The sequence below is a fragment of the Patiria miniata genome, unplaced genomic scaffold (assembly GCF_015706575.1).
Source record: "Patiria miniata isolate m_02_andy unplaced genomic scaffold, ASM1570657v1 HiC_scaffold_18, whole genome shotgun sequence".
In the NCBI taxonomy this organism is placed as follows: domain Eukaryota; kingdom Metazoa; phylum Echinodermata; class Asteroidea; order Valvatida; family Asterinidae; genus Patiria; species Patiria miniata.
The window spans coordinates 15,464,677-15,535,731 of NW_024037056.1; the positions used below are offsets into that span (position 1 = coordinate 15,464,677).

Consider the following 71,055-nt stretch of genomic DNA (forward strand, 5'->3'; position numbering starts at 1 on the left):
GAATTCGGAGGATAATTAAAAACAGAAGAGTGAATTTAATTCCAGTATACGTTGTTCTTAAAATGCAATACTTTGCTAGGCAAACAGTTTTACCTTCAGGTACAGGAAAAGGTCGTTGTTAGGCCTTTTTGCCGCCAAACCGCTCTGCCCCTGGGTGATATTCATCCGCTTGGATGCCATCCGCGTCCTCTTGACCCCCGCAACGGTCAGAGAAAATAGGACCGCATTGGAGCAGAGAATCACAACAATCGGAAGGCCGAAGGACAGCAGATTGGCTGTCCCGTTGCCGACCCAGCACGCACGCGCAGTGCCGTAGGAGACGTCGGCGTCCACGCAGTCGCAGAAGCTCAAGACGGCGACGGTGGCGACGATGACGGTTGGCGCGCCCCAGCCGTAGAGGGCGTAGCGAAAGAATGACCTTTTGTTGGGGTCACTTAGGCTGGTGCCGATGCCGAAGGTGCGGTAGATGTCCACGGCAAGGATGTTCATCCAGAAGAACGCGGCGAGCCAGAAGTAATGGGAACTGATCGCGAATGTGACGCAGAGAGTGGGGACGTCAGTGCGATCAAGACCTGGTCATAAAAAAGCCCCGAAATCTTTGTTAGCATTGTTAAGTTGGCAAAGCACATTTCTATTTTCAGTACTGGGCTTATAAAATGGTCTTTTTCATATCTAAAGCGGGCTTGTGCACTGTTGTGACCCTCTGTTGACATGCCTCTAATATGCAAATCCTTGCAATGGATGGCGCTCAAACTTTATTCGTATCTGCTATCTGTTCAGGGATACTTCAGGCACTTCAGTTGAGAGAGTTTTTTTAGAGAGATTGTGCAACATTAACAAAATGCCAGCTTGCAATAAAAACACTGAGGACTGTTATTTCTATATTCATTAAAGATACTGTGTGATGTAATGCTTTTGTCGTAACTTCTGCTTGATGAATAGGAGAATGCATCGCCACGTGTTCTTAGAAAGCTCTACATGTGCATTTACTTACCAATGAGCATTGTTAACTGGGCAATAAAGAGCGCCGCCACCAGACTCATGAGTGCCCGACCCGCCGCGTTGCGACGCAGAGACGGGAACGCGACGTAGGTAGCGATTGTGACAACCAGACCAATCAGGGACAAGCTACTGCCGGTGGCTGTGAGAATGTCCTGGGCGGGGCCAAACTTCATGTAAGGAGGGTCGGCAGAGGGTTGAAGAAAGTTACACACCTCTACATCCCCATCGGACTTTATCTCAAACTCGCCACTACGGAGCAGGCGGTCGTGCGCCGTGAGTCTAATCGAGTCGTTGAGGGCGCCAGTGATGACGTAATCATCTTTTGAAAATGTCAACAGAGGGCAGTCGACAAGCAACTCCGCGCAGGAATCATTCTGCGAGACCACAAAGTGTCCCGAGTCCTTGTCCCGAACGTACGCAACTTTCAAAGTGAAAGCGTTGTTAAAGTTAGACTCCTCTTCAGTATCATTGGACAGATTGTCGCAAGGAGTTAAGACTGCCAGATATTCAGGTCGCATGGTGTGGTTCCCGACTCGACTGACAAAGCACTGGCTGGAAAGTTCATCGTTCTGAGCAATGATATGGTCAACTAAGGGCGACAGACTGTTGAAAGACACGTTGATGCTGCACGCTAAGACACTGCCTGACAGACATCCGGGTGTAGAATCCAGGATGGCGACGTCCATTGTGCATGACCACTGGACGCTAAAGTCGTCACATAATTCATCGTCTCGGTCGACCTGATTGTTCTCTGTCATTTCCTCGTCCAATTCGCAAAGGGAGGTGGTGGACTGATAATCTTTAGCAGCTTGGTGAGCAACTTCTTCCCAAATTTCATTCAGTCTATTCGTGTGTTGAGCTTCAGTATCCATGTCCAGACTAACCATGACGGTGAGGGCGACCTCGACGTTGGACTTTAGGCCAGTTGATTCATTCTCAGTCTCGCGAATTCTCGCGCATCCCACGCCGCCGTCGCGTAGCGCGAAGCCTTCAGGGCAACTCAGGTCTAGGCAGGAGGACGAAAAAGGATTGTAGATTTGACGGTGCGTGCAGGTAGTGTCTCTGTCAGAGAAAACCAGCAGTGTAGCCATGGAGCCACCCCTGCCACCATCAAGAGATTGCGTGCACCATGTCGAAAGAATATCGGTGGGAGGAATAGGTGTGTCGTCGCACCGAGCGCAAGCGAAATTTCGGTAGGTCGTCCCGTTCCAAGTGATTGGCGCGTAGTGTCTTTGGCAGAGCTCTACCGCACGGGGGTCGCTGATTGGACAAGAAATCGCGTCCAAAATACGACATGTTCGAAGCATAAAGGACGATAAGTACTCTGCGTCTTGGAAGTTGGGAGGGCTGAATAATTTCTGGAAGTCGTCGCTTGGAACCTGACCTCTAGCAATTTGTAGGACAATGCGGTTGGGAATGAAGCTATTAAACGACTTCGTCTTGTCTACATAGGAGATGGTCCAAAAGGTGACATTAGTGTGAGGTAGCCCATGGCACATGGCGCAGTAGACATTCCTGTAATGTCGTCTGTCGAATCCTGTCACCGGTACGGCAGCAAGTCCGTCCATCCCGACCGTCTTCTCGCACAGCTCAGTGACCGCGGCAGCCCCAGTCCAGTCCGGCGGACAGACAGCCACAAGCCAGAACCCAGACCGGGGTCTAGATCCCTCAGGGTCAAACTCGTCCGTCTGGATGCACCTCATGTATTCTGCTGTATTCTCGATACCTGAACGTCTATCCCCGTCGATAACACCGACTCCGACCGTTGTCACACTGATTCCGAACGTTCCGACCCCGCAGTACTCCTCGTAGTCCGGGCAACAGTCGCCGTACGTTACGCAGAGATGATCACACTGACAGTAGAACCGCTCCCAGGATCTTTGTAAGCAACCTCTCATTTTGCTGCAGCTGTGCCACGTGTTTCGCTGCGTCGGACAGGCATACGGTATCTCCATTGCAGCCGGCGTGGTCGGCCCATCGGCTGTGTTCGACAGCGTGGTATCAGTATCGAGGTCGGTAGCAGACGGACTTCCTGTCCAAAAAAATATGGGTTGGAAAAAAAGATAGGATTTCGCTCATGACACGAAATTGCATTTTGGACCAAAGCCCACCGCACACGAGAGTTATCTGCTGAGCAAAAAGTCATTCGTGGCCGTTTGCTCACAGACAACACGTAGCTCACCGTGTGCGGTCATTTGTTTTTGCTGCGTTTTCTGCTTCGCGAGGCCGTGAGGCAAATATCTGTCCTGCTTAATTTTGATTTTGCCTCGAGAGGCGAAAAACTCGGCGTGTGGGGGGCAAGTGTACTACTTTAATTGCTGAGTCAAAAAGGAATAAATAGCCAATGAAAGTATGTACGTTATTCCAAGATGGCGGTACCAAACGAAAGTGTTAGCGACTCTGTCAGCGACTATATTTTAGAGGACAAGCTGGTTGATTTGTGGCCAGATTATCCTTGTTTGTCGGTCGCATGATTTCAAAAATAGGGACAAACGCATGCAGGCTTTTGATGAAATTGCAAAACAGCTGTACCAGACAGGTATTTATTCCACTGTCATCGAGCACATACCGATCATTGGTACACCATTTACAAACAAGAATAAATAGGACTGGACAGATATTTGCCTCACGGCCTCGCAGCAAAAAATGACCGAACAAGGTGAGTTGCGTGCAGAGCTAACGGCTTCGAATGGCTTTGTGCTCGGCAGATAGCGCTCGTGTACGGTGGGCTTAAGCGAGTTTGCAATTTGAAGATTCCTATAGGCCATAACAATATTAATAGGGAATTCAATTCAATTCAATTCAATGGGGAAATATATTCCAACTGTACAATATTACACCATGAAAATTCACCCTAGACCGACAAATCTAATAGTACGTTAGTTTTTAGATCATCTTTTCGCGGGTTCAAACTTTTTTTCAGGCCAAAAGGACCGCTTTAGATTGCGATGTCTTCAACTGAACCTGGTTCCAAAAGGGTGTTTCTTCAGTCAACTCGTATACATGTTCAAAATTTATAACATGATTTTAGGGTGGATAGTCGATATTATTAGCTCCCTGCGGTATCGGAGGTTGACGAACAGAATTCGGCTCTCACTCATGAGGTGCAGAAATGACATGGATATTATGACAGAATGTATAAAAAAAAATTGCCATCAAAATCTCTTTGCCCTGACCTGATTTGTACACGGCAAGATCCTTTATATTTTTATTGTGGTACGCGTCCAATTTTTTTTTTTTTTTTTTAGAGTATACCCATCATGCGCAATTCTCAAGTGCAGTCCATTCGCTTACTTCGACATTTTGTTGGTAGTGGTGAGGGTCCATTTAACTTGAGTTGAACAATTGACCCTGAAAATCCCAGCCAAACTCCAGCCCTCTGACAAGAACCATAAAATTATGTTCGTGTAATAAAATCATTATAGTGAGTCCACAGCCGGCCTCGCCGTAGGACAATCACGGATAATCGATCATCCAGTCAACAAAACTAGTCAACAAGCTCAACTGACGGTTGTTTGCAGTCTTCTGTCCATCATAAAAACCTAAATTTGATAGACAACAAATAGTTGACAATTTGGAGCCTAAACGTGTATGGCAAACTGAAGTACGGCTCTGGAACCGTGTTTTAAAATGCCATAGTTGCACATCAGGTTTAAATTGCACAACAAGAACCAAAGTATGAAATTATAAACGTCTCTCCCGGGCCTTTGTATTCTTACCTGTTGTACCTTGTGCGTCTGCGCAACAAAGACACGTGACCAGCAAAAGAGACAGTTGCTGAAGGCCAGCCGCCATGTCTATGGAACTGTGCTACCAACGGAGCGAACCGGTCCGTTGATGCCACGACTTGGAAGAAACTCAGTCAGATTCTTAATATGCAACTTGGCACGGGGAATATCACCGATAGGAGATGTTGTGCCAGTCGATCCGGTGTGATCTTCACACGGAGCACAACCGAGAAATGAACTTGTTTTCCAGAAACCTGTCAATTTATGCTTCCTTGGCGGGCCCTTTCACGCGTGGGCGTTGGGGCACGCTAATCAGTGAAACGTGATTGGTCATGCAGAGATCTGACGATTTTCTTCTTTGAAGATTCAACGCCTAACAAATGCCTGTCCGCAACAATCGGACATAAAACAATTTGACGGGCCTGAACCCTGCCTGGATACGCCCCTGTTGGGCAAAACGAACCTTCGGATGAACGAACCCTCGGTCAGTCGAGCGGTCACCGATAGGCATAACTTGAAAACACTAGATCAGTTCCTGCAGACATTCTGTGAAATTCTTTAAGAAAATAATCCAAATTCCCAACGTTACGACACACCTTTGTCTCACACTTAAAAGGCCTGCTAAAAATAAACGTATCTCGCCAAATCTCGTTTCCAACGATCAAATTTTCTTCGAAAGCATCATCGAGAAACACAAAAAGAGCGGGAATTGACATGAAAGACAATAATGACACCGCCACGGACAATGGAAACCTTGATCATGTAAGTAATTGATAATTCCCGTCTTAACTCGTGATACCCCGCGATCTCTCGAGACTGGTAATAGTTCCTCCATAGCTTAACTTGAAAAGGACTACATGTACATCCGTATTAAACAGACGATAGCGTATAACTCGGATGACAACCAGGCCTCTTGGGTCATTCAAAAGAATAAAACAGAATTCAGTTAAAAGTTCAAGATGAAGCTTGTCCTAAGCCGATGAAGAAGTCGGTGACAAGCTAAGAAGCGTAAACAGGGTTCGTGTACTCTCAATCTCACTGGCATGAACGTGTTGTCAAGTCAAAATGCTTGCACTTTCATGCGCTCGTCACGACATGAAAACTTCATCCAAGGATTTTACACTTCTGTTTCGCACTGCAAAAATAAAAGACATCTGCTTTCACCAACTGCAGGTGGAGAAGTTGAACATAGTTGAACTTGCCTTGTTAGGAGACTACTCAGATAAGTGAGGCGTGGTTACGAGGGGGTGGGGTGGGGTGGGGTGGGGGAATGATTAACACCACGATACGGTTAGTGCACTGTAAAATGTAAGTGGTCAGATTTTGTCTTAAACGATACCACAGGCTGAATATTCAATTGAATAATATATTGTTTCGTTGTTACACGCAAAAGATACCACCAGACTTGAATTGTTTTCCCAATGTCTCCCCAATGTCATAACATTGTGTTGTACGCTGGCTAAATTTCCCGTGATGAACCACAGAGGGTGCTATACAACTGGCATGGGATAGAGCCGTGTCAATAATAGTGAAGTATGCACTCGCTTTTTAACTAAGCCTTAGCCCCTTAGGGTGTGTGAAAAATCATATTCATAAATACCTAAGGCAGTTTAACCATTCCTATTGGTCAAGAGCCCGTCACATGGCCGGTTTTAAACGGTTGATAAAGACATGGCTGGCTGGTCTTAACCACTTTTCCAGGGTCACATGAAAGTTTTACTTCTATGAAAGCCGGTGCCAGCACCGTTTTGGGGTGTTTTGTTGATCGAAATCGTTGAAAATTTATAATGTTTGACTTGTTTTGACATTTGGACCGAAAAGTTTTGATTTGTTTGACCGAAAAGGCATTTATGAATGGGAATAAGCATGTGCTTGGTCGGTATTAAACACTATGCTTAAGCCCGGTTGGAGTGTGGATGCTGATTTACCCTCGCCTTCGGGTCAGGTAATTATCAGCATCCAGACACCAACCGGTCTCATCATAGTGTTTAAAACGTCCGAAGCACACATTTATTCCCCTATTGAAAGTGAAGGATTCAGGACTGTTCAATAGTAATACTCTGTTGCAGTAACTAAAAGTTTTGTGATGTGCAATCAATATTAGGTCTTGTAAGTAAAGTTTTTACAATGTAACCATTTATCTTGTATAGTAAAAACAAAAAAAAATGTTGTCAACTTTAACAACTTTATTGCTATATAAAAATAGCACAAATGAATTCGGTTAAACTGATAACCGATGTCCCCTTTTCGGTTCTGTTTGGGATCGCTCTAAAAAGAGCGCCCTCGTTCGGACAGAACTTTGTTTCTCTCTGATACGCATGCGCAGGCACTTTGTACTTTCATTATCAATGAAATTCTTTTAATACACGTTCTCGTTGATGGCAAGTCGTAGTGAGTAAGATTTGAGGCTTTGCATGGTGGAGATACTAAATAATGAAAGGTTTGCGGAAACACCATGTGCGAATAATTTCTCAACTAAGAGAATGGTTCTGAAAAGAACAAGAGGTATAAACTCGACGTTCCGGTCATTAGGAGGTCATCCGGAGTTGAGGCACTTTCCTGAAGACGGTCAGAGCATACTGACCGGAACGTCGAGTTTATACCTCTGGTTCTTTTCAGAACCATTCTCTTAGTTGAGAAATTATTCGCACATGGTGTTTCCGCAAACCTTTCATTGTTTAAGTCGTAGTGAGTGATGCCATCGCTACATGGTTCATTCAACCTCGTACCCTATCTGATCTGGCTCCGAGTATTCAAACAAATGTAATCTGACCACTGACATTTTAGAGTGCACTGACCCAATCATGGAGTTGATCATTCCCTCCCCCACCCCATCATAACCACACATCACTTTAACGAAATAGTCTCCTAACAAGGCGTGTTAAAATATTTTCAACTTCTCTACCTTCGGTTGGTGAAAACAGATGTCTTTTTTATGCAGTGCGAAACAGAAGTGTAAAATCCTTGGACGATGTTTTCGTGTCACGACGAGCGTACGAAAGCCCATTAGTGCCACCCATTTTTTGTCGAGAGCATTTTTTGTCCAGAGCAGTTACTTTTTTTCAAGAGCACTTATTTTTTTTCGAGAGCAATTGGGTTTTTTTCAGAGCAGTTATGTTTTTTCGAATGTAATCATTTTTTTCTTCGATAGCAATTATTTTTTTCCAGAGCAGTTATTTCTTTTCGAGAGCAGTTATTTTTTTTTCAAGAGCACTTATTTCTTTTCGAGAGCAGTTATTTTTTTTTCAAGAGCACTTATTTCTTTTCGAGAGCAGTTTTTTTTTTTTCAAGAGCACTTATTTCTTTTCGAGAGCAGTTATTTTTTTTTCAAGAGCACTTAATTTTTTTCGAGAGCAATTATTTTCTTTTTCAGAGGAGTTATGTTTTTTCGAATGTAATTATTTTTTTCTTCGAGAGCAATTATGTTTTTTTTCCAGAGCAGTTATTTCTTTTCGAGAGCACTTATTTTTTTTCGAGAGCAATTATATTTTTTCCAAGAGCAGTTATGTTTTTTTCGAGAGCACATTTTTGTTCGAGAGCGCTTCTTTCTTTTTTTCAAGAAGCACATGTTTCGCGCGCGCGGACACCAAGACTGTGCCTGTGCAATGCAGTCACAGATCGGAGACGGCTCAATAAAGTGAAACTGGATGTACTTGCTCCACATGGAAAAAATCTAGTTTTAAATATTTATGATAAAACTAGATTTTCCCCATGCACTCAACGTGAAAACTTAGTGACGCAAAGCCGCTTATCTAATTTGTTTGGGGGTAACATTATGAAAATTTGTAACATTTAAAAAAAAAATCATCAATAAATAAAACTACATTTTCCCCATGCGCATCGCATGAGGAAAATATAGTTTTATTTATTTATATAAAGCCATTTTAGGGCCTAAATTTCATCCACATTTCACAGAAATAAGAACTCGCAGTCCTCTGCATGGCTTCCGACCTTCTTTTTTACAATTCATCCAGTTCACGGCCTTCAAAATGCTCTAATATTGAATAATTTGAGGGCATGCAAATCGTGATTTGGCCGGCGTAGGCAATTTCGGACCGACTTACTGGCGTGCACCCTTTAAAGAAGCAAGGTTTAGAAAAATTCCCCCAAACCACTTGTACGGCTTGAGGCAGGATGGATAACCCATATTTCATCAACGTGATTACTTAGTTATGCAAAGCCGCTTAACTAATTTGTTTCGGGGTCAAATCATGAAAATGTGTAACATTTAAAAATAAAAAAATAAAAAAATAAATAAATAAAACTAGATTTTTCCATGCACTCAACGTGAAAACGTAGTGATGCAAAGCGGCTTAACTAATTTATTTGGGGGTAAAATAATAAAAATTTGTAACATTTAAAAAAAAATCATGAATAAATCAGTTTATTATCTGATTAATAGCATCACACCTGTGCTTTATGAGGAAATGCCTAAAAGTGCATATTTTTTAATGTCTTTTCAGTATTATGCTAATGAGCTTACTTTACAGGAACGTGTGTGTATCGACAAGATTCAGAGTCAAGGGCGGTAATGTGAACAATAATAATAATAATAATTTATTCATTTATAAAGCGCAAATTCCAATATGATTTTGTTCAAATGCGCTGTACAGTAAAAAATATTAATTAAAATACAAGAAAATACACTCTAAAAATGTACCATGACGCGCTATTACACACATTAAAAATAAAAAGTAACAGCAAAAAATTACTCGCAAGGAGCTTAGAACGACCCACCATTTCACATGTTACAATACAAAGAAGTAACAATAAAATCAGTAAAAGGCCAACTTAAAAAGATGAGTTTTTGACAGAGACTTGAAGTTATCAACACTGTTGGCTCTCCTAATGTGAATCGGGAGGGCATTCCAGAGTGTAGGGGCAGCATTAACAAAAGCACGATCCCCACGGGTAACTTTGGTACGGCGAAAAGGGTAGCCCAGGAGAGTGTCATCGTGAGAACTACGAAGATTGTAACGGGATTCTTAATGATAAGTTGGCTAAGGTAAACAATTTACCCCGATTATTTCCATACACTTTGCATCACGATTATTATTGTTTATGGCTTAACAGGATTGTTCAGTAAACAATATATTTCAATTAATTATTCAGTTAATTAATTAAATCAATTAATTGAGATAATGAATTTAGTAAAAAACCTGAAACTAGTCTCCATATTTGAACAACTTCAGGGACGTTGGAGACTTTTTAAGCAATCGCCGCTAGTGTCCTTTTGTATTGCTTGCCAGGTCCCAGACCCCCCCCCCCCCAAAAAATAATGGCTGCTCTTGAAAAATATAACTGCTCTGGAAATAAAGTAATTGCTCTCGAAAAAATATATAACTGTTCTAGAAAAAAAATAACTGCTCTGGAAAAACAAAATGACTGCACTAGAAAAAAAATAATTGCTCTCGGAAAATAACTGCTCTGCGAAAGTTACTAAAGTAGACTACTAAACCACCGACCATGAAACGGGGACGCTCCGCTGTCAGGCCTGTAATCGTTGTTGTACATTATGTACATACAATAAGGCAAGGCCCGCGACCAAAACTTTGTTTCGTCCCGGGGAAGAAAATTACTGCTTTTTAAAAAAACCTGCTCTCGAAAAAAAAAATGGCGGCACTAACGGGCTTTCTTAATACGAGCGTCCGTCCGTGCAACCAATTTTGTGCTAGTGAGATTGAGAGTACACGAACACTGCTTTCGGTTTTTAGTGTGTCAACGACTTAGGACAAGTCTTGATCTTCAACTTCTAACTTGACCCAAGAGGCCTGGTTGTTCTCCGTCAAAATTCCCAGGCTGAGAAGTTTTTTTTCTGATAAAGCTAGTTCTTTCTCAGACTTTCAAGCTAAATAATAATAATTAATAATAATTGTGCTTATGTATAGCGCTTTCCATCGTATCAACGATCTCAAAGCGCTTCACAATTATTATTACCCCGTTCATCAGGCCATGACGCGGCAGCCGATATCAGCGCTCAATCGGTCCTCGACCCTCACAGGTACCCATTTATACTCCTGGATGGAGAGAGGCAATTGTCGTTAAGTGTCTTGCCCAAGGGCACAAACACCATGTCCCTGGCAGGGTTCAAACCCACGCACCTTCGTACATGAGTCAAACACCGTAACCACTGGACCATGGCCAGCTATCGTCTGATTAAGTAGTACATCTAGTCTTTTTCAAGCTAAGCTATAGAGGAACTACTGCCAGTCTCGAGAGATCGCGGCATTTCACGAGTTAAGACGGGAATTATCAATTACATGTAGTCTCATAATCCAGGTTTATGGTGTCATTAATGTCTTTCTTGCCAATTCCCGCTCTTTTTGTGTTTCTCCATGTGGCTTTGGAAGAGAATTCGATTGTTGGAACTAGATTTGGATTAAGTTTTATTTCGTTTATTTATATCAGGCTTGTTACAGAAAGGCGTGACGTAACGTTGGCAATGTGGATTATTGACTTAATTAGAAACTGATCTCGTGTTTTCACACGAGCTTTTAGGACAAAAAGGCGAGTTTTTGAGCAAAGGGATGCTGCATATGCAAAACAAGACCCTTTACCCCATACAGACATAAGATGCTAAGCTATACTCTTTGCTTGCCAATTCCATTTTCTTTTTAACCAGAAAAAAAAGGTGTTTCGTTAATTTCATCGGTTTTAGAGGAGCACACTTGTCAACAAATTAAGTTAAAGCAAAACGTCACTTTATTTTTACCATTCATCCTCGTTTCCTGCATTTGCCGAATGCAATCAGTCTACATGCCGTTGCCCAATTTTTGTGCCATTCGAGCGCGGCATGGCAGTGCGCCATGACGATCTGGTTGCTAGTATGTATAGCAGACGACAGGACTGGCCGTTTTTACACCGAGCTCTCCGATTGGTCAATCGGTCGTTTTGCGCGCGCTGATTAACGGGCAGCAGCTTCGCAAATTTTTACAGGGCAAGTTCGGGCAACAACCATTAGTCAACCAATGGTTGGTTGGTGCCAAACAGTGAGCATGCGCTGTAACATTAAAGTGCGGACGACCATCTAGTCAAACCACTGTCAACATATGACGGTCACGAGTATGTTTGGATTATTGACGTTCTTTGACATGTCGAATGAACCGCAAGATATCTCCGAGGCCCACCAGCGGGTAGTACAACTCGCTGCGTTCAATCTGCTGCCAATGGTCATCTCTGCACTTAAGTAACGAAACGTGGCTATTGATAACCAGCGATGCGACCAGGCCCAGAGTTCGAACAGTGGTTAACAATATTTCTTGCGCGAACTTGCCCACATCATGCACCGGCCCTGCATTTGTCACGCGGTGAATCTTCAAAGAAGGAAATTGTCAGATCTCTGCACGACCAATCACGTTTCACTGATTAGCGTGCCTCCAATAAACGTTGCAACACCTACACGTGTATGGGCCTGCCAAGCAAGCATAAATTGGCAATTTTCTGGAAAACAAGTTCATTTCTTGGTTGTGTTCCGTGTGAAGCGCAAACCGGATCGACCGGCACAACATTTCCTATCGGTGATACTGCCCGTGCCAAGTTGCATATTGAGAATCTGACGGAGTTTCTTTCAAGTCGTGGCATTCAAGTGGGCTAACGGACCGGTTCGCTCCGTTGGCAGCACGGTTCCATAGACATGGAGGCTGGCCTTCAGCAACTGTCTCTTTTGCTCGTCACGTGTCTTTGTTGCGCAGACGCACAAGGTACAACAGGTAAGAAAACAAATGCCCACAGGAAAAGAAGTTTACAATTTCAGATTTTGGTTCTTGTTGTGCAATGTAACCCTTAGGTGCTAGTATGGCAATTACAACACACGGTTCCAGGGATTTTATTTTACGAACGTAATTTTATGGTTCTTGTCAGAGGGCTGGAGTTTGGCTGGGATTTTCAGGGTCAATTGTGCAACTCTGGTTAAAGGGGCTCTCACGACTTAATTTGGCTAAGTTTGAAAGAATAACTTGTGAAATATGAAATTTTGTTTTACCAACAAAATATCGGAGTAATGAAAACATTAAGCAAAACGTGTACGTGCGTATTGCGCATGTGACAGTCATGATGGATACTCAAAAAGCTTTTTCGGCGCGTAGCACACAACAAATCGAAACAGGATCTTGCCGTGTACAAATCAGGTCAGTGCAGAGGGAATTTGATCGCACTTTTTTCCCATTTCTGTCATTTCCATTTCATATCCATATCATAATTTTTTATTTATGTCATATCCATGTCATAATACTATACCCCATGAGCGAAAGCCGAATTAATAATCAATCTCCAATATCTCGGGGCCGCCATCTTGAAGTCACGTGAATAGTGCATGTGCTTTCATGGGCTATTGTGGGGTGTTTTGGGGGGCTCAGCACGTAGCTCATGTTTCCGCATACGTAAACACTTTTGCCTCCCGGCCCCTCGAGGCAGAAAACGCAGGAAAAATTGACCGTACACAATGAGCTACGTGCTGGGCAAACGGCCAAGAATGACTCTTTTTTTAGCCCAGCAGAAAGCTCTCGTGTGCGGCGGGCTTTAGGTCCAAAATGCAATTCCATGTCATGAGCGAAATCTTTTTTTTTCAACCCAGATTTTATGTCAGGTATTCCGTCTACTACCGACCCCAATACCGATATCACGCTACCGAAAACAACCGATGGGCCGACCACACCGGCCGCAAAGGAGATACCGTATGCCTGTCCGTCGCGGCGCAACACGTGGCACACCTGCTTTTTCGGTTGCTTGGAACCGCCCTGGAAGCAGTTCTACTGTCATTGCGATGATCTTTGCCTAACGTACGACGACTGTTGCCCGGACTACGAGGAGTACTGCGGGGTCGGAACGTTCGGAGTCGATGAGATGACAACGGTCGGAGTCGGTGTTATCGACGGGGATAGACGTTCCGGTATCGAGAATACAGCAGAATACATGAGGTGCATCCAGACGGACGAGTTTGACCCTGAGGGATCTAGACCCCGGTCTGGGTTCTGGCTTGTGGCTGTCTGTCCGCAGGACTGGACTGGGGCTGCCGCAGTCACTGAGCTGTGCGAAGAGACGATCGGGATAGACGGACTTGCTGCCGTACCTGTGGAAGGATTCGACAGACGACATTACCGGAATGTCTACTGCGCCATGTGCCACGGGCTACCTCACACTGATGTCACCTTCTGGACCATCTGCTACAAAGACAACAGTGGGGAGACCGCTAGACCTATTCCCAACAGCCTTTTCCTACAAATTGCTAGAGGTCAGGTTCCAAGCGACGGCTACCAGAAATTTTTCAACCCTCCCAACGTCGATGACGCAGAGTACTTGGCGCCCTCTATGCTTCGAACATGTAGTATATTGGACGCAATTTCCTGTCCAATCAGCGACCCCCGCGCGCTGGAGCTCTGCCAAAGACACTACGCGCCAATCACGTGGAACGGGACGACCTACCGGAACTTCGCTTGCGTTCGGTGCGACGACACACCTATTCCTCCCTCCGATATTCTTTCGACATGGTGCACGTTTTCTCGAAGTGGTGAAAAGGGTGGCTCCATGGCTACACTGCTGGTTTTCTCTGACCACACAGACATCGGTGGATCTCTCACTCAAGCTGAGTCTGTGGGCAGCAATACTGCCTGCACGCACCGTCAAATCTACGATCCTTTTTCGTCATCCTGCCTAGACCTGAGTTGCCCGGAAGGCTTCGCGCTACGCGACGGCGGCGTGGGATGCGCTAGAATTCGCGAGACTGAGAATGAATCAACTGGCCTGAAGTCCAACGTCGAGGTCGCCCTCACCGTCACGGTTAGTCTGGACATGGATACTGAAGCTCAACACACAAATGGACTGAGTGAAATTTGGGAAGAAGTTGCTCACCAAGCTGCTAAAGATTATCAGTCCACCACCTCCCTTTGCGAATTCGACGAGGAAATGACAGAGAACAATCAGGTCGACCGAGACGATGAAATATGTGACGACTTTAGCGTCCAGTGGTCATGCACAATGGACGTCGCCATCCTGGATTCTACACCCGCATGTCTGTCAGGCAGTGTATTCAAGTGCAGCATCAACGTGTCATTCGACAGTTTGTCGCCCTCAGTCGACCACTTCATTGCTCAGAGCGATGAACTTTCCAGCAAGTGCTTTGTCAGTCGAGTCTGGAACCACACCATTCGACCTGACTATCTTGCAGTCTCAACTCCGTGCGACAATCTGTCCAATGATACTGGGGAGGATTCCAACTTCAACATTGTCTTTACTTCGAAAGTTGCTTACGTTCGGGACAAGGACTCGGGACACTTTGTGGTCTCGCAGAATGATTCTTGCATGGAGTTGTTTGTCGACTGCCCTCTGTTGACATTTTCAAAAGAGGATTACGTCATCACTGGCGCCCTCAACGACTCGATTAGACTCACGGCGCATGACCGCGTGTTCCGTAGTGGCGAGTTTGAGATAAAGTCCGATGGGGATGTAGAGGTGTGTAACTTTCTTCCACCCTCTGCCGACCCTCCTTACATGACGTTTGGCCCCGCCCAGGACATTCTCACAGCCACTGGCAGTAGCTTGTCCCTGATTGGTCTGGTTGTCACAATCGCTACCTACGTCGCGTTCCCGTCTCTGCGTCGCAACGCGGCGGGTCGGGCACTCATGAGTCTGGTGGCGGCGCTCTTTATTGCCCAGTTAACAATGCTCATTGGTAAGTACATGCACATGTAGAGCTTTCTAAGAACACGTGGCGATGCATCAATCAATTCAACAAAAGTCTTACATCACACAATATTTTAATGAATATAGGGATAGCAATCCTCAGTGTTTATTTCAAGCTCTGGCATTTTGTAAATGATGCACAATCTCTCTAAAAGTGCCTGAAGTATCCCTGAACTGATAGCAGAATATATGAATCAAGCATGAGCGCCCTCCATTGTCATGCTTTGCATATTAGAGGGCATGTCAACAGCAGGCCAGATGCCAGCGTTAGATCTAAAAAAAAAAAGTTTTAGAAGTCTTACACTGAAAATAATAATGTGGCTTGCCAACTAACAGTGCAAACAAAAATGTTTGGCTTTTTTTATTTGACCAGGTCTTGATCGCACTGACGTCCCCACTCTCTGCGTCACATTCGCGATCAGTTCCCATTACTTCTGGCTCGCCGCGTTCTTCTGGATGAACATCCTGGCTGTGGACATCTACCGCACCTTCGGCATCGGCACCAGTCTAAGTGACCCCAACGAAAGGTCATTCCTTCGCTACGCCCTCTACGGCTGGGGCGCACCAACCCTCATCGTCGCCACAGTCGCCATCTTGAGCTTCTGCGACTGCGTGGACGCCGACGTCTCCTACGGCACTGCGCGTGCGTGCTGGGTCGGCAACGGGACGGCCAACTTGCTGTCCTTCGGCCTTCCGATTGTTCTGATTCTCTGCTCCAATGCGGTCCTATTTTCTCTCACTGTGGCGGGGGTCAGGAGGACGCGGATGACATCCAAGCGGATGAATATCTGCCAGGGGCAGAGCGGTTTGGCGGCGGAGAGGTCTAACAATGATCTTTTATTGTACCTGAAGGTAAAACAATTACTGTTTGCATAGCAAAAGTATTTCATTAATACTCATAAGATGGAATTTTTTTAAGTATAACATAGAGGAGTTGAATTCACTCTTCTGTTTTTACTTATCCTCCGAATTCAGCTAACAGCTATCATGGGCTTCACCTGGGTCTTCGGCTTCGTAGCCTCCTTCTCAGGCGTCGAGTTCTTCTGGTACCTCTACATCGTCCTGAACTCCACCCAGGGGGCGCTCGTCTGCCTGGCCTTCGTCTGCAACCGGCGCGTGCTGGCCATGTGGAGGGCGTGGCTTGACTCACGGCGCGGACGCTCAGACGCGTCCGCGTCGGGTCGAGGTCAAAGGTCATTCAAATCGGCCGTGACAGAACAGAGACAAGCGGAGAGTGCTATCAAAGACACATATATTTAAATAAATATACAAGGAACATCTGCTTATGATGCATTTTTTGTTGTTTCAAGCAACAAACTGCTCAAAATCTTTTGAAGGGTGCATATAAACAACCAGCTTGTTGAAGTTTCATCTCAATGGATACTCATTTTGAGAAAAGAGAAAATAACGTATGCGCAATTTTTGGGATCTCGCATTAAACTGATGCTAACGCACGTAAAAAAAAAATGTGCCCGCGGGTATACTTTCTGAAACCACCTTCAATAATTGTTTCCTTCCCAATGATACCATTTCAGGCTGAATAATTTCACAGGGTATTTGGTGCCAGTAGTATCTTCACTTTGAGCAAAGATGTCCTCGTTAAGTCGGTAGGTACGTTTCGATTAGTTGCAAATGTTCCAATGTGCCTTTAATTAATAGACAACATGTTTATGGCCTCTCGTTGCACGTACAGTAAAAAACCTATACATGCACAGGATGAGTCAAAAACAGCGAAACCCAAATGTCGAGTCCATTGTATTAGTGAAGTTCTGCTTGTAGCACTTTCAAAATTTAGGGTATGAAAGCCCAATTCATAAGCTTTCTTTTAGTAGAAGAATCATTCAAACCACACATGTACTTTTCAAGTTACGGAATTTTAAACACAACCAGCGTTTTAAAGTTCAGTCCACAGATCACACGAAGGTAAGTGTTCTTTTAGCAAAACGAAAACAAATCACACAGGGACGTGTGTGATTTGAATCATTCTTGTACATGTGTACTAAAAGAAAGCTTATGAATTGGGCTTTCATATCCTAGATTTTGAAAGTGTTACAAGCAGAACTTCACTACAACAATGGTCCCGAAATTTGGGTTTCGCTTTTTTCGACTCACCCTGTACTTCATTCCGAATGTGCACGATTTCGCCAAATTTCAATCCAATCCAACTAAACGTTGAAAATTATCGTCTTTTATAACACACACACTACGGTTCCTAAATGGGCACAAATTTTTTACGGAAAAGTTTATATTTCATGCCGATCGGCTTTTGAAAATTTGACATTTGACGTCGGATGTGTTGTTTGTTACATTGATAGTTGGCGCAACTTTTGCGAAGTATTGTAATTGTAAAATCATTTGCTGTTATAAAATATATTCAGTGGATAAATAGTAAGACAAAGAAATCTGTCTTATTGTAAAATGATCATTTAAATGAAATATAGTGTTGTTATTGTATAATGATTATATGTGAATTGACCATTATCAATGTTTGTTGTAGCTGGGTTTTGATGAGTATTTAGTCCATTCCAAAGGCTGAAATTTATATGAAATACGTATTCTTGAAATAATCACAAAATAGTTGTAACACTTTAACTTATTTAAGAATCACTTACTTTATGTAATTATGTTGTAAACAATGCATGCTGGGTAATTCTCGCCTGATGACCAAAAGAGGGCGCCATACCTTTCATCTCGACAGAGCCTAAAATGTAAAGTTGTGAATGCAAAAATATTCATTCGTCATTACTTAACAACTTTTAATCAAGGCTGAATGATGTGGTATCAAAATAAACTTACTTGAATTAATGTATAACATCTTCACAAAAATTACTATTATCGAAACTGTAGTCGATTAAGTGTTGCGCGAACAACAGAGGGCGTCCCAATGTCTCTCCCAGGGTGCAACACAGTATATAAATTCTCAGAGGCACCAGTGATAAATCCCCATATTTCAAAATTCTTTTTAAAAAGACACAAAATTCTTGCAGGTGTTGAGGCTGCACAGACAAATGATGACCAACACGTCGTCTTTCAGTTTCCGTTCCAATTTTGCTGGGTTGAATATGACCTTTTGGAGAAAATCTCACCCAAAGAAAACCACTCCTAAAACGAATGATGTTTCCCAAACTGGAAAAGTAGCCATTTTGAAAAAGGATCTCTCCACAACATGGCTATAATAGCGCCACTTTTGGACCCAATTACATCCAAAATGCTCAGAATTGGAAGCCCGAAGTCCAGTCCTGAGGTAAAGTGTCATACGTCTTCAATCCCCCAATACACGGCTCTCACACCTCTGAAAATTAATATAAAATCATTTGACTGTATAACTTTGATTCATGAGCTCGGCGGACGGTTTTTATTTTGCAAGCCTAACCATAACACTAAAGTATGGCACAGGCAGACACCAGACTATTCCTCATCTGCATACATGTCCAAATATTTTGGACATGCAAATGATGCAATACCAGGGTGGGAGAGCAGGTAATGGTGGGCGCGTACTGCTCCACACCCTGGGGACGATATTGCTACGCATGCGTATCAGAGAGAAACAAGGACCTGTCTGGACGAGGGCGCTCTTTGCGCCCCCTTTTTTTAGCGCGATCTTAAACAGAACCGAAAAGGAAACATTGGTTATGAATTTTATCAATTTTATTTGTGCCATTTTCTTTTATAATTTAACGAGTCGTTGATAACAATATTAGATTTTTTACTACACAAGATAAATGGTTACATTGTGAACATTTTACGTACAAGAACTTAATATTGATTGCACATCACAAAACCTTTTAGTAACTATAACAGAGTTATACAATTTATTAACATCCTGAATCCTCCACTTTTCATATGATTTTACACACACTTTAGGGAGTTCAGCCTCAGTTAAAAATCGAGTGCATATAAATCACAAGTGAAATCAAAAACGTTTCCATGTGTGCAGTTTTGCAACTCTGTTCTTGCGGACACGGCTAGCTCTATCCCATGCCAGTAGTATAGCGCCCTCTGTGGTTCATCACAGGAACATTTACTCAGCATACAATTTTTAGAACACAATTATGACATCGAGTCCTTGGGAAAATTTCTTAAGTCTGGTGGTATATCTTGTACGTATAACAATAACACAATAAATTATTTCAATATTCAGCCTTTGGTATTGTTTAATACTCAACATTACACACACATTTACATGCAAACGAAACATACAATTTCAATTGAATATTATATTACATTAATGTGCTCATTTAAAGGGATTTTGCCTCCTGGAATGCGCCCAATTGGGCTAAAAAATGCATTTCTACCGAAATTATGTTAATTGGTAAAAAAAACACTTCAAGGTAGGATATAAACGTCCACACGACCTCCTTTAAAAACTGGGCGTTGTGTGTTATTTCTGTGTCAAAATTTTGACTCTCAAAAATCGAGCTGTTGAGTGCTAGTTGTGAATCCTGCCGCACAGTGCATCGCATTCTGCGGACGTGAGAGAAACGGCATTTGTGTATTGGTGCTGGGTTGTATTATGTGACGCACATACAACATGTATCATACATTGAATGGACACGGCTGGCAATACGCATGTCATGTAAACGACCGGTTGTTTTTTCGTCTTTTCTCGGGAACGCCAAGACATTAGGCTAGTTTCCTTTCAACCACACCTTTAAAATACGTTAAGTACACAATACAAAACATAATTTTACGTTAAGTACACAATCCAAAACATAATTTTTTCGGGGGGTTTCAGGTCGTAATGCCCCTTTAACATTATAACTTATTGGCCCTAAATCAGCCTACTAAAGTATCTTTTGTAAATATTGTGATAATTACATATCTTGTGATAATTACATATTTCACAAATCTTGACGGATTATTTTTTTTTATTTAATAACATTTAGACCGTTTTGGTCTAAATTAATTAGTGTTAATTACATATCTGTGGTTTTAGACCCACTTTCCACGTGGCTCTGTTCGGTCAAGGACGCTTTGAATGACCTCTGACCTCGACACGATCCGGACGTGTCTGATTGGTCGGCCAGGTAGCGTCCGCGCCGTGACTTCAGCCACGACCTCCACATGGCCAGCACGCGCCGGTTGCAGACGAAGGCCAGGCAGACGAGCGCCCCCTGGAGGGAGTTCAGGGCGATGTAGGGATACCAGAAGAACTCGACGCCTGAGAAGGAGGCTACGAAGCCGAAGACCCAGGTGAAACCCATGATGGCTGTTAACTGAAGGATAGTAGGAATGAACGTCTTCGTTAATGTTATTGAAGTTAAACCCAACTTCGTCCCCATGTGGGCAGTACGCAACCATGGGTAGCATTTTGTTGAGAACAAGGTTGAAAAAAGGGTACACCCTGAGGAAAAGGTTGAAATGCCAAAATACTACTTAGTTTCCACCAATCGACTGTTCAATGTTTTAAATATGCTTTTGAGTTGTGACACAAAGAAATGAGGAATAATTAACATTTTTGTCGGTTACGGAACATTTTGCGGCATTTCCTCATTCAGATTCTGTTGGCATGGTGGCACCATGTTTATTTTCTTCGTTACTTTTAGGCCAACACGTTAAATTTTTTCTGAGTAGTAATATTTTGTTTCTTTAAAAAATTCGGAAACTGATAAATAGCTATCCTTTTGTTCACCTTCAGCTACAAAACAAGATCGTTGTGAGGCTTGCTTGTTTATAGAAAAAAGTGATAAAACTTTAGAATAGAAAAGGCAAAAGTGTCTTCAGACATGTCAAAAATGAAGAGAGGGCGCTATTTAAATAGTCACAGTCGTCAGTTGACCTACAAGTAGTTCACATTTTGGAAAAATATAAAACGGCATGGTTGATACAGGTGTTATTAAAAGCAATACTACTGCTACGCATAACAGTTTTACCTTCAGGTACAGGAAAAGGTCGTTGTTAGGCCTTTTTGCCGCAGAACCGCTCTGCCCCTGGGTGATATTCATCCGCTTGGATGCCATCCGCGTCCTCTTGACACCCGCCACGGTGAGAGAAAATAGGACCGCATTGGAGCAGAGAATCACAACAATCGGAAGGCCGAAGGACAGCAAGTTGGCCGTCCCGTTGCCGACCCAGCACGCATGCGCAGTGCCGTAGGAGACGTCGGCGTCCACGCAGTCGCAGAAGCTCAAGATGGCGACGGTGGCGACGATGAGGGTTGGCGCGCCCCAGCCGTAGAGGGCGTAGCGAAGGAATGACCTTACGTTGGGGTCACTTAGACTGGTGCCGATGCCGAAGGTGCGGTAGATGTCCACGGCCAGGATGTTCATCCAGAAGAACGCGGCGAGCCAGAAGAAATGGGAACTGATCGCGAATGTGACGCACAGAGCGGGGACGTCAGTGCGATTAAGACCTGGTTATAACAAAAGTACCAAAAAGCTGGGTTTTGATTGCGTATTATCATTACACATAATTTAACATTATTTAGAAAAAAGATTGGTCTACCGCCGGTCTTTTCATCTCTTGAGGGCGCAATCGTTTTGTTCAATTAGAAGTAGATAGATATGTGGAGAATTAGCGTCAGAGGACATCAATTTTACATAATCCAGTAATCCGGAATCCAATTAGCATGTTTTGTAAAAAAAAAAAAATCCACGAGCGAGCATGGAGGCTCATTTTGTGCATAATCGGGGATGCATCTGCGCTACTTTGGATGGCATCTGGCCCTCTATCGGTGAGAATGAGAAGCAAGTCATATGAGGGCGTCTGATCCATCTAGCTGTTAAGCCAAAGGTCCGGTACTTAAGTGTAGGCTGTGGGTGTGATAGACTTGTGACCCCAAAAAATGGGGCTGAGCAAGGAAATAAATTCCAAACTTGAAGTAAAAAAAAAATAAAAAAAATAAAGGCAATGAAATCCAATATGTTTGCATTTCCTAACGGTCTTTCATACTCTTCATTAGGCCTACTTACCTACGAGCATTGTAAACTGGGCGAGAAAGAGTGCCGCCACCAGACTCATCAGTGCCTTCCCGGCCGCGTTGCGACGCAGAGTCGGGAACGCGACGTAGGTAGCAATCGTGACAACCAGACCAATCAGAGACAAGCTACTGCCGGTGATGGTCAAGATGTGGTGGGCGTAGTCCCACGTAAGGGTGGGCACGGCGGTAGAGGGCGCCCCCGGTGATAGAAAGTTACACACCTCTACGTCCCCGTTGGGCTTCATGTGGAACTCGCCATTAGGGAGCACGCGGTCGTGCGCATTGAGCCTGATCGAGTCGTTGAGGGCGCCCGTGATGACGTAATCTTCTCTGGAAAACGTCAACAGAGGGCAGTCGGCACTCACTTCCATGCAGGTATCATTCTGCGAGATCACGTGATGCCCTGAGTCATTGTCCCGAACGTAAGCAACTTTCGAAGTGGAGACATGTCTCACAATGGACAATGGAGTATCATTTGATAGAGTTTCGCAAGGAGTTGAGATTGCAAGATGGTCTGGTCGAATTGTATGGTTCCCAACCTCTCTAGCAAAGCACTGCCTGGAAACCATTTCATTCTCGGCAAGGAACTGCTCGATTGAGGGCGCCGTAGTTACGAATGTCATGTTAACGCTGCACGTAAATAAGCTACCTGTGAGGCACGCAGCCCCAGAATCCAATATGGCGACGTCCTTTGTACATGACCATTTGACACCCGAGTTGCCACAAAATTCATTTTCCTGGACGATCTGATTGTTCTCCATCCCTTCATCGGCGAATTTGCAGGCAAAGATTCCGGATTGATAATCTTTGCCAGCTTGGTGAGCAATTTCTTCCCAAATTTCAGTTGACATATGCGTACTTCGTGCATCAGGGTCCTGGCGGAGACTACCGGTGACGGTGAGGGCGACCTCAACGTTCGCTATCGAGCCAGTTCTCTCAGTCCCAGTCCCAGTCTCGCGAATTCTCGCGCATCTCACGCCGCCGTCCTGTAAGGCAAAGCCGTCCGGGCAGCTCAGGTCTCGGCAGGATGCCAAGAAAGGATCGTAGATTTGACGACGCGTGCAGGCAGAGGCGCTGCCCACGGACCCCTCATCAGTTAGACTGCCGCCGATGTCGGTACGGTCCGAGAAAACCAGCAGACTTGCCATAGAAAGCGGCGGAGCTCTTTGTTTATTTATAGATATCGGGCACCAACTGCTCAGAGTGTCGGTGGAAAAAGCCTGTGTGTCGACGTCGTCACACAAGCAGGCGAAATTCCGGTAGGTCGTCCCGTTCCAAGCGATTGGCGCGTAGTGCCTTTGGCAGAGCTCCAGCGCACGGGGATCGCTGATTGGACAAGAATCCGCGTCCAAAATGATGCATGTCCGAAGCGAAGAATCCGCTACGCTCTCCGAGGCGAAACCGGGAGGCCTGAAAAACTTCGTGTAGTTGTCACTTTGGATCTGACCCTTTGCGAGTTGCAGGAGCTGGCTGGTGTTAAGTGTTCTCGGTGGAATCGATCTTTGCTTTTCTTGGTAGGAGATGGACCAGAAGGTGACATTAGTGTGAGGTAGCCCGTGACAAAGGGCGCAGTAGACATTCCGGTAATGGCGTCCGTCAGATCCTTCCACCGGTACGGCAGCTAGTCCGGCCATCCCGACCGTCTCTTGGCAGAGCTTGCGGACTGACGCAGCCCCGGTCCAGTCCCGTGGACAGACCGCCACAAGCCGGTACCCAGACCGGGGCTTAGGTCCCTCAGGGTCAAACTGGACCGTCTGGACGCACTTCGTCAGGCCCCCATCCGCAGTCGAACCTGCTGACAAGCCTTGCTCGATGTTCTCGTCACCGGAACTTCTATCCCCGTCGGTAGCGCCGACTCCAGCCAGTGTCACACCATCTTCGTCGGTTCTGACTCCGCAGAGCTCCTCGTAATCCGAGCAGCAGTCGCCGTACGTTACGCAGAGCGGATCGCAGTGACAGTAGTTCTGCCTCCAGGTGGGTTCCCCGCAGCCTCCGCCTCGACAGGTGTGCCACTTGTTGCGCCATGTCGGACAGGCATACGGTATCTCCCTACCGGCCGGTGTGGTCGGCTCTTCGGCTGCGTTGGGCAGGGTGGTATCGGTATCGCGCTCGGCATCGGGGTCGGTAGCAGAAGGAATTCCTGACCAAAAAAAACAAAGTTGGACAAAAGATATGAATTCGCGCGTGGCACGGAATCTCATTTGGAACAAATCAAGTTTGTACTATTGGACAAGTACAACCTAGTATGTAGGTTGCAAAGATATTTACAGAAAGTTGTGTGGAAATCGATCGTATAATCACCATGTCGGAAGAGGTATTGAAACTTTGGTAAACTGGGAAAATCAATTAGAAGTAATAATAAACCACCAAGGGAAACGGGGAGGTCGCAGGTTCAAACCCTGCTCCAATCACTTTCTTTGTTTAATTTGATGATTGATTAACTTGTGGTCAAAAATGCAGGATTTTTTAGCAGTGTAAAAGGTTCTTACTGTCAAGGCTCAAGGCCGTTGAATATTTTAACTGAATCTTGTCCAGCACATGTTTCTAAAAGTCCACTCCTATGACATGCATAGGACAAAATGTCAAACGGCCATTGATTGAAAACAAGGAGCTCTTGCTGTTAAAATCACACACACTCAAATTACTTTTCACTTCCGACCAGTTTTGCACACTGAACTGCACTGATCTTTCACTTTCGTTCTGCCACATCAAAAATTTACTCCCTTTAAAAAAAAAACCTTCGATGACACATACCTAATTTACAAGTAGAAAACTCGAACATCTGTATACATGACACAAAAAGAACCAAGGTACCAAATTACATAACCCCATTACCGGGCATATACATGTACATGTCTATTCTTACCTGTTGTATTTGGTGTGCCTTGTGAGTCTGCACAACAAAGACACGTGACTAGCAAAAGGAACAGTTGAAGACGAGCCGCCATTTTCTTTTCAAACCTTGCTGCCAGCAGAACTGGCCGATTCCAGCCTACTGGATGACACGACTTGAAAAAAAATCCGTCGGAATTTTAGTCATGCAGTTCGCAACAACCATGAAAAAATATCTGTAACGCAACGGACGCCAGTCGTCTGGTGTGTTCTTCACACGGAACTCGACCGACAAATGAACTTGTTTTCGACAAAGTTGCCAATTTTATGCTTCCTCGACGACTGTACCTACATGCGTGGGAGTTGGAGGCACGCTAATCAGTGAAAGAATGAGCGGAAACGTGATTGGTCATGCGGTGACCTGACGATTTCCTCCCTCGGAGATACAACGCGTGAGACATGCAATGGTGCAGCGCCGGCGCTCTGTTTGCGGAGCTGCCGCGTGTTAATCAGCGCGCGCAAAAAAGCGGCCGATCGACCAATCAGCGTGCTCGGTGTAAAAACCCGGTCGTCTGCTCCAGCTCTCACGAGCTGGACGATGGAAAAACCGTTTCAAGTGCAGTCCAGAGTGGCAATCAAATAGGCAATTACTGGTGCAGATTGAATGACAAATTGCAGGGATCGAGTCTTTATAGATAATTCCCTTTTTCTATTTTTCTTGAAATTCTCATTTTGCAAAGACAACAGCGTTTTAATCTATGGGACCTTAGGGAATGAGATTTGATATTTGGTTTTAATTTGGACAGTCCAGTTGTTTCTTAAATTGAGGCCATTCAAAATCCTGAAGAATTCGGCCATTCCATTTTATTGGAGTCTTGTTTGTTTTTCTTTCCTGTATTCGTTTTGTTCTTTGTCTTGTTGTGAAAAGTCTTCTTTTCATACTTTTTAATGCCTTCTTGAGGACTTTATCTACTTTGTTTCCTAAAGTTCTGTAAGTTGTTTCTGAATAAGCATCAACTTCTTGAAAACTTCTGTAGTTCTTAAATCTTGTATGACATGCAAGTATTTTTTTTTGTAAGAGTTTTTTTTATCTGAAAACTTTTCGCCGTCTTCGATTGAAAACGTCCAAGAAATTTCTATTCATTCGCAATCAATTCAGTTGAATTGAATTGAATTAAAATTTGCAATAAAATGTAAAAAATAAAATGACACAATTGTCTCGTGCATTACAATTTTATGTTGTCCGACAATTTTTAATTCTTTTAATAGCAGTTTTTTTACCCATGAGCAAGATATTTTATTTCATGAATTTAATCCATTAATTTTTTTGTTTGTTAGAAGATTTTTTTTTGCACCGCTACAACTGTAGGCACTGAAAAAAGATACAGTGAACATTTTTATTAGTCTAAAGGTCCCTCCTCGGATCGGCGGCAGTCAGCGTAACTTGACATGAGGTATAAATAGCCATCAGATAGCCTTATTACCCAGATTCCTGAATTTCTTAATCCACGGTTTCGTACCAGTTTCGGCTTCATCGCTGGCCCCATAGTCACAACCCTTCAAGATTTCACGAAGTGATTTTTTTCTTAGGAACGGAAATTATTCATGAGTTGGCCATTTTTTGTCGAGTTCCCTGAACGAATTTTATTAATTGTTAACTGTCGAATGGGATGGCGCCAGACTATTTATGCAGGCACAATGCAGCCTTATTTTACTGTCATTCTTTTTTTTTTATTTGGCTTTAAACATTAGGGAATGTTTAATTACAAATATTAAATTATTCATTGAGGCTGACTGGAATTTATTATAAATTAACTTGCTTTCATTTCTCTTCGCAAGTTCCAAAATTAAAAATTTTAGCTAACTTTCAATTCAATATGGCCGACTCGTGAATAAGGCCCATTGTGTGCAACTTTCTACTCCTCTTAAATGCAAGAAAAAAAATATGACAACCCATTTTGGAATTTACTTTTTGGAAAGGGCACTTCTTTAAACACGGAAAATATGTTCCATGCCTTTCTGGACAATGAGGGCGTTGTTGCTGTGATGTCTGTTCAGTTTAGGGATTTTCTGTTCAAATTGTGAACCCAAACAAATTTGCTTATTGAAAATATTTGTGAGAAAACTTTGCTCATTGGCATACTGCCATGTATTGACACAACAACGAATCACCTTAGAAAAGAAAATTTACAGCAAAAATAATATCCAAAATTCTGGCAACATTTGGTGTTGAAATATCTGTAACATTGAGGTTTCTGTCTAAAAATATGACACCACACTTTTGCTCATGAATATGGAAATCTTGCATTTGCATAAAAAAGGCACCAAAATACCTTTGCAAAATGGCAAAATGAACATTAAAAATATAGGGTTAAATAGAATTTAGAATAGTATTTCCAAGGGTTGCTTTAAATAAATTACATTGAATGGACCTTTTAATATGTCTAAGCAAAAACGGCCATATACTGTTAAAGGGAATATACATCATTTGCTTTTGCTGTAATTTTCAGAAATGGATGGAATTGGGGGGGTTGGAAATATATAGCAAATATAGTTACACTGACTTTTTTGAGGTTTTGGGTTCGAAAATGCTATAAAAACCAAGAAAAACAATCATTTTCCTGTAGTCTGGTTCCCTGACTCCATATAAGAAGAAACAGAGCAGTTTACATACATTGGGGAATTGTAAGGTCAGGGAACCAGTCTAGCTGGCTCGTACCCGTTCATAGGTTTGTAATCGATTGCAAACAAGTGCGATGGTCAATTGGGGCCAGTATTTGAAAAAAAGCCAGTTTTTTCCAACGCTCATCGGCCGATCAGCGTTGGAAATTGATACAAAAATACCACTTTTCTTGAAAATGACAGTATACCAGGTGCCATGATTTTACAGGATGCTTTACACTGTCATTCACTAACAGTCCAGCAAGGTATTTCAAAATGATTTGGTAGTTTTATGTTTGCAAATGTTGTATTTTCCCTTTAACGTTGGCCACATTATTATGGGATTATGATATAATCCTGCAGCTAAACATGGACTATATAATTATTCAATTGTGCAAGAGCTATATTCAATTGTGCAGTCAGGGAGCGTAACATGCCTTGAAGCCGCAGCTGAAAGCGTGACTAGGTTTTGGAAAAGCCCTTCGCAAGATATTGAACTGGCAATAAATATGGCGAGTCGATTGTATGGCGCACTCGAATGGCGCGAAAAATGGGCAGTGGCATGAAGACTGATTGCAATCAGCTGCTGCAGTATATGATGAATGGTCATCGTTAGAAACCTGATGTCTTAATAACACTTAAAGGGCGCATGTAATGAACTGTTCATTCCAAATCATTTTTCTGTCGGTGAGAAAACGAACTGGTAAACTACGAGTACTTGATATTAAATTCCTCTTTGTGACCCATTTGACTTTATTTGCTATCTTTATAACATTTTCGGGGAGTTTGGTGCCTTTTTGGTTTTCATGCCAATATTGCAACTGTCCATATTCATCGGGGAAAATTGTTACGCCATTCAGGGAAAGAAAAGCGAGGGCTGAAATGAAAGAAAATAACGGCACTGCCGTGGGCTTTGCAAAACGGGATTACTGGACTAATTGCTAAATCCCGTCTTAACTCGTCAAAGCTCGCAATCCCTCGAGACTAGAAAAGGAAATAGTTCCCCGTAGCTAAGCTTGAAAAGGTTTACTTCCGTAGCAGAAGATGGCTTAAAAAGTCTGAAAAGGTCTAGTTTTATCTAAAATTAAAGGAAAAACCTCTTTGCCTGTTTTTTTTTTTTTTTTTGGCTAATGGAAAAGACAACAAAATCCCGGGGGCCATTTAAACACTTAAACAGAATTCATTTGTGTTGTAAGCATATGAAGTAGTCAATGACACGCAAAGATTTTATTTAAACAGTGTCCATACATTTTTTTCTATTGGTATCGCTCAAATACAAGGCCAAGGCCACTCAAAAAGCTGTTGGCTGCAGAGAACGACTGAACGTACAGAATGAAAGCGAGAATTACGGGTTGATAGTAGTTGAGAGTTTAAAGGATTATAATCACACAGAGCTTGTTATATTATCTTACTGCAGGCAGAACCAGATATGTATGGGGCTGACTATGATGAAACACCGTTATAACAGTAGCAGATTTAGGGGGTAGCACCTCCCCCCCCCCCCCGTTCAGCCGCTGACTGTGCGTTATGAAAATAGTAAAATGGAACCAATAATAATAAATTGAATACTGCAATTAGCAAGCTGCCTAATAAGAATACAGGAAAAAGCATATATTTGATTTTAACATTTTCCCGGGGGGGGACCAATCGAGCAGCAGGTCTTCACTCACCCCCTCCCGGCCCGCCCCCCCCCCCCCCCTCTTCATTTCAACCCCCTTTCTGTTTCCTAAAAGATAGATCGGCTATCGTGTGGTGTAGGATCCCGTTTTGTTTGGATCAAATTAGAATCAAGAATGTTTCTTTATTTCTTAAACATGACATTGTCAACCTAAAGCAGACTTCTCTCAATATAATGACACCTTTTGGGTATTTTTTGAACAGTTTATAGGGGTAGAAATTACGATTTTCCTAATCGGTTTACGGGCCGGTTGGTGCATGCCGTGCAGCGCGACTTGCTTGCTCACGGTACACATGGTACATCACGCGGTGATCGCCATCTTTGTTTTCGTGTTGCGTTTTGTCGTTGTCGTCATTTTACCCCCAAATTTCCCTCACCAATTCAAACCCTGCCCAACATCTATGACATACCTGTAGGCCTATGTTCTTGATGTTGCCAACTAGTTTGGAAGGTCAAATAATTTAAAAGTGGATTTTGTTCCCTTATAGGAACCGGGCCCGTAGATACACGATCGCCTATAGATCGGCCCCTAGTAATACTATCAAAGCCTGCCGCAAAAATGTGTGTGAAATTAATGACAGCGTTAGAATAGGCCTATGTGATATATACAAATATACAAGGAGGCAACATTTAATGTACTCACAATATGTACAATGTACCACCTCGAGGACAGGTGATGGGTGTGGTGGAGCAACTTAATACAGAATATAACACTGAAAGTAAAAGAACAGGGCTCCCGGGCGCGAATTTTCTTTTCCCAAACTACATACACATACATGTACATAGTTGTTTAGCGCCCTCTACGATACTTTTATGATACGTACGCAGATATATTCGTATAGGTTTTCCTAAAAAATATAAGCAGTGCGATAGCTCAGTCGATAAAACTGAGATTTGCACCGCATGGTTGTGGGTTCGAGTCCCCGCTTTCCTCTCCATTTTTTTTCTTTTCTAATCTGCTGCTTCAGGGGATTTTTCTAAAGGGAAATAAAGTCCGAATTTCATTACGTTGGAATTCGTTTCTTTTTTTTTCGAATTTTTTATTTTCCTTCTCATGTTTTTAGAGAAGTAAAGTCCGAAACGCCATAGCGTACACCCATTTATGTGGACATCGTTTGGGAGAAAAAATCCCGGCCCAGCGCTACTCCTGCCGCATGAAAACCAGAGAGGTGAAATACATAAGCACCAACCACCATCACGCCATGCGATCCACAGCTCCGTCTACTGGCCAGTTGGCTTGAGGGTAATCTCAGCACACAAAAAAGGAATTTTCCCCAAAAATGCACTATGTCACTTTGAATGGGTTAAAGGGAAAATACAACATTTGCAATCATCAAAAAATTAAACTACCAAATCATTTTGAAATACCTTGCTGGACTGTTAGTGAATGACAGTGTAAAGCATCCTGTACAATCATGGCACCTGGTATACTGTCATTTTCAAGAAAAGTGGTATTTTTGTATCAATTTCCAACGCTGGTCGGCCGACCAGCGTTGGAAAAAAAATGGCTTTTTTTCAAATACTGGCCCCAATTGACCATCGCACTTGTTTGCAATCGATTACACACCTATGAACGGGTACAAGCCAGCTAGACTGGTTTCCTGACCTTACAATTCCCCAATGTATGTAAACTGCTATGTTTCTTCTTATGTGGAGTCAGGGAACCAGACTACAGGAAAATGATTGGTTTTCTTGGTTTTTATAGCATTTTCGAACCCAAAACCTCAAAAAAGTCAGTGTAACTATATTTGCTATATATTTCCAACCCCCCAATTCCATCCATTTCTGAAAATTACAGCAAAAGCAAATGATGTATATTCCCTTAAACATATTTGCATAATACGGTAGCTATTCCAGCGTTATGAAAGGAAGCGCAATGTCAGTGACAGATCCAATTAACCACGATATCTAATTAATTGTTCAGAGAAAATGTTCCAAACCTCCTAGTCTGTGATCTCCTTGACCATCACTAGATGATGGATGAATAAGATTTGAAAAAGACATTTTCAGGTTTATTCACTGAGCTCTTAAAAGCTCCGTCACGGACATTACATAACATTGGAATTGCCCTAAAGCAATGCACAGAGCAACAAACGTTCTCCGGAACACCGGTGAACCGATAACAAAAGTTTTGTTTGGTAAGAAGAGTTGCATAATCAGCAGAGAACAATCTACTTTTTGGATGAACTATGATTTGAATGACTGTTGGACTTAGCATTATTCAACCAGTGAACAAAAACCTAAAACGTTGTATGCTAAACAAAAAAACTTAACGATGATAAGTAACAATTTCACAGGTCACTTTACTGTCGGCTTTGCTCTCATTTTGCTCCACACAAAATAAAAACAGCTTGCTGGGAGACAATCATTAGACTTGGCAATTATCCAAACCCGGTGGCGTTATAAAATGCTCAATCCAAAAGACACGTGGTCTAAAAAGAGCATTAAGATTTAAGACACATCCAGCTTTTTCTATTACAGGTTTTTTGGGCCGCAGCCTACAAATTTTGTCCAAGGGCGCAGAATGATGTTGAGTAGCAACCCACGCGATTATTCTGCCAAGACAACCGTCTAAAAAGACCCCTCAACTAAAACCCATGAGAGCCATAAAAACGTCGGCCCAAAAAGGTTTTCGGGTGATTTAAGATTCCGCTTTCAACGAACTACATGAGCACTTCCTAAGTGTGATATAATGCACTAATGTCCTATAATACAACACGTATGTTTCTAATTCCGTTGGTTTACATTTTAATGTTCCAAGTTACGGAGGTATGGCTTCGAAAACGCACGTAGGCCATGATGTTTTCCTGGAAGTTCTGCTTTCGAGATCAAGGTTTACACTGAAGTTGAGTCTATGGTTACTGGAGGAGAAATGAATGATTTCACAAGTGGTGCGTCTTGCGGCCAACCACGACCCATTAAGAAATTGACAAGCGTATAGAGCAGGTCACATAGTAGCTAGTGTAAACACAAGCGTTTTCAACAACAGATGAAGCTGAAATTCGGAATATACTTTAGAGTATATTAGTGTTCAACTGCTCGTAAAATCAAACTTGTAACGTTGTCTATAGGTAGTTGAACGAAAGTACAAAATGGTGGCGCAAATGCAAAATAAGCAAAATGAAATTTACAGTAGGCTATACAATATCTTTAAATGTAAGTTAAATAAAAACAGGAAACCCACATTTCAGGACCATTTTTTTTTAATAAAGTTCTGCATGTAGCACTTTCTTAATCTATAATATGAAAGCCCAAATTAATTAGCTTTCTTTTATTACAACAATCATTCAAATCACTCGTGTACTTTTTAAGTTACGGAATTTTAAACACAACCACCGTTTTAAAGTTCTGTCCACGGATCACGAAAAATGGTGTATTTTCTTTCAGCAAAACGAAAACAATTCGCACAAATCCCTATGTGAATTGTTTTCGTTTTGCTGAAAATAACACTTACTTTTTTGTGATCCTTTTTTGAAACGTTGATTGTGTTTACAGTTCCGTAACTTGAAAAGTACATGAGTGATTTGAATGCTACTTATACTAAAAGAAAGCTTATGAATTGGGCATTCAGATCCTAGATTTTGGAAGCGCTACATGCAGAACTTCATTAAAATATTGACCCTACCATTTGGTTTCCTTTTTTTTTTACTCACCCTGAAGAGGGGATCCGTTCGTAATTCCGTTACTGATTCAGTGTATAGTGAAGAGTTGACCCTATTATTTCCTTCTGTATATCCTCTCAGTTTCCTATGAGATAATGGTATCCAACCTTACGACCTTTTCATGATAATGCTTTTTATTACTTCCGCTAACTATAGAGTTTGCCTGTTGCAGGAAGAGATGCAGCTTAAGCCAATTCACCTGTGGTTTTTTTTTTTTTTTTCAAGTAACCTGGCGAAAAGAGCAGATAATTTTGTAAATCTGGTTGCCTTTTTAAGCTCTGGCGGCTTCTACACGTCACTTCGTGGTCGGTTGGTCGTTAGGTCTGTCCCCGGAAAATTGACCAAAAAACGGGCCCTCTATAAGTTTGCCATAAAATATAACTATTCCAACTGGCCGAACATGGACCAAATGCAATGCCGTCGTTAGTAAATTCACTCTTGGCGAAAGATTTCGGAACGCGCCCTTTGGCCTCGATCGATTTGCATGCGCGTCTATTCAAATGAGGGCCATAGTTTATTAGGCACTAGCGCTTGTTTAATACTTAGTCTCTTTTTAAATGACTTTTACTATTTTTCTGAATAAAACACAGCTTTTATACTTCTTCTTCAAATCAGTGTACCCTTGACCTAAATCTTTTAACAGCTTTCTTGAGTGATTCGTCTGCAGCTGCAGGAAAACGGTATAGAAATTCAAAGGACCTTCGGCTGCAGTCAATTAATTAATACTCAATCAAATCCACAAAGGTATTACCTCTCTCTCGTAAATTATAACAAAGAGCTCTGTTCCCCGAGACAATCCCCAGAGAAAATTAATTTTGCAGAATGAAAAAAGGGTCCATGATTGAAGACAGTCTTAATAGGATTTCTCATAAACCTTTAGAAGATTAAAGAAAAACACGGGGGCGCGTCAGGTATTTATCAAATGCCAAGGCCTTCTGTCGTAAAAATTGGTCAGTTATTTTTCAATAACAATTCGGCCGATTCTCACATAGGATTGTAAGAATTCCCTCACAAAAGGAGTGTTGTTTTCTAAAAAGGTGGATATCACTGTTGCTTGCTTGGCTGGTATATCTCCTTGACCGCTGGGGAAATTACCAATGAGATCCTGTTGATAACGAAACTGGTAGGAAATAGACTGGTCCTGCACGGTGTCCCATTTGCACATGAGCGTAACATTGAGGTTTCTGCCCCGAATGACATCACAGTTTTGCTCATGAATATTGAAATTCACATCAGCATAAAAACAAAAAAGGCACCAAAACACCCTTGCAAATGGAAAATAAAAATTGAAAATAAGGTTGAATGGGACACAATGGTGCATTTTGAAGAACTGCATTAATAAAATTACATTGCATGCCCTTTAAAACTTTTGAAAATTTGATTTACAGGAAAAGATCAGCACATTTCAGTCTAAAGACTAAAGAGGAAGCAATTGACGCATTTTTACTTTTTGTATCGTATGACCGCAAACAGATATAAATACCCGACCACGTAAAGCCGCAAAGCATTTCCAACTAATCCGAAATTTCCAAATGTCTAATTCTAAAAATATCAAATTACCGTATGATTTCTCTCAGTCATCACGCTCGACTGCCAAACCACAATTATATCGTTCAGAGAGCTGTACCGGTCTGTACCCCAACCGCCTTCTTAAAAAAAATAACAGGAAATCAAACGTGTGAGGGAATGACTAACGTGGTACCAGTACAGGAAACGTGTGATATTTTGACAAGGTAAAACAAATTCGGACACAGAAAAAAAACTGCGATAACAGATCACGAATTCAAATTAACTTGACCACACTATTAAGCAAGCAGCTTTCAATATTAACATTTTGTTTATTTACAACCAAACATCACCAAAGTTAAGAGCTCCATCTGTCGACTCAAAGCTTAAGAAACACGAAAGAGCACAAATAAATTCTAGCGCATGTAGGCCTACAACTCTGCACTATGCTATTCTGATATTAGTAGCAGTACTGATTAGTAGTCGCATTGTTTCTGAACACACCCAACATGACGTCACCAGGTCAAAGGGCGTCGTTTCCTCGGCGCACGTGACTTGGTGACGTAAGAGCGTTTGGCCGATTATGAAAGAGCCACTACACTTTAGTGTCCCTTACCGAGAAAAAAATCTGACTAACATTTCAATTCTTTTTCAAATATGAACATGTACGCCTACTTATTGTTAGAGACTTAAAGTACTATCTTGAAAATGATGCTCTTTGTTTAATTCTAATTATATTTTAGAGTCAGTACAAAAGTTTACAAAAGAGACTAAAAAAGGATTACTTGAAAAGAATATCAAAAATATCTACATATTTACACACGTCTTTTGGCAAAGACACCATTATTTCATATCTGTTTGGCAGTTGGTCCTTGAAAACGTCGGTGAAATTTGTAATATTACACTAGATTCGCAAACTGAACATTAAAATTTGACCTGTTCCTCAAGAATTCTTTAATTTTCCTAGTCAGAAGTGAAATACATGAAATGAAGGGTGATTTCATGAAAATTACGAGACAATAACGTCCAATCAAAGGTTATAATGTGTTCACACTATAGTTCAACCATTTTACGCTCAAGTCTATGCGATTGGTGCCGTCCCACTGGTATTCCGCGTGAGCTTGACTTAATTGCGTGGCTAACGTGCCACGGGGTGTCGGGAACCAGCTCAAACCATCAGTTCAAGATAAGCGTCTGGTTCCCAGTGTGTGCAATGCGTCAAGGTATAAAACAAATGGGAACTGCACATCAGCTCCAGCCTGTTGCAGCATTAGGCTCGTCCTATTAACCATCAAAGGACTGTTTGTTGTACAATACAAATAAATGCTACACAAAGCTTTAAGTTATAAGTTGAAGTGTGATGTTGCTGCTTTGAATTAAAACCAATAGTGAAAGCTCCATCTAAAATGGCTGCCGTAAACATGCTCAAAACAAGCTGTGCTTTTTCCTTCCCACAGTGCCGTTCTCCGAGCTGTAAATGCTGAACGGCCGAATGACATTTGTCCCGTTGCTAACCTGTGACATCTGTGACGTGTAAGAGATGTATTTACTCTCCTCCCAACGGCTGCTACCGTCCCCGGACCAGCTCGTGTACATGTAGATGTCCAAGCCCGGACCGTCTTCCTCCGAGAGCTTGGCCGGGCAATTCCACTTATCGACGGCGAAGACGCTCTTGCGCGCCCGCTCCTGGATTTTGTAGGTCTGACCGCGGAGGTTGCACTCAATGGGGAGGGCCTTACGCCAGGCCTTGCGGACATCAGTCGAACGGACGCAGAACAGGACAAACACCAAGAAGCCCTGGACCGAGTTGGCAAGGCAGAAGATGAGCTGGTAGACAAAGGTACCCAGAGTTATGGACAGGAACCCGAACGCCCAGGACAACCCGAGTAGGACGGACATGCACACGGCGTTTTGCAACCGAGAGGAGAGCTTTTGGAGTTGGGTCCGCTGCTTGTTGACCGCGTCTCCCATGTCGTTCTTAACGAGGCTGCGCACCACGAGGACAAAGGTCACCAGGTTGTGGAGGAGAACCAGCGCGATTGGTACCAGGAGGCCGTAGTACTGGGCGGGGCCAACATACAGGAAGCAACTGCACAAAGAAATATTTTTTTAAAAAAACACAAACACAAATCAGAAAAAAAAACAGGACAATATTCATTCCCTATAAAAATAAACGTTTCCGAAACATGTTGGGCAATGTTGTTCTTCGGCTCCCAAGGGCGGATCCAGAACACATTTGGGGGGGGGGGACCAACATTGTTTTTGTTCCCCGAAAGAGTCGGTACAAAAATGTTCCGCCCCGAATTTAATATGAAAAGCAATGGGGGGCAGGATTCTTCGTCGCATTGGTGCATTGTGGCGCAATTTTAATGATCTACGCAGTTGCTGCCTTCTTGCGCCTTTTAAAGTGATTTTAAAAAAATGGGTTTCTTTTTTTTAGGTGGGTGGGTAGGGGGGCATGGCCCCCGTTGCCGCACCCCCCCCCCCATCCGTCGCTGACCGCTCCTTTTGTATGGAATTACCACAACTTTAATTCGAGTAAAATTTTACCAACTCTTGAGAAAATAATTGCAAAAAAACCAGAAACTATTGATTATTACAATAACCGCAGAAGAATAAACCACAAAATAGAAAAAAAATAGTTAGCGAAAGAATTTTGGATATACTGCGATTGTACTCCTCAATTGTAATGAAAGTAACTGTTGTTATTAAATTCAAGTAAAGGTTTTCCAAAGTTGGGAAGATATTGGCCAAAAATAATCGACATGTTCATATCTTGACCAACGTTTGGCTTGAAGTTCAGCAGTACTGCTCAATTCTGTAGGGTGCCAATTTGAATCGGTTCTTTTTCTTTATTTACATGATGAAGAGTAATTATTTATCCATAATCTAAATATTTAGGGCCTATCCATATATTCACCCATGACTTACGAGTTTTTACAACCAACAAATACAGCTCTCTGACATCGGTTCTTTTTTTTTTTAGCCTGTCCGGTTTTGGACACTGTATGCGCTCATCACCCAACGCCCGTTTAGTTCACACTTCCCAATTACGAATCACCATTTTTTGCCGTTTCTATTGTCGCTTGCAAATTTGTGCAGAATAAACAACGTGACTGCTACAATAGAGAGCCCAGCAGCTGAACAATATTCACAACAAGAGATAGAACTTCAATTTTCAATTTTCTTCACAGCGCGGGATATGGGAAATTAAAATTAAAGTTGGCCTGCACTTTGTTGAGAAGAACGAGACATCGGGTTTGTATGATACTGGCCGTGGTATGCGGAGATACTCTGCTGTAAACTGTCGAGTGACAAACGACCGTTGCATGTTGACATAAAAGGCGGGCTTTAAATTAGCTCCTGGGGCTGTGACATTTGGCGGAATGTCAAAGTGTTTATTATTCCCAGAAATCTAAACTCCATCATTCTTAAAATGATGTCTTCATTTCATTTGGGGGGGGGGGAAATTAAATCCAACATGCCCAATTGTGTCATTGAACTTTAAGGAAACGTACACGCGGTCCCGGTGTCATATAAAATTTGGACTCCTATGAAATCTCTTTCCATTTACTGTGGCTCTAACCCTCACCTCGTGAACTGTGCGTTCACTGGGGCATGCGCAATACAACCATAAGACTGTATATCGTGGAGTCCAAATTTCATGCTACACCGGTAGGCATGCCCGAGCAGATGGGAGTTGTATACGCGTGGTGAAGATTTAATACAATCACAAGTCATAAATCAGGGTTGGTTAATGACCCAATTTGTCAGCAGCTCCCGATTGTCTACGGCTGTTTGATCCGATTTGTCTACGGCTGTTTCGTGTACGGTTCTTTATACTTACAAATCGTCGTGACGGTATGTTCCCATCGGGAAAGTAACACCGAACGTGACGGCGACGATAATCAGCGGTGTACCTGAACGAGGGGGAAAAGATTTTTTTCTTTTTAGCGACAATTTATTCTTTCAGTTTGTAAAAGTAGAAATATCCTCAAATTTCGGGATTGATGCAAAATCTCTGGGGTTCTTTCTTCCAAGATTCAAGACTGTAGTAAAATGTTCTCTTTTCTTTCTTTTATCTAAGCTCTGAAATGGCATGCCATTGGATAACCCGTAAAAGACTCACCCCAGGCGAAGGTGCAAGCCTTGAGCATGAACCTGGACTCCCTCCCCTTGAAGACCCGGACGAGGAGGAGGTACATATTGCGTGCCTCGACCCCCATCCAGCACATGGAGGCGAGCGTGAAGTAGTGGATGACGGCCGCGACGGCAGTGCAGATGGCCCCGTTGTTCGTGGCGTCGATGCCCGCTAGGAAAGCCACGTAGAGACACAGCAGGGCCATACACAGATGCATCAGGATTTGGCGGGAACGGGTGGCGCGCAAATTTCTGCCAAAATAATCGGACAGATTAATCTGATTAAAACAAGTAGTAATTTCCCGTTTTATCATCTGTGTAAAAAAAATAGTGTTTTGTAGCTGCTCACACGTTTTTTGTTTTAATTTTAACCGAAAAAATAGAATTTGTTTTTTTATTTATTATTTTTCTGGCTAAACAAAAAATAGTCACTTTTGGACGCGACGTCGAACAAAAAAGTAAAACATCTGCCCACGTACGTGGCACGTTCAGTTATGGAACAAGTAATATCGAACTATTTGGGGGAAAATGGAAAAATGGAAAAAAAATGGGAAAAAAATACATGATAAAAAAGAAATCTATTTTTTGTTGAAATGCAAGGAGGAGCTTTCAGTCTTTTACTTGCACTGATAATGTCCCTTACCCAAACACAACAAACGTAAACAGAGTCAGAGAGACGCCCCCTATCGACAGAGCGCAGCCAACTGCGCTGATGAAATCCAGAAGGAACTGCGCGACTGGTGGTAGAGATTCATCCTTCATGCCCTATAAGGGAAAAAAAGGGGAAAAAATCTGATAAAGTTCCATCATATTTATATTTTTATTTGAATAATTTGTGACGACGATTGGGTTGGTAGTTGTACAAGCTGTGCTCACGTGATTTTGAGCATGCGCAATAGACACATATAGAGAACAATAGCTAAAACTGAGATTGGTATTTTTAAAGCTCTGACAGGATATTCTACATGTCACTTGGTTGTCAGTCGGTCGGTCGGTCTGTCTGTCCCGAGAATTGACCAAAAATATGGTGTTCCATATGTGCCATGCTTCGCATTTTTCGGCGTCGCATTTTTTTCAGCTCTGGCAGGGATCATTTTGATCGATTTCATGCAAGACTTCTTACAACACGACCACAGCTTATTGTGCACTCGCACTTATTTACTGAAACTTCACTTTCGGCTTCGTGTAAAAGTGAAGTTTTCTACACCAAGACTGACCCCCAAGTTAACTTTGTTATCAATCACTAATAAAAGATGCAGGGTTTATGTTTTTTTAGTTTTAAATGACTTTTATGGAATTTTCATGGGGCTTATTTAATCTCAGACCTGAATCAAGACTAGGCGGTTAAAGCATCACCTACCATAAGCACAGCGAAGTTTGTGAGATGGTAACAATGGCATATGATACGGCCATCCTTGAACCCAGCGTACGTGCATCCGTCTGACGACCAATCACCAGTGCCGTTGTCCAGACTAAAATCCCAGAACACGCACTGCGCAACTCCAATAGACTCATTCCAGTCCTTCAATTAAACCAAAAATATGCAAAAGAAGAAAACGTCATTAGAATAATTAAATAGTTGCAAGTTGAAATATTACTATCATAATTTAATTCAAATTGAATAAATGATTGAGGTAGAAATTAAAATCACAAGTCTCTAAATTCCACAAACCTGGTGAGGAGTAAATTCCACGACCACCGGCTGAGACAGGTTCCGCAGCTGAACGCCCTCAACGGTGGCAGAGATGACACGACCGGAAGTGAAATAGTCACCGGAAGTATTCCGGGAAGCGAGCACGCGGCTGGCGTTCTTCGCGGGAAACAGGCCGTCGCTCTGGTACATGACGAAGCTTATACGTAGCGGCACTGGACTCCCTGACAAGAAAAAGGCGTGCGAACAAATTGACAAACTTGCAGCGCCCTCAATCAACAGCGTCCTCAATCGACAGCGATCGATCGGCATTTTTTGTTGTGACAGGTGACATGTAATTATAGTTTCAAGTAAACATGTAAGCTCCATCCATGAAGGATGTCTAGTTGAGTGGATAATTATTGGGAAATGATGGCATGTGTTTACGTTCTGATAGGGCTTTGAATTATGTATCTCCAAGGTGATATCAGGTGGCACGCGTGATGACGTTATCATGACCTCATTTAAATTCGGGCTATGACTGTCCCTCATAATGACGTCAACATTTGTCATAGCTCAGTACGTACCAACTATAGTTACAACCAAATAAAACCTAATGCTGTTCATATTAAAACAAATAAGCATCCGCAGAACAAGGAAGGCGGTAGCAATAAAATAGGTGTATAAACTGGATTTGAGGAAACGGTGACCCAATCTAGACCAGCGGAAATGTTTTTGGTTTTTTTCAGATGAGACTTCCGAACTGTTTGTGACGTAGCCCCTATGAATCCGTTGAGACAACATCATTAAGTTGTTTTTGTGGTTAGCCTCGAACCCACGTCTGTGCGGTTGCGGTTGGCGTGTGTGTACTGCACTGACTCACTAACCTTGATATTTAAAAGTAAACACCGAGCCTACGGGAAAATTGCTTTTTCCGGATTCAGTGTTTGTTCAAAAAAAGTACAAAACACACTAAAAGCTTTAAATGGTACAAAGCATTCGTGGCAGACTGACCCGATGAACAATAACTTTTTGTCACGAATGTCTAATTAGTGAACTCATTTGAAAATTACATATTTTTTTTACCAAATCCGAGACTATTTGCCACTGCAGTTCCAATATCAGCCGGCATGGTTATTGCTGTGTCGATCGGCCACGACATACCACGGGAGTCCCCCCTCTCTCTTTTTGGTACGATCCGCACACCCCCGTCCTGCAGAATGGAGGTGTCTGGGTCATCCGCGTCCAATACGGACAAGAACTGGGTTTCCTCGTCTTGTTGGTAGGGCTGCAGCGTGACGACGTTGACAGCCAGACTGCGTTCCGTGACCTCCAGAAAGTTGAGGTCACGTGTAACCAATGAGATTTGAGCTTCAAGAGACTGGACAATGCTGGAGGAGGCCCTACTGCTTGAGGGCGCTTCCTCGCCCGTCGATGCACTGTAGGTGACGTCATGCTCGCTGACTGACGTAATAACGCTGTTGACTGTTTCAATAACAGCTTTTGTAACCTATAATTGGTGACAGGAAATTTAAAAAATGTCAATAAATAATTGTCAATTTTTTAATACAATATTGAGCTATATCCGTTTGCAGCCCGAAGGCGACTTTTTTTATCATGATCGTTACCTCAAGTAACGGCGACCCTGCCTCGACTATATTCTGCAAGATGCTGGCGACGGGTTCGAGGTTGTCTGCGAGCTCTGACGTCATGTTTGAGACAGTCTTGGCTACGGCCTGGGAAACCTCCATGACGTTCCCTTCACCAATGGAAACCTGTTGGTGTCAAAGGTCAAAAGTATTCGTTATTAAATTTGACATCCTCGCTATCTTGATAAAGTGCGTTATCGACGCGCATGCGCGTTGATATCAGGTAGGCCCACAGCACTCAAAATGACTGATAAATTGAGTAATTACGAGTATTTACTAGAAAAATCATTGCTTCTCTTTTAATCATTAATCACTCTTAATTGTTCATTAAGCTTAAAAATATAGCTTAATTTGAGTGGAGGTTAATTGATATGTAGCTGCTGCCACCAAGTGTCACAAAATCGCCAACGAACGCAGACTGCGCATGCTCTGCAGACTTGTTTACGTACCTTCCGGAGATCGTCTAGATCGACTGAGTCTCTGACCGCACCACAGTCGTTAAGTCTCGGCTCACGCCACACCGCACCCCGATTCTCGTCCGGTACGCACTCACGCAATGCACGTATGCTGCCAGCTACAACGGAACGATTTGAAATGAGACTCATTTGGGCGAGGAAGGAAGAAGGAAGTCAACGCCAGTTCGCATGCACAAGATGTTGCCACGATGTGAGCTGTTCGAATGTGTAAATCATGCACACAAGAATGTCCAGTTTGTGAATGTTGAACGTGTTTTGGAGCTTGTTCAGTTAACCAGAAATGTTGTGAAAAAGCTTAAGAACGAAAGAAAGGTAAAATCGCCATTCACATTTATTTTGTTTCACATCTTCATGTTTTCATGTTAAATATATATATACAGCCTCTTAAGATTGGTTAACATAACCAATCATTGGTTCAAATAACCAACAATTGGTTAAAATGTGTCTAACCAATCGATTGGGTGGACACATATTACCCACTTGTTGGTTATTTCAACCAATTTATTTAACCAATCTGTTTTAGAGTATATTTACCGTTTTCAGTATAGACGGAGCATCGCTCGCGTGAAGGCACCAGATCGTGCGGAAGGGCGGATGTCCAAGTCAAAATCCCCTCAGAATATGGAGTGATCTCTGCCTGACATTGGGCTGTGTTGAGAAAACAAAACTACGACATAAGTAATACCACGACATTATCCAAAACAAGCGACTGGTTTTGTGAAGCAAGCGAGGTGTTTGTGTTTCTAATTAGGCACTTTAATTTGGCCAATTGTAGGTACCTGCTCAGCTATGCACTGAAATCTGCCAAGCAAATTAAGATATCTTTCTGAGAAGAAAACGGTCGTATGTTAAATGCCATTCTATTGCTGTTATTTATTTCTGGTAATGAAACCAAGGATTCCTCAAAAGCGCCCAATAGGTACTGTAGCTCGCAAGCCTAAAGAAACCTGTGGAGAGAAGACAATGAGAAGAAATTACAGTTTTTAAAGTGGGAGGAAAACCCCAGAATGATATTTTAGGAAAATTCCCACGGAATCGGGTAGGGACTGAAAACCCAATGCACATGTTGGTCCAGGCGGGATTCGAGCCCGGGTCACAGCGATGGACTAAGGCGAGGAAAGAACCGCTACGCCAACCTGACTGCCCAAAAAATGCCATGAGAGTATGTTGCGTGAGTGAAGCACAGCTTAATATTAAACTATTGCTCAGCAAAATATGTAAACCAGCGAAACTCAGCAGAGAACCAGTGAATAGTGATGTACTTTGCATGGCGTGTGTTGCCGATGACCAGCTTCGTCTATTTTACGTTCATCGTTAGGCCCCTAATTTACATGTGCTTTGCAGCCCCAACAAGTTTGACCGTAGGGTACCAGCCAATACCAGCGTGTGATGTACACTGTCTTTGACTGGTACTCTGTTGAATCGCTAAGCATTTTATTTCCTGCTTACTGGGTGCGTTCGAGTAGCTCAACCGGATCGACTCTGGTAAAGGCACACGGGGGGAGCACGGACATCCGGGCTAATCGAACACTCAACCGAGGGCCATCACGATCCTCACGTGTTGTCCGTAGATAGCCGCGGTCGTAGCCACTGACAAAATGCCAGTTTTGGACTGGGTTTTAGTTTCAGATACTGATTCCACCACTGACTCTGCTCCACGAGCAGGGTCTGTGCGGGTGGCTGACCCGGGTGAGCCCGAGAATGACGTGAGATCTCATCGAACGGCACGGGGCTGACCCGTGTCGACCCGGGTGAGCTAAACGAACGCACCCACAGCAAGTCCACCCACCTATCTTGACCGTCACGTTGAAGCTGCACGTGCCGTTATTCCCAGCCGGGTCCGAGGCGGTGTATGTCACCGTGTGGGTCCCGAGACCGAACCGCTGGCCGGGCGTGTGCGACGGTACGGTCGGGCCGACGATATCGATGTTGTCCCCGGGGAGCGGTTGGTTCCAGTACACCGGTACCTCGGACTCGTTGCGGCCTAGGTACCGGGTCTGACTGGCTGGGCAGTCCGAAAACGTAGGCGAGACTTCATCTGTTACAAACAAACATCAGTTTAAAAATATATATATCCAAGGAAAGTGTTATTTTGCACACATTCTTGACGTAACAATCAGAAAGGAACCTTGAAATTTATAAGAAATAAGTTCCTTAAAAAAGGAACTATGGCTGGTTAATATGGCTGCACACAGACGCATGCGCTCTACTACGTAAAACCCGGAGGTCCCATTTGAAATGGCTTCGAACTGAGACATTTTTTTGATATTTTTGATAGTTCTCTATGATTGATTACCATTGGTATTGAACCTGACGTGTTTCAACTGCAAATTGGGGGACCAAAGAGTTGCAAGTGTGGTACCAAGCACCCGCAAAATCTCACGAGGTTTCAATGGTTCGTATCGGCCATGTTTGGAAGACTGGGGGCGAACTGGTCAAAAAGCGACAATGTACGCTGTCCAGTCCGTATAATAGAAATCAGTGGCGCGTACCCTTACCAAGAACGATAACCTGAAATACACAAAAGTTCTCGTTTCCGAACGTGTCCCGCGCGATGTAAGAGACATCAGTGATGCCGAAGTTGAACAAGTCTCCCGGCGCGTGCGAGTTGACCAGACTATACCTCCCCGTGTTGTCCGTGACGTTGGGTTCGGTCCAGTTGACTCGTATTGAGTCCATGGACTGGGCAGTCAGGCTGGCCGTGACGGGCTGGGGGCAGTTGTGGACGACCGGCGGCTCAAGGTCTGGAGGGAGTTGCGAGATGATAATAAAGAGAAGATTCAAATCAATTCATGAGGGGTGAACAACTGTTTCACGATCAGTTCCACGATCACTCGTTATTTTGAAAGATGATCACCACATTTTGGTAATGTGTGCCGGCAAGTTGTTTGTGTTCAATGAAAACAACCATTCCTCTGGGTTTTTTAAGAATTTTTTTAGTAGTGCCCAGCAGTTCTAGGAGAGCCTAGTCTAGGAGAGCCCCTAGACCATAGATATAGAATAAAAAGTTGCCCTAGACACAAGAAATGTTTCTTTTTGGGCAATCCTTCGGAGTACGTGCGACGCGCACACCAATCTCCTTATAAGGTAAGGAGTTGTAGAGGGACATTTCATATTATTCAGAGGGGTGTTTCATAAAACATGAAGTAAAATTGTTGAACAAAATGGTTGGCAACGTCTAGTTATTGACTTTTTTATTTTTGGAACGAAAGTATTTGTTACGACAGCTTTTTATCCAACCTTTAACGGAGACTGTGAAGTTGCAGAATTCCACGTTGCCCGATTTGTCCCGAGCCACGAACGAGACCAGCGTGTCCCCTACGGGAAAAGCCACGCCGGACTGGTAGTTCCCCGCAGGCGCCGAAACGACGCGGGAGTTGTCAAGGGCAACGATGGGTTCCCACGTGACCACGGCCGTAGCAACGCCCGTGTCCGTGCGCACCTCGATGTCGTCATCAGGACACGAAATAAAAGTTGGGTTTTCCTCATCTGAATATTGAAAAAAACCAATGTGAGTATAAATTAAAACTTCTTCTGAAATCAAGGCATTACTGAGGATGACGAACTTTCTCAATACATTTACAGGAGTTGCCCCTAGAGGGCGCCCTTACCAATTACGGTGACCGTGAATCTGCAAATGTCAACCTCGTTCCCATCAGTGTCAGAAGTGTACACGACCGTTGTTTCTCCGATGGGAAATTCGTCCCCTGGTGAGTGCGTCTTGTTGTACTCGGTTATCCCAATGGCCGTCTGCAAGGTTGAAAGAAAGGTCAATGTGAAAGGAGGCCCTCTGTTGGTGCGAGTTTGTTAGTTGCGTATGCCTTGATTTCTTTTGCAATTCGTTGTGTGTAATGAGGTAATTTCTTTTAAGAATTCATTAGTGCTCCTGTATTGTCCAGTTTCTCATCGCCCTATTTTGCTCTCAAGGCTTTTGTACAGTTAGGAAAATGCATGTTCCATCGTTTACGTACAATAAGTAAATAGCGCCCTGTACCACCATGCTACAAACACAAACGCCCTCTACAGGTGAGTAACTAAATGATGAACTTGTGCCGCCACCTTGCTAACTCCTTATGACTCGTACAGAGTGTCGGAATACTTTTGGTTGATTCGAAGGCGATTATAATTACAAAAATGCAGCACAACGCCTTGAGGGAAGACTAAGGTGCACATTGAAAAACTGTTAATCATGATTACACCGGTTAAGCACGTACGTGCAGTGTAGGCTCCAGCCAAGTCACTCTTGCCACCGCCTCACCCGGCTCCGTGGCTTGCACGATGTCACTCGGGCAGTCCATGCTCGCCAAACTGACCTCTGTTAAATTTAAAGAAGACAGCTGAAATGGGCCGTATTCACGAGTGAGTCGGTCATATGGAATTGAAAGTGCGGTAAATTAATCTTCATTTTTGGAACTTGCGAAGAAAATTGCACGCAAGTAAATTACTCATTAATTCAAGTCTGCTCGATCCAATGAATAATTTAATATTGGTAATTAAGCATTCACTAATATTTTAAGCAAGATTAACAAAAATGAGAGTAAAATAAGGCTGCATAGATAGTAAGGCACCTTTTCATTGAACAGTTAACAATTTATGAAATGCATGCAGGGAACTCGACAAAAATGGCCAACTCGTGCATAAGGCCCATTAATGATGCCAGTTAACAACACAGTGATGAAATACGAGTTTTTTCTTTAACCAAATACAAAAAAAAAACAAGGATATGAAGATAGCGCCCTCTTGTCAACGATGGTGGCGCCCTTCACAAAACCCGTTAACAATATTTTGTCACAGGCGAGGTCAAGGAAACCAGGTCGTGCACATTAATAGTACTACAGTCTACAATCCTTTAGCAGGGAAACGAGTATTTATTACCAACACGAAAATAATTGTGAAAAATACGTGCAGGAGTGCACATTGCTTTGATCTAGTATTTTGTGGTACGGTGGCCCTGTTATACAATCGTTGATACTAAAAATAAAATTCATTATTGCAATAAGGAGTTGATTCTTTATGAGAAGCCAGGCAGGAGTACGATGTCCGGAGTATGACATTAAACTACTGTGCCGCCCATAACATGGAAAAATTGGGGGACTGTTAAGACGTTGGTGGCAGCAAACAAATCGGTCCTTTTTCCATTGTTTGCATCATATTGAGCATCCGTGCTTTAGATTTAAAGTGACGTAACAATTAAAAGGGACCGGTATGTTTGCCGCCACCAATGTCTCAAAAGTCTCTCATTGTGACCTTTGACTGCTTCCTATGGACGAGAGAGGGCGCTACATCGTGACACCTTACCGTAGAAATCGATCCGTAGATGGGTGGGCGGATTGTTGGCCACGGCCTTCCGGCAGCCGAACTGGCCGGAGTCAGTTGCTAGGACGGGGTTGAGTGTCATGATCGCCACGCGGTTAGCATCGCCTCGAATGTCACGAACCCGTACTCGGGAATTGTCCACCTAAAATACCCAAATATCGCAAAAACCTTTTTTTTGTGTGTTAATGCTGATGAGGGACTTGAGTCGAGTCATATCTGCTCTCACTGATCGAAGGGCGGATCAAAAACACAATTTTTTCGGTGGGGGGGTCCCCGAAAAAGTTGGTCAACAATTTTACGGCGTGGGGTTCAGGGCCCGCCGGGGCCTCGAAAATTGTTTGGATTTTAAATGTTCTTAGCAGCTGCGTGAAATTGGGCCCTGATATTGTGACTCGGACTCGAGTCGGACTCAACAATTTTACGGCGTGGGGTTCAGGGCCCGCCGGGGCTTCGAAAATTGTTTCTTACCTGAATGTGTGGGGCCTCCAGCTCCGGTGTCTTCTGGGCGATCGTGCAGTGGATCTCTACCGAGTCTGTGGTTGGTGTGACGTAGATGGACAGAGAACCTGCTGATGTGACGCGCTGGACAGCGCCCCCACTGACGCTGATCTGTTGATTGACTTCCCCTATAGCGAATGGAGATTTTATCTGCAATTGTCGTTTTTCACTTCTTTTAAAGGGTGATCCTATCTCGAGCAGAGTAATGCAAATCGCCAACATTTTCGAAAAACCCAACCAACATTACCTCCACCAAACGATCGTCAATCGTCGACCCTATTGTCCTCTATTGTTTAATGCCCCCTATTGAATACAAAAACCAACTCAACCCAACCCATCCCAACCAAAACCCAACTCAACCCAACCCAACCCAACCCAACCCAACTCAAACCCAGCTCAACTCAACCCAACCAACCCAACCCAAACCAACCCAACCCAACCCAACCCAACCCAACCCAACCCAACTCAAACCCAGCTCAACTCAACCCAACCCAACCCAACCCAACCCAACACAACACAACCCAACCCAACCCAACCCAACCCAACCTAACCCAACCCAACCCAACCCAACCCAACCCAACCCAACCCCAACCCAACCCAACCCAACCCATCCCAACCTAACCCAACCCAACCCAACCCAACCCAACCCAACACAACCCAACCCAACCCAACCCAACCCAACCTAACCCAACCCAACCCAACCCAACCCAACCCCAACCCAACCCAACCCAACCCATCCCAACCCAACCCAACCCAACCCAACTCAAACCCAGCTCAACTCAACCCAACCCAACCCAACCCAACACAACACAACCCAACCCAACCCAACACAACCCATCCCAACCCAACCCAACCCAACCCAACCCAACTCAAACCCAGCTCAACTCAACCAACCAACCAAACCCAACCCAACCCAACCAAACCCAACCAAACCAAATCCAACCAAACCAAATCTAACCCAACCCAACCCAACCCAAAATCAACCCAATTCAACCCATCCCAGCAACCCAACCGAACCGAACCCAACCCAACCCAACCCAACCCTAACCAAACCAAACCCAAATCTTAACCCAACCAAACCCCAACTTAACCCAACCCAACCCAACCCCAATCTTAACCCAACCCAACCCGACCCAACCCAGTCTAGCCCAACCCAACCCCAATCTTAAAACCCAACCCAACCCAAACCACACCCCAACAAACTATACACCAAATTATACCAGATTTAATCAAACTAATTTTCACGTTAATAAAGAATTAGATAAAATACAAATGAGGAAATAAAAACAAAAGTAGTAAAGCCCTTTACAAAACTTAAAACAAAAACCGTTGGAAACAATAAGGGATCGGGAAAATAAGCCAACAAATCAAAACTTACGACAAGTTGGCGACTGGCCACCCCACTTTCCATCAGCCCTACACACCCGGCCATTCAAGTTCCCTGTAAGACGCATACCCCCGGGGTCGCTACACTGAGCCGTGATACGGGAGTCCACGGGATAGGCAATCACACTGTGCGTGCTGATGTCGACTCCGTTGATAAACTGCACGAGTCCGTCCTGTGGCGGCGGGGGCGGGCACCCCGTAACCGGGTCGCTTTGGCTGTAAACTGTTTAAAAGAAATATGGTAATTTTATCTTTTCCGAAATTAGGTTGGTCAAATTTGTTTGGGTAAGGTACCTCTTGCACCAACAATAACCAAAGTTACAATCATTTTGGCCATCTAAGTATGCTATTTCTATGGTTGACCACATAACAACATTTGCTTTATACCATTTTGTGACTATCGGACAAAGTAGTGAACGCATACATGATTATTATGACATTTTTTCCTGATTTACACTTTTTAAATGAAAGAAAATGGGTTTTGTCTCTTGTCTTTATAATTAGACTCGTTTTGCCATGCATCAGTTTACAAAAGAAAACTACCAAACAAGACACATTTTTCCGCGGATCATCTAAAAATAGCACCCATTGACGTCAAACACAGGACAAGCTCTCTCTTTTGGCGCGTAAACAGGACGAGACATTTTTCCGCCATATTTTTTTCTCGATTAGGCACTTTTGGCAAAGTGCAGGTGGCGGTAGCTCACGCAATGTGGTCATAACGGAAGGAAGGCTGGAAACAATAAGTGTCATTCGAAGTCTGGAAAGCTTCCCAAAATAACAACCTCATCAAACTCGTTTTGTCAGTCAATTATTGTTCGTAAATATCTAAGACAGTTAATCGATTCATATTGGTCGAGAGTGAGTATTTCACAGTTTTAAGTTCGCAGTACACCAGCACAGCTGCGTTCTGCGGCACTCGCGCAGTACGCGCGCGCGACGCGCTCGCCAATCTCCATATAAAGTAGTTGTTTACGACTTTTTCGCGAGATGGATGTACCATAATATAGCCAGAAGGGTGTTTCATAAAACATGAAATAGGCCTAAACTTTTGGAACAAAATCGTTGCAACGTTATAATTTTTCACTTGTTTTTGATTTTTGGACCGAAAAGTTTTGATTTTTTGACCGAAAAGGTATTTATGATTCGGAATAAATGCTTGGCCGGTATTAAACACCATGTTTAAGACTGAGTGGAGTCTGGACTCTGGTAATTACCCTCGCCTTCGGGTCGGATAATTAGCAGCATCGAGACTTCAACCGGTCTTAAATAAAGTGTTTAAAACTGGCCAAGCACACATATATACCCTTAAAAAAGTTTTCAATAATTGACATTTAACAAAAACAAGTCAACTTGATTCTGTTTTCAAGCATTTACAAAAAGAAAAAACCAAACCAACATGTTAACTATTTAACAGAATCATGTTTCTAAACCACAGATTTATAAGCAATAAAATTCACAATATTATGGTATTGCTTTACATGGAAATGCTCGCTTAAATGCTATTCTTATGAAACTTTTATTGTCGACAGAGCAATAAACTGAGAAATTATTTCCCTAAAATACATTGCAGATCTTTTTTTTATCTAATTTAGACAAAGCTCTGACGTCACTCCAGCCTTGACAACAGGAAGGCTGCGTCGTTTCCTAAGAGTGGTGAGTCGTAGCCTTTTTTCCAGTCTATAATTTCTCTATACCTGCGCGTAGACGCGACCTCGTGGTTTCCGCAATGGGCTATATGCGTGCAACCTTTCGAGGTCAATCAACTTGTGGTTTTAATTGACTAATGGGCTTGTTGTTTGTTTTAGGTGTTTTTTCTGGTTTGTGGTATTAACTTGGGAGTTGTTGCGGCCTTTTGTTTGTAATGTTGATCAAAACAAAACTGATTAAAAAAAAAAAGTTTCAAGGATTTTAGGTATTTTAGGGAAGTAATTTAGGGGAGTCAGGTTGGCGCATTGGTTGTTTCCTCGCCTTCCACCGCTGTGACTAGGTTTCGATTCCTGCCCTGGTCCACATGTGGATTGGGTTTTCAGTCACTACCTGATTCCATGGGTTTTCCCCCGAATATTCCTCTGGGGTTTTCCTCCAACCTCTAAAACTGTAATTTCTTCTCATTGTCTTCTCTCTATATGTTTCTTCAGGATTGCGCGATACGGTGCCTTGGGCGCTTTTGAGGAATCCTTGGTTTCAGTACCGGGGGGGGGAGAAATAATAATAATAATAATAACTATTACCCTGAATTGGACATTTGGGAGACATCCCCATAGACTTGTGCACAAAATTTTTCAAACTTAAATGTGCCCTAACCCAATAAGGGGAAATGGGTGATTAGGGAGACTAAAATTGTTTCAACTTAAAATGTGCCCTAACTCAATTTTCCCTTGTCCTTTTCCACGAATTTCGGTATTTTTACTAATTAGGCCACGAGCAACAAATATAACCTAATTGCGACGGTAAGATTTTGCCTCTAAAGGGGGTCTGTGCCATAGGGAGATAGTTATGCGTCTCTCTAAAAGCCGGTGTCTCCCTATTATCGAAAAAAATAACCATAAGGTGCCTCCCCAATGATACATTTAGTAATATAATTGTAATAATAATAAATAATTAACAATAATAAAAATACTATATGTTAATTGTACCTTTAAGAGACATTTTGTGGTCATCAATTATACCTTAGGGAGACACCGGACATTAGGGAGACATTTCGATGTCTCCCTAATGTCGCAAGCAGGCCAGATCGATTGCTCGTGGTCCAACACATAAATATAACGAACTTCGTGGGGGTATCGGACCAGGAAATATTGGGGTTAGGTGACATTAAAGATGGAAATATGTTGTGCACAAGTCTACAAAAATGTCCCCCAAATGACCCATTTCCCGTAAAGAGAATAATCATTATTATTATAATAAAGAGAAATTCCTAGTTGAAAAACAAAAAAAAGAGCTAAATTATAATGGTTTCTCTGCTAAAGGATCCTCTCGAGAAAAAAAAATTGGATTTGAAAGATGCTAAACAGGTGGATTTGAGGTAAAATTTGGATTTGATACAAACGAAAAGCGGGAAAGTGGCTAAGTTCAGTAGATTCAACAGGTCGGAGGTTCAACTCCCGTTCAAGTCAATTACTTTGATTTAACCTATATTTATGTCTCAGTTGTATTACTATCCCCAAAAGCAAGGATATAGCAAGTAAAAACGGAAGCATGCCTCAGATATCAAAATGGAGGTCGCAGTACAAATTGAACTTGAACTAAAAACATATGCTTGTCCAGGCTGGTATTCGTCTGTTTGTTAATATTAGTCATGAACATTCCCGTGGAAACTGCGCATGACCTTGAGGGCGCGATAAGAGGTCAAAGAACTTTCTCAGATGGCGGTGATGACTGATTCCAAATGGTGCTTGACATAGTCGTTGGAAAATGGATGGGTTGTTTTTAATGGATTGGCTTTCTGATGTGGAACATTGCTTAAAGGGCGCTGTAGGCCTAGCAATCGACAAGAATTGGATGTTGCGGCTGCACTTATGCTTTTATACACTACATATGAAGAGGTCTTTCACTTAAAAATAGTTTTAAATAGAAAACTTGTTAAGACCGAAACGTCAAGCCAGCTTATTCTGTTGATTTCAATACTTTTTAAATAGGTATTAACATTATTTTCAAGTGGAAAACCGGTTGGCCAGCGCTATTTTCTGGTTACTTGGTTTCTGGTGTTTTCTGAGCAAACGGCAATGTGTGGTTTTCGTTTTTTTCAACTTCCATTCACATGATGCCAGTACAGCTGTAACAGTAGAGTGGTAAAGTATTACAGCAAGATAAAATTGATAACATGAATGTTCTTGACCTAAACTTAATTTAAATGCTCTGAAATTAAGTGGACAATTGTTATCAAGCACACGTCAGGCTCGTCTAGTATGCGCTCTAATATTCATACCTGGCTTCTTACTCGAAATCGCGTATCGAGTTCTGAGCAGCGCAACAGCGATAAAGTAGTCCAATTTCAATCAATCAATGTAGCGTGAAATTAACAGGTGTTTGCTTAAAGGGTTAAAAAGAAATATTGCAATTCTGTGGTGGCCAACGATTAATAAGTCACTGAATTCCTACAGAGATAATACATCATTCAAAAACTTGATTATTTTTTTGTCAGGTGCTTTAGTTTTCGATCCATCATAGTGTCTCGTTTAGAGATCAGCAAAGAGCAAGCTCGATTTCTAAAACAAGACAAGCATAGTAAAAGCTAGTACCAGAACGCACAAAGTTCTATTCAGTTGATTCAGAATGGTTATTCACTGGAAGTATTTTATGTATGTTGTCAACACAATGGGCCAGATTTAGCCCTTTCGTTGGCGTTACGGGTGGTCCTATACGATAGCACTGCCCAGGTCACATGTGACAATCATTGAGTGAATCTGTCAGTCAGTGAGTAAGTCATTCTGCAATGGGGGAGTCAACCACTCAGTCAGTTAGACAAGTACAAAGGGGACTACATGCTGTCCCTCTAGATACATGAAAAGTGGTTTTTGATTTACAGGTAAAATAACAATAATTATAGGAACTTGTCTATGAGAACAGCATCTATTTGCTGATTAAAATTCACATGCAGGCAACAAAAGCAATTTACTATAATAAAAAAACCGATCCTTGACCACATCATAGCTTGGATCAAAGCCGCATTTTCATTTAGAAATCTTCAAATTATTCGGGAGGTTCATTAAAAGGGACTCGCTTTGTCGCGCAATGAATCAAATTGATGCGATCCGAAATGAGAGGAGTTCCTTAAATGGCGGCACTTACCAACGATGAGTAGAGAGGAGATAGCTATCATATGAAGAGTCAGTTTTCCCGGCGAGCAAATTCCAACTCTGGGGCTCATCTTGGAAAGCAATTTTTAGTCCTCGTTTTAGCAGAACTCGAAAGTTGTTCCCAAAAGCCCCACCGTTCGAGCAGCACGCACAACGAGCTTTTCAAGTCACCAAAAGGTGTCGGAATTAGACGTCCTTACAATTAACTGTGTGCTGTTCTGCCAAGTGGTAATCCACAAGACTGGCAATGACTTTTTATTTGCATGCGCTGTTTCGACACTAAGTTTGACACAAACTTCTCGCACGTACACTGAAGTGTCTGGTTAACAAGTGTCCGTTTCCTCAGTAAAGTAGTGGCACTCTCAGATAGGACAAAGTCAGTGGTTCTTCTTCCGTTTGCAACAATGATCATCTGGTATTCATACGGTAAGACGAGCAGTTTTTAGTCGCAGGAAACGGCAAGCGGACGTCCTCTGTAGACCGCTAGAGTGTCTAGGCCAACATGTTTATGTCATCATTTGATAGTCATTGGTTTGCTCTAGTAACACTCGTGTTTCGCGGACAACTCGGGTCAGGTGTCAACACGTGCCATGCCGTGCTGGCCTTTCTTTCCGGATTTTGGGGTTTTCTGGGCTCATGTTCCGTTTAGTTCCTAAAACTTCTGTAACATAACAACCGCAACCCGGAGCGCAGAAAAACATTCACTTGATTCCGAGTGGTAATTCACTGGGAGTCTTGTCATGCATTTGGCCAGATTTAGCCCATTCATTTGCGTTACGGAGTAAATCCTATACAATAGCACTGCCCGACTCAGGAGTGACAGTTAGTAACCCAGTCATTGAAAAAAAGGCACACAGATCACACAAGATCGGCCGCTTATACACATAAAGCAACCATATTATAGCCTATACGAAATAAAGGTTTTCGTATCTTGGTTGGAAAATGACTACATGCGTTTTATTTTGATTGTGGATTCATTAAATGACGTCACTTATGTACGGTGCGTCAACCAATGAAGTTGTTCCTTAACCCCATTACCGGACACTATAAATACCTTTTTCAGAAAACATTGCTAAAGTATAAATCTGAACTATGGCGAACAGGAATATATCAAACAAAATCAGTACAAAGTATGGGTACACAATGTCTGAGCACACGACAAACGGATGTAATAGTTTATAATGATATTTTTGTTGAGTCGCTTTCTGTAAGTGGTTTGAATTGGAAAAATGTTCGATATGCGATGTTCATGTCTAGAATCAAAACAACGATCTGCAGCTGTCACACTGTATATGTAAGACAGGAATTTCAAGAACAAATATGGAAGAAAATCGTGGCAAAATGTTCATGGACTCGAGTTAACTTCAGCGCAAGAGAGCTGTTTAAATAAGGGCACTCTATTGGCGGCAGTTTGAAAGGAGCTTCAAAATTATTCGTCGTTATGAAAAAGCGCTGTAGGAAATCACCTTTATTAAAATAGATCAGTGATTAATGTGCCCGCAAATAGGTAGACATTTCAAATAAAGCACTTTCAGAATTGTCTCTCGTCGATATGCTATGGGTGAGAATGATAAATGATGACGTAATCTCTCTGAACTAAACAATATAATTCTCATCCAGAGATCGAGTGAAACTGGCTATAGGGCCTTTCGACCAAACGTTTTAATATTAAGCCGTGCGCGTTAAAAACAAAAAGCTGTTTTTATGCAATGGTTTGAATTGGTGACGTAAATACTGTGTCAATAATGGTTGGCACGCAGAAGCATCAGCCATTATTGCGACGACTCACTAATGACGTCATCGCTCTGGATAGACTCATAACAAGCCGTCAAAGCAAGACTATACGTCTTTGCAATATCGGCCCAAGCCGATAACCACTAAGACAGATAAAGGTATTTTTTTCGAGTGGGTTTTCTTAAAGCTGAGTCAATTTTACTCAACTTTGACGGACGCATTTAAAACTTAATGTTCTTTTCAAAAATATATACAGTTTTACTTAATAAAAACAATGGCTTGAGTTTCACAATATATTCAAGACAATACTTTAGATAACAGGTTGAATTGTTTTTTTTTAATACCCTTTTAGTCTTGTCAAAATGAAACACATTTCCTGCAAATTTAAACAAAGCAAACACGGGAAAAACCAGAAGTGGTGGTCTTAATGCCTTTCCAAGAAAATACGTCCAAAATGCTTCCGTAAATCGAGTGCGTAAACATTGTTAGGCAAATACAAATACTGGAGGAACAACAACATCATGTTGGAAAGCCAGAATCGAGGATAATCATTTAAATTATTGTTCGTGTTTCTATTTCTTTCTTTTGACTCATCAATGATTCCAAAAAAACGTGATTGCACGTCCTATTCAACTCAAAATATTTGACGGAGTCCCCTAATGGACACACCGCTCAGGAATGCTCAGGCGCTAGAGGGCTCCATATTATGCCATTATATAATGTAACTTGTAGTCGAAGAAACAACTTAAAACTCAAGTGCGTGCCATGGTCTAGGATCACCTTATATATAGCCTGGTGCATTATTATTCACGGTATCCCGACGTCGAGTTTTTTTAATTAAAAATTGAAAAATTTGTTTCCACATATTAAAAAATACTTGAAATAATTTTTATCCAAAGGAACACAACAAAAATATCTCATTCTTCTATGAAACATTCATATTAACTATGTTTAGTTCCATGCGTGGAGATACGAAGCAAAACACTGTCAATATTAACAGACTTTAATCATGCATTTGATAAATTCTTAATTGGGCTTTTAACCTTTGCTACCGAAGATAACACCATCTGCACGTTCCCACGAATTCAAGTGACCACAAACCTTTCAAGAGATTCCGGTGTACTTTGCACGAACCCTCAAAACGATATCAATAATAGGTCTCGTCCAGAGTTACCGATTAACACTATAACCTTATACACAGAAGCGTTAGAATACTCGCCCCTTTTAAAAATTATCATTTTTGATACTGCAGGCATATTCTTTGCAAGTGACTTGTCTTTGTTTCTTTGCAACACTTTGATATGACTTGTCCGGAAACTGGACTTTAAAAAGTAATACTTTGGAACAACATAGGAACTTGCTTGTCCGGAATCTGGGCAGTATTTACCAAAAGCACCGGTTCCGTTCTCCACGACAAAACCTGTTGGAATAGCAACTAATGATAAATAACACTTTGATAAATACTAACATTTAATTATACTTATGTTAGAATCTTCAACTTTTCTTTGTGTCTGTCATATTCCAAATAGGCTAACACTGACAAAGTGATTTATTTTGGAATTGTGATAACTAAACGAAAGGGGAAATTATTTCTTAGTTTTTCTTTAAAATGTATGTCAGAATAAAATACAGGTCTTTTTATAGGTTATATAGGTTACTTTACAAATAAAATAGGCTTCCAAGTTGAAATATAGTCTATGTAATAGACCCTGGCCCTGGCGAAGCGCCGACCATTAAACGTAAACAGATTCTGCGATTAATTATGCAACCAGACTGGAAGGGACCTCGAGAAACTGACCAATCAGCAGGCGCCTTCTTTACGCGCGTAATTCGAGCTCCCCGCGTGCGTAAACATCACGCCCACGATGAGTAGCATTTTTGTACAGGCTGTTGTACTACAAAAACGCAGCATCGAAATTGACCAATCACAATCTTAGCCCTGATTTCGGAATGAAATGACGTCACGCATGCTTAGATATATCAGACGTTAGACAGGAGACTGGGCTCCGTGGATATCGGGTGCTACTCAGACTAGTTGAGATATAGGTTTGTATAGGTTTGTAGGGTTTCGCTGTGCATGTGATGCCTGGGGATTACAGCAGCTGCTAAGAGTTTGACCCATTTGCGGTGGATCGTGTCAGGGATTTTGTTGCAGACGAAAGGAGGGCCTGCGACTGCAAGCTGGCTCGAATAAGGAGTTAATTCTTGGGCGAGGGACGTCCAAGGAGACGGTGGAGACTAGCGGAGACGGCCCGACAGTCCCTGGCGGGACTCGAGAAAACTTCCGCCGCACCGTCTTGACCAGATACGCTCGCAGCGTCCGATGGTGAAACATGTACAGGAACGGGTTGAAAGCCGCGTTGGTGTAGAAGATGATCTTGTACACGATGGTGAGTTGGAACTCGTACTCCGGCATGTGCCTCATCACCGCCAGGATGACAATGGTAGACGTCCACGACAGGAGAAAGTAGGTCGTGATGACGGAGAGTACGGCGGCGATGCGGACGTTCTGCTTGATCAGGCTGGGCTGGGGCAGGGCGGGGTCCACGCAGCTGACGCGCCGCACGTCGTGGATGGCGCGCGCGTGGCGACGCGCGATGACGAAGATGTGGGCGTACATGACGAACATTGCCGGGATGGGGATGAAGAAGTTGCACATCAGGAAATAGCCGTAGGGCAGACCGATCAAGGTGTCGATGTTGCACGTGACGGAGCTGTTGCTGATTCCCATAGGAGGCTCCACGGTCATTTCATCCGGGATCAATATGAGCAAGCTCACGCCAATGGAGTACAGCCACAGGAACGCGATGGCCCCGAGCGCGCGATGCGTCGTGACCAGCGTGACATAACGCAGCGGCTTGCTGATCACCAGGTAGCGGTCAAAGGTCACGCAGACCAGACTCAGCACGGAGGCCATGGCCGCCATGACGGCCAGGACGTTGATGCAGACGCAGAGGGCGCCCTCTGTCGACACCTCCACCGCGCTGTGGTAGCTCTGCAGTGGCATAATCAACAAGGCCGTCAGCAGATCCACACTCGCCAAGCTCAGCACGAAATAGTTCAGATTTTCTCGCAGTTCTTGTTTTGCGATTACCAGGTAGACGAGGAGCACATTACCGATGATGGCGATCACTCCTATCAGTACCAGAAACCCCACGGCCACCCAGCTCCCTGCGGAATCGTTAACATCCATTTCTTCGCGCCAAAAAGCTCTCACTGCATAAAGTGCAGCCACTACTTTTCAACGAGCAGATCGTGATTTATCCATCACAGTTCTAAATCGTTCTGCGATTTCAGCGAGGCTGCATATATATCATTCGAGAGTCTGCTTTTGCCCTGAGAAAATGATCAATTAAGTTTGACGTTGAGCCAGTCAGCCTTGCTTACAGTTTGATTCTATGTAAACGGCGTTCCATATTGAGAGATACGAACTTTTCTTCAAACCCTTCAAATTCTGCACACGAGGCGTTCCATAGTTGGACGACGAATAACGTATTTTAACTGAGTACGTAGAAGTTTGTACAGACTCAAGATCAACGTGTTCATAAATTCCACAATAATGCTGATTTAAACGGGCTATCCAAATACATAGTATTCATTTACATGATTGTATTGATTCTTATCTCTCTGATTCTGACCAAGTTAGAAATTTCAACAGCAAGAGCCGAAATTCTACACGTGTGCTACGCTATGTGCAATCAACGATAGCCAGGCGCTCTCAATATCATCACTGCAAATGCTTCAAGACGATAGTCAAAAATTAACCAAGCCAATATCAACAAAGTCAAATTGTCCTAAGCGAAGGGGCGAGTTTCCAATCTTCGTCCTCTGCTTTTACCGTGGCTTTGTAAATGTCCTGGGCATTAAACAAGAGAGCCCCAATATATCAAAAATAATCCTGACAAGTTTTGGCTCTTGAAGTGTCCCACTCTAAAAAGACACGAAGACTTGTGACCGATTTTCCGCGAGCGTTGGAGCACTGGGAAAGTTACGCTCCGCGCAACCGGCTAGAGCGTCGTCACAGCCCCGTGCAAACCTGCTCCGTGCTCGGTGGTGATTAAATTCGCCGTAACTTGGTGCCGGCAGAAAAAAATCATTTGCCCAGGTTGTTTTGAATGTAGTCTTCGCACCAGGTCTTTATAACTGTCTCGAAACGCGGTCGGCTTTGTTTAATTATTTTTTTCTGTTGAGGGCAGCAGTTTTTGGTATGGAGGAGTGATGTTTCGCCTGGAGAGGAGACTAGGTGACAAGGGTTTCATCAAACAAAAGTGAGAACCAATCCCGTCCACAGAAGACTCCAGCTGGTGTCCAATGGTTTTCAAATCACACTTTCTCTCGTTACATAATTTCCTATTCAAAAGTTAGATTCGCATCGCGTCTTGATTGCCAGAGGTCACAGCGCATGCCCTGTCCAAGCCATGCCAAAGGTCACAGCGCATGCCCTGTTCAAGCCATGAACCTCCACATCCAATACAACCAATGACGACTCGAAGAGATCTGCCCACATCTGCAGAATGAATTTGCGCTTCGAGGCGGGGAAGGAAAGAATTATCCTGAAGATATTTCTTGAATGACAAGTGTGTAGGCGAGGTTGAAAGAGCGTGGGTGAGCTTTTGCTGACCTAAAGTAAAAAAAAAAAAAAAACACAGAAGGAATAATTAATAGAGTTAGAAGCTACAGTCCATCATTTGCAGCTATCCAAAAAGTAACTGACGTTATTATTGTTGAAAAACATATTTGAATGAAAGATGGTAAGGGGACTAAACTCCCTGTGAAATTATTCTTTCTGGCAAGCTGTCATTTTGAAGAAATCAACAAAAGAAGGCCTTTCCAACGATGCGTCTAAAGACGAAGCGGTGGAAGTGTCCGTCAGTAGTTCAGGCCCAATTCAAAACATAAACTCAGCAACTTCTGATTTGAAATCCAGATCCTAGAATGTTGTTTTTCTCATTATATACAGCTATAGCTGAGCTTCATTAGTTGTTCAGCACCCTTCTTTAGATTTTGAGCAATTTTGTTGCGTTAAACGAAAAAAATGCACAAATTACAAATGATGGACTGTACCTTTAATTCAAATGAGAGTTTAGATCTTTTTGCCCGATATTTCCCATTTTATCAGCTTCCGAAACCAGCTGAGTAAACAAACACAAACAATTGATATGGCGTCAAGTAGAAAAACGAATGGAACACCATTCTCAATTGATTTAATTATTAATGACGCAAGGTTTTTAAGCTCTGGTATTCTACATGTCACTTCGTGGGTGGGTGGGCGGTCGGTCGGTCGGTCGGTCGGTCGGTCGGTCGGTCCCCGAAAAATTGACCAAAAATATTTTACCAAAATTGAGCAAATGCCATGCCGTCAATAGATAATGTCAACGGTTGTTACTAACTAAATAACGGACTAACGGGGAGACATGGTGATTTGCTGAGCTACTATCCTGCCGCAAAAAAAACTAATTCGCTGTAATTTAGAATTTATCGTGGCACATCAAACAGAAGCTAGCATTGAAACCTTTGAAATGAATTCTACAGCTGCGTGGCTTTTAAACCCATTAGCGTTTTAATGTTGTGTGTTTTAGACCAGGATGACAGAAAACTGTCTCGTCCCTGAATGGAGCACGTCAATATATCTCGCAAATGGGGCCATTTAATGCTGTTTTGACGCACATTTCTCTGAATGACTGAATACCTTTTTTTATTTAAGTACTGCTACGTGGGACCATTTCGGCAATTTGTAGTGTAAATTTCTATGGCACTTTTATTTCATATTTACAGTAGCTGTTCTGTTCAAACTTAACCAAAAATAGCTCTATCACTGTAAAAAAAAAAAAAAAAAAAGGTGTCAATCGAGGATTTTCTTTTGTTTCTCTTCCCTTTTCCTTTGTTTGTACTCTAACCTTTTCGCAACAGCTCTCATTGGTTTTGTATACGTTTTTTCATCGAGGTCGTCCCCGATTTGGTGCCTGTCCTCGATTCACCGATGATGTTCCACGTGGGTGTCCTCGATTTACACCATAAACAAACGCACCTACACCCCTATTTGCCTGCATTCGGAGACCCCCTCTTGTCCCTCTTTTGTTTGTACTAACTTTTTAGGAATCAAAGTTTTTACACGAATCCAAATTGGGGACCTCTCTGGAATCGGGAACCCTATTGTTCTCTATTGTTCAACGTCCCCTATTGAGTGCAGAAACAAACTCACCCACACATCTCATTTTTACTATACCCATGAAGACCTGATCCTTTCCTTCTTTTGTTTCCTTTTGATTGTACCTTAACTTTTTCTCGACAGCTCCATTAAGGTTTGTACACGAATTCTCCCGAGGACCTGGGCCCAGGTCCTCGGACCCATTGAAATCGCACACACCCCATTGTCCCAAGTCCTCAGTCTGAATGGATAACCAACCCACACTAACGTAATACCGTATTTTTAGCTGCGGGATAGCAGCTCAACAAATCGTCATATCTCTCAGTCAGTCAGTCAGTCAGTCAGTCAGTCAGTCAGTCAGTCAGTCAGTCAGTCAGTCAGTCAGTCAGTCAGTCAGTCAGTCAGTCAGTCAGTCAGTCAGTCAGTCAGTCAGTCAGTCAGTCAGTCAGTCAGTCAGTCAGTCAGTCAGTCAGTCAGTCAGTCAGTCAGTCAGTCAGTCAGTCAGTCAGTCAGTCAGTCAGTCAGTCAGTCAGTCAGTCAGTCAGTCAGTCAGTCAGTCAGTCAGTCAGTCAGTCAGTCAGTCAGTCAGTCAGTCAGTCAGTCAGTCAGTCAGTCAGTCAGTCAGTCAGTCAGTCAGTCAGTCAGTCAGTCAGTCAGTCAGTCAGTCAGTCAGTCAGTCAGTCAGTCAGTCAGTCAGTCAGTCAGTCAGTCAGTCAGTCAGTCAGTCAGTCAGTCAGTCAGTCAGTCAGTCAGTCAGTCAGTCAGTCAGTCAGTCAGTCAGTCAGTCAGTCAGTCAGTCACAAACGTTGACATTGTCGATTGCTCCTACATATTTTGACCGATTTCAACCAAACTTTGACAAAAGTATCAGTAGCCCAGCCCAACATGTCACATGACCAAACTGGGGTCAAATTTTATCATAAGGTCACTGGGGTCAAAAACCTTGGGGTTTTTTTTCTTCAAAACACTACTCCTTCCAGAAATTACATGGCACAATCACGCGACTCATGCATGAACACGAATTCGTTGGCCCGCAGCTTCCGAGCTCCCATCGAGCTTGGGTTTTTTTCCATTTTGAAAATTGGACATTGAGTTCTCTCAGTGTCGGCAGCAAACTGCAGTCCATATAAATCACCCCAGTACGGCATGTTCTATTTTCACATTTTCGCATCTCCAGAAAAAAACTACATTTATTTGCCAATTGCCAGGAAAATATTCACGAGAGTGGGTGGCCTTCAGAGGAGAGCGCCCGAGAAGTAAATAATTCCAAATTCCCCAAAAAAGATGTTACCAAAAACAGATGTTCATATTTTTTTTTTGGCCTATCCGAAAACGACAGGTGTTGCATAAAATTATCTTTTATAAAGCCGCTACTGCGCGACATTTTTGCGTAGATTAGTAGAACCTTCCTTATCTCGACCCGTTTGTTCAAACGATTCAGGCTATTTGGATTTTAATTTGTTCGTATTTTGCAATAACTCTCGTCGTTTTTTTTTTCCTATTTCGTATTTAATCCAAGGCGTGTAGGAGAAAAAAATACTATGGCTTACACTCTTTGTTAATCACAATAAAATAAATTCAGAATGTGCTTTTGCAAATTTTGGGTTAAAAAAAATGGTAATGCATTGGTGATTACAAAAATAACTGAACTTAATCTGTTACAAAAATTCAAGGCACGATAAAAGTAACATTATATCCCCTTAACATAGTTCAACGTATTTCCAAATTGAATGACGGTTTTAGACTTAATGAATTATATTACGTCAAATTCGTAAAATTTCAATTTAATTTTTTAGTGTTTCTTTTAATCTTCAATTCATTACAAAAACTCGATGTGAAATGTCGATTGTCTTGATATTAAAACATATCGAGCATCGATATTATCATTTTTTTTTAAACTAAGTATCATATGTCTTGAGGCGTAAGTGCTTGTTCTAAGATTCGACGAAATGGATGCCACTCTATAAGCACACGCGCCTCACGTGTTCCATCCTATCAATATATCATAGAAATTAACGTTTGCTCAGCTTCACTGAATGGTTAAAATGATGAGATATTCTGTCCCATGCGCGCCGGCCGACGTCACGCAGCAGGCACGACTATCTCCTTTTGACTCGACAGAACCGACCAAAAAAATCAACAGAATTTCGAGAAACAAACATGGTCCCGCTTGCAAACGAGCAATCTATCATTTAAAATGCGATGTCCGTGACGTTGTAATGAGAAAAATACGTGGGTTTTTGGACGCTTTGTTGTTCATTCTCGGGAGTTTTATATATAGAAAGCAATTGGCTTTTCGCCAACGGAGAAACAGAGATATATAAGATGGCGATTTCAAACTACTGAGTGTCATGGCCAAGCGGTTGAGAACACCGGACTCATGCTCTGGTGTTTCAGAGGCAACAGTGGCGTGGGTTCGAGCCCGGGCCCGGACACTTGTGCCCTTGAGCAAGGCACTTAACCATTATTGCTTCGTCCATGGGACTTAAAGCCGGAGGTCCCGTGTGTTGTGTAATGCAATGCACGTAAAAGAACCCAGCAAATATGGCTAAGAGAAGGGGTTTGCCCCGGTGTTTCTGGCAGTGGCTGCAATATGCGCCGCAGCACCTTGTAACCCTTAAAGGTGCTACATAATGGGTCTCATATTTCTCATATTGAGGGCCTCCATGGAAAGCAGTGCCCTGCACTGATCGGAGCTACCCTCACTAAAGATGACGTAAACAAAATAAAAAATAAAATAAAAATAAATAAAATACTGGGCAAGTTTACAATGATGTAATTTTTTGAACCGTGAGAGTGCCGAACTACAGGGTGAGTAAAAAAAACACCGAAACCCAAATGTCGGGACTACTGTTTTAGTGAAGTTCTGCATGTAGCATTTTCAAAATCTAGGATATGAAAGCCCAATTCATAAGTTTTCTTTTAGTACAAGAATCATTCACATCACTTATGTACTTTTCAAGTTACGGAATTTTAAACACAACCACCGTTCTAAAGTTCTGTCCACGGATCACGAAAAGGGTGTGCAAAAACAATCCCTATGTGATTTATTTCGTTTTGCTGAAAGAACAGTAACCTTTTTATGATCCGTGGACAGAACTTTGAAACGGTGGTTGTGTTTACAATTCCGTAACTTGAAGAGTACATAAGTGGTTTGAATGATTCTTGTACTAAAAGAAAGCTTACGAATTTGGCTTTAATATCCTAGATTTGAAAGTGCTAAATGCAGAAGTTTACTTAAACACTGGTCCCGACATTTGGGTTTCGTTGTTTTTTTACTCACCCTGTACAGTATGCCCCCCCCCCCCAAAAAAAAAAAAACTGTCCGTCTGACTATTTTTAAAATAACTACAAAACCATGAGGTCAATTTTGAAAATTTTTGGTTCTGCAGATACTCCTAAGCCTTGGCCTCAACCCCTATGAGTTTCATTTGATTTTAAGTCACGCATCACTTTATTGTCACACTACACAATTGTAAGTAAAAAATGACCCCCACCTTGCTTCAGAAAATAGGCTCTAGAATAAAACTACTGGACCGAATCGGGCGAATCTTGGATTCATTTTTCTTCTAAAAGATTTTCCATGCATTGGTATATGTGGTTTGAGTCTCAGGGTAGTGGAAGTATGCCATTCCGGATTGTTTAGACCACCCTGTGTAAGCACAATACCTTTTATTACATTAATAGTGTTCCAACACTGTACTCAAATCGTGATCAACCTTAATTGAAATCGGAAGTAACTGTAACGAGAAAACCTTCAGGTAAATACACTCTACGATCAAAGCGCTCAGATTTTTTTTTTACCAAAACTAGGATTGTTTCTTAACTAATTTCAGAATTAAACAAAAGTTAATACTCACCATTAAAACTGTTCCTCGCAAATCCAAAACCAGTAACCGTCTTGGCCTCGGGGTGCTACGCCGAAAAAATAAACCCCTCACAATATATCCTGTTTTTTTTGCTAACACAGAATCGAAAAATTTACAAATAAACTGCAGTTGTTTCAACGTGTGTGGTCCGTACCGTGCTCGAGACTTCTCAACTCTGGGGCCCGTGCAGCAAAACGACCGGTAATATTTTCATCGCTCGACCGCTATCGCCCGTACAAAGTCCACAAGTGCGGTATATTTTGGGTCTTGTAAAAGATAACGAAAAATATTGAGCGATTAATCAGTTTCTAGTGCTTCTTTTTATGAAATAATTTGAAATTGTATGCGTAATTTCCGTCAATTTATATATTCTTAGAAGACAACGCGGAGTTTTCTTCTAAGAATAAGCTAACCACGAATGAAATGCAAAAGACATTTGTTGACAAGAGACAGTTATTTTTTCATTTAATTTCTATTTTGTCCTGTGAGTAAAATGCAGTTGTAAATGGTGAGTTTTTGCTGCCGTTGCTGTCGCTGTTGCTGCTGCTGCTGATACTGTTGCTGTTGCTGCTATTGTTGCTGTTGCTGTTGTTGCTGTTATTGCTGATGTTGCTTTTGCTACTGTGGCTACTGTTGTTGCTGTTGCTTTAGCTGTACCGTTGCTACTGCTGCTGCTACTGTTGTTGTTGTTGTTGTTGTTGTTGTTGCTGCTGCTGCTGCTACTGTTACTGTTGCTTCTATACTGTTGTTGCTGTTGCTGCTGCAGCTATTGTTGCTGGTGTTGTTGCTGCTGCTGCTGTTGCTGCTGTTGTTGCTCAGGCTGCTGCTACTACTTTTAATGCTGTTGCTGCTGTTTCTGCTGTTGTTTCATTAATACAGCTCATTCTCCCGGTCGAAAATCTTCCAAGGTTTGAGGTAAGAATTAACAAAGGGTAAATATAGTACAACAAACTCATGGGGTTCTGTAGAGGCAAGAAATCAACGATTGGGACTGGATTGATCGTAGAGGGCGCCATTGCCAAAGACTGGTGTGAACAAACTTTGCGGACACTTCTCCTCTGGCTGTAGCTGTGTAAATAATGCTGCTCACTATTAATTGGACGGCGGGTAAAGGGCATTCTATCGCACTGTCAACATAGGTGTGTGTTGACAACCACCAAAAAAAAAGGACCTTTGATCGCAAATTGTGTTCAGATTTACGTTCTTGTACTGTTCGATACAGGCAAGAAAATAGTTGCCAAGATGGCGTCAGGGTGACAGAATGTTGATCTTCTGCCAAATTTCGATGCACGCAAAGGCTTGCTTTTCCATCTTAATTCAGGAACGTACTTACTTAAAGACAGTGGAGATTTTATACGGCGTACTGTGAGTTTTCAGCAGTGTTGTTCTGATGTTTGGTGTTTGATAATTGAACTTAACGTTACTAATTAGGGCATATAATTTTATATGTACTCTTGGAGTTACGATCCCAACTACGTCACAATCACCATGGGAACCAATCAGCAGGAAACGAAGAAACAAAAGGTGAGATAGTAGTGTTTAAATTGTGTCGATAATTGTTGAGAGAAATGTGTAGATATCTAGACGGCTAGACAAATATTCTTTATTTGCCTAAGAATTTCTGACACTTGCGCTTGTCGTTTCTATAGTTTGACATTTGACCTGACCTGACGTTTGACATTTGAACTGACCTGACCTGACCTGACCTGGCCCTACCTGACCTGACCCTTTACCAATGCTTAACTGTCAGACATTAGGGCAAGTGGCATTCTCACAATCTCTGAGATTGCAGATTGTGTGTTTGTTAATATTATAATAATGTTTCCTCCAATTTGAAATGCAAATGCGAACTCACAAGTAAAACAATGGCCCAATTTCATGGCTCTGCTAAACACAGAATTCCGTACTTACGATCAACATTTTTGCTAACAGCACTAGCAGAAAAATTCTGTGCTAACCCTGTAAGCACAAAATCCTAATTATGGATGCACGCATGCCCAGAAGCCAAAATTCCTCGCTTAGGCGTGTTTATACGCTTACCGTAAGCACGAACGATTTATTATGCAACACAGTTTCAGCATAAACTTCCGACTCAATTAGCGAAAATTGGCTGCCGAAGTTTGGAATACATTAACTTGAAACATCTTGGGCTGCTCTTCTTTTTCGTTTTTTTATTGGACCAAATTTGTTCGACAGGTCAAGCTTCCGTCCAAGTACGAGCCAGTGGTCTTCACGCCGTCAGACGAGGAGGACCGTGAGGCCATGGAGCTGGCGTACGCGCTCAGTCTGCCGCGCAGCCGGGTCGAGTCGAATGACAGCGTGGATCTGCGCAACACCACGCACTCCCTCAAGCGGCAGCTACGAATCATGTGGTGCAAGAAGGCCCTGGTCGGCCTGGTGGTGGCGCTGTTGATGGCGGCCGGTGTCACCGTCGCTCTGATTTTAGGTAACTTAAACCCCTAATCCCTAGAGAATGTGAAAATACTAGTTTGAGGATTTGGGACTGTCAAGGACTTTTTTTTTTTACAGTTTGTGAAGTCTATCCTCAGATAATGGTTTACATTTTTTTTCCTCAAGAGTAGTTTTACAAACCTCCTTTTTATTTTGAATTGTGAATGAAGCAAGCGTCACTGCTTTCAAAATAAATTGAAACAAACTGTATACTGTATGAGATTGACACTGGTCTGCATTTTACGAAACTGTTTTTTCCCTCTTAGTCCTAGGAAAAGAATCGTCGCATGCACGCGGTGTAAACTCGACAGTCTCCACGACGAAAATATACAGAGGTTTGTTAAATTGATTTCCATCTCTCTATTTGAACAATTTTTCGATTTCTCTGTCATACATCTTTATAGGTGTCTTGACTTTTATTATTGTTAAATTGTGATAGAGACACCAATAGATTATGAATGTCGTGAGCATTTCATTCAATAACAAAATTGAGCAGAAACTAGCTATGAAACGGGGTTCTTTAGGAGCAGAAACCTTCACATATTTTGTCGACAATCTTGGATGATTTTTTTTCCCGCGCTTTTTGCTCTCTCCCCTACGTGCGTCCACAGAGTGCACGTCGACAGAGTTCACGTGTTGGCCTGGCGAGTGCATCCCCGATAGATGGCGCTGTGACGACCGAGTGGACTGCTCGAACGAGGCAGACGAGAGAAATTGCGGTGAGTGCAGCGTCGCAAGAGGGCGCTATTCCATTTTACTGGTCACTGCCGCCCAATGATTTTTCGAATCAAAATGCTTCATAGTCTGGACACAACATGGCTTACACAGTAAATGACGCTTGTTGGGTGCTTGTATTAGATCTGGAACTAATTGGATCCATTCTGTGTCTGAGTTCGCAATTACCGACAGTTTCTGATAAAATTGTCAACAGACCACAAAGTTGTTAGGGCGCCCTCGTACTCATTGCGCTCAATAATGGCAAATAATTTCGGCTGAATGGTAAAATGAACTGACTTTTACTCTAACCAAGAGAAAGACTTTGTTGAAGATAATAAACATCTAACAGATTTTCTTAAGAAGGCAATGAAAATAACCAACCATGTACATAACATTTTACTAAATAAAAGAGATACATGGTGCTGTAACAGAAATCTCAAAATTCGTTCAACCATGAATGTATAACACTATTAACTGTCGAGATTTAAATTCTCCAAACTTACCCCCTCTGCAGATAACATCACGGTCACTCCGCCCCGCTCCTGCCAAGCTTGGAAGGACGAATTTCAGATCAAATGCCCGCCGTCCGGTTGCCCTTTCTACCCCATCTGCACGCCGACGGGCCACTGGAACCCCGTGCAGTGTACCGTGGACAACGCCAGTTGCTGGTGTGTGGACTGGGCAACGGGCACTACCGTCCCCGGTAGTTTTGTCAAGGATGCGGAAAAAGATGGCCGGCCGTTCTGCGAGATGAAACCCGCTTAGGAGAAAATAACGGTAGAGTTACTGCAGTGTGCTGAATGCTATGGAGGCTGCCACGGATATGGGAAGCCGTTAATCTTGAATACCGCCCTCTTTTGTCTTGATTGCAAAGCTTAGTTAGCTGACGTGTGGAAAAAAGAATTTGAGCCATTAAAAATAGAGCCGTACCGTCCTAGTCTCTGTTGCATGTTTTGCTCGATGACTTGAAGCTGAAATCCAATCACTTCCGATCGAGAGGGCACACACTAGATCAGTGGCACAGCACAGGATGTAGTGCCATGAATCATGCATACCGCCCTCTGTTGTCCGGATTGCGTAGCGAATTTGATGTTTGTATATGAAAAGATGAAAGCAGAGAACAATGTGATGGTCCTGAAGAAATCTGCATCTTCAAATTAGGTTTGTCTGTAGAAGGATAATCGAAGCAGCGATGAATGAAAAGCCGTTAATCCTGTGTACTGCCCTCTTTTGTCTCGATGGTTTGGGGTGAAACCGCTTACAATTTGTTGCAGTGGTGTTTTAAAAGAAGTACAATGTACATGTATCAAGACCAGAGCCGACAAGCAAGAAGAATGTGATGCTGTTAATTTTTTATACCGCCCTCTGTAGTCTACACACAGACGGGTACAAAGTTTGGTACGTAAAACGTGACATGAAACATTCTTATGAAATGTTGTGTGTTGTAGATTAGCGAAGTGTGCTTGTCAAAATTAGATAAATGTTTTTGCTAAAACGGTACATAATTTGCAATGCTTGCTGGAAAGCACAAAAGCTTAAGCTGTACAGCATTATTTAAGGCATTACTGAGGCCA

The 71,055-nt window shown here is 42.7% G+C and overlaps 6 protein-coding genes across 6 annotated transcripts in view; 2 read left to right on the top strand and 4 right to left on the bottom strand.

Annotated features, from left to right (window-relative positions):
- The window catches only part of LOC119724846, a 7,287-nt gene extending 2,273 nt beyond the window's left edge, over positions 1 to 5,014 (bottom strand). Inside the window, exons 1-3 of the mRNA XM_038196116.1 lie at positions 4,722 to 5,014; positions 995 to 3,034; positions 94 to 572 (exon numbers count right to left, since the gene is read on the bottom strand). Of these exons, the coding sequence (XP_038052044.1) occupies positions 94 to 572; positions 995 to 3,034; positions 4,722 to 4,797 (2,595 nt within the window). The 5' untranslated portion in view covers positions 4,798 to 5,014. The remainder of the gene's footprint in view (positions 1 to 93; positions 573 to 994; positions 3,035 to 4,721) is intronic.
- Positions 5,015 to 12,363: 7,349 nt separating this feature from the next.
- LOC119725175 lies at positions 12,364 to 16,667 on the top strand. Its single transcript, XM_038196536.1, has 4 exons — positions 12,364 to 12,439; positions 13,303 to 15,396; positions 15,781 to 16,259; positions 16,383 to 16,667. Exons 1-4 carry the CDS (start codon positions 12,364 to 12,366, stop codon positions 16,665 to 16,667), a joined length of 2,934 nt encoding a protein of 977 aa, XP_038052464.1.
- A 3,603-nt stretch (positions 16,668 to 20,270) lies between these two features.
- LOC119724847 lies at positions 20,271 to 25,598 on the bottom strand. The gene is made up of 4 exons (XM_038196118.1): positions 25,193 to 25,598; positions 22,319 to 24,466; positions 21,281 to 21,759; positions 20,271 to 20,623 (listed from the first exon to the last, which is right to left on the bottom strand). The coding sequence occupies exons 1-4, from the start codon at positions 25,272 to 25,274 to the stop codon at positions 20,324 to 20,326; spliced, it is 3,009 nt and encodes a 1,002-aa protein (XP_038052046.1). The 5' UTR covers positions 25,275 to 25,598; the 3' UTR covers positions 20,271 to 20,323.
- A 9,379-nt stretch (positions 25,599 to 34,977) lies between these two features.
- On the bottom strand, positions 34,978 to 55,054 carry LOC119724848. Its single transcript, XM_038196119.1, has 19 exons — positions 54,555 to 55,054; positions 49,753 to 49,983; positions 48,345 to 48,502; positions 47,859 to 48,018; positions 46,775 to 46,875; positions 46,172 to 46,310; positions 45,801 to 46,049; positions 45,059 to 45,304; positions 44,350 to 44,598; positions 43,095 to 43,208; positions 42,534 to 42,658; positions 42,064 to 42,210; positions 41,522 to 41,945; positions 40,478 to 40,680; positions 40,166 to 40,327; positions 39,449 to 39,570; positions 38,795 to 39,057; positions 38,513 to 38,585; positions 34,978 to 36,754 (listed from the first exon to the last, which is right to left on the bottom strand). Exons 1-19 carry the CDS (start codon positions 54,631 to 54,633, stop codon positions 36,091 to 36,093), a joined length of 3,909 nt encoding a protein of 1,302 aa, XP_038052047.1. The 5' UTR covers positions 54,634 to 55,054; the 3' UTR covers positions 34,978 to 36,090.
- A 3,379-nt stretch (positions 55,055 to 58,433) lies between these two features.
- LOC119725176 (adenosine receptor A2a-like) lies at positions 58,434 to 59,489 on the bottom strand. The gene has a single exon (XM_038196537.1). The coding sequence runs from the start codon at positions 59,487 to 59,489 to the stop codon at positions 58,434 to 58,436; it is 1,056 nt and encodes a 351-aa protein (XP_038052465.1).
- A 7,968-nt stretch (positions 59,490 to 67,457) lies between these two features.
- The window catches only part of LOC119724849, a 3,662-nt gene continuing 64 nt past the window's right edge, over positions 67,458 to 71,055 (top strand). Inside the window, exons 1-5 of the mRNA XM_038196120.1 lie at positions 67,458 to 67,837; positions 68,510 to 68,759; positions 69,031 to 69,099; positions 69,376 to 69,483; positions 69,996 to 71,055. The exon at positions 69,996 to 71,055 is cut by the window's right edge and continues 64 nt beyond it. Of these exons, the coding sequence (XP_038052048.1) occupies positions 67,760 to 67,837; positions 68,510 to 68,759; positions 69,031 to 69,099; positions 69,376 to 69,483; positions 69,996 to 70,246 (756 nt within the window). The 5' untranslated portion in view covers positions 67,458 to 67,759 and the 3' untranslated portion in view covers positions 70,247 to 71,055. The remainder of the gene's footprint in view (positions 67,838 to 68,509; positions 68,760 to 69,030; positions 69,100 to 69,375; positions 69,484 to 69,995) is intronic.

Bases quoted from the DNA above. Each gene is read 5' to 3' on its own strand.
- LOC119725175 (XM_038196536.1), top strand. From the start codon at position 12,364: ATGGAGGCTGGCCTTCAGCAACTGTCTCTTTTGCTCGTCACGTGTCTT. The intron at 15,397-15,780 runs GTAAGTACATGC...TTATTTGACCAG, and splicing joins CCAGTTAACAATGCTCATTG to GTCTTGATCGCACTGACGTC. The intron at 16,260-16,382 runs GTAAAACAATTA...CTCCGAATTCAG, and splicing joins ATCTTTTATTGTACCTGAAG to CTAACAGCTATCATGGGCTT.
- LOC119724847 (XM_038196118.1), bottom strand. From the start codon at position 25,274: ATGGCGGCTCGTCTTCAACTGTTCCTTTTGCTAGTCACGTGTCTTTGT. The intron at 24,467-25,192 runs GTAAGAATAGAC...TTTTTTGGTCAG, and splicing joins AGGCACACCAAATACAACAG to GAATTCCTTCTGCTACCGAC. The intron at 21,760-22,318 runs GTAAGTAGGCCT...TGTTATAACCAG, and splicing joins CCAGTTTACAATGCTCGTAG to GTCTTAATCGCACTGACGTC.
- LOC119724848 (XM_038196119.1), bottom strand. From the start codon at position 54,633: ATGAGCCCCAGAGTTGGAATTTGCTCGCCGGGAAAACTGACTCTTCAT. The intron at 42,659-43,094 runs GTAAATATACTC...GTTCCGTTGTAG, and splicing joins CTCCGTCTATACTGAAAACG to CTGGCAGCATACGTGCATTG. The intron at 41,946-42,063 runs GTAACGATCATG...CACCAATTATAG, and splicing joins CAGGGTCGCCGTTACTTGAG to GTTACAAAAGCTGTTATTGA.
- LOC119725176 (XM_038196537.1), bottom strand. From the start codon at position 59,489: ATGGATGTTAACGATTCCGCAGGGAGCTGGGTGGCCGTGGGGTTTCTG.